The sequence below is a fragment of the Stegostoma tigrinum genome, chromosome 2, assembly GCF_030684315.1.
Source record: "Stegostoma tigrinum isolate sSteTig4 chromosome 2, sSteTig4.hap1, whole genome shotgun sequence".
NCBI lineage: Eukaryota > Metazoa > Chordata > Chondrichthyes > Orectolobiformes > Stegostomatidae > Stegostoma > Stegostoma tigrinum.
The window spans coordinates 149,001,945-149,074,033 of NC_081355.1; the positions used below are offsets into that span (position 1 = coordinate 149,001,945).

General features: G+C 43.9%; 2 protein-coding genes across 8 annotated transcripts in view; both read right to left on the minus strand.

Annotated features, from left to right (window-relative positions):
• Positions 1-2,536: 2,536 nt before the first annotated feature.
• On the minus strand, positions 2,537-49,837 carry LOC125465636 (nuclease EXOG, mitochondrial-like). The gene is made up of 6 exons (XM_048559366.2): positions 49,369-49,837; positions 45,108-45,257; positions 42,731-42,870; positions 31,721-31,797; positions 23,846-23,960; positions 2,537-3,429 (listed from the first exon to the last, which is right to left on the minus strand). Exons 1-6 carry the CDS (start codon positions 49,574-49,576, stop codon positions 2,968-2,970), a joined length of 1,152 nt encoding a protein of 383 aa, XP_048415323.1. The 5' UTR covers positions 49,577-49,837; the 3' UTR covers positions 2,537-2,967.
• A 19,805-nt stretch (positions 49,838-69,642) lies between these two features.
• LOC125448270 (activin receptor type-2B-like) overlaps positions 69,643-72,089 on the minus strand; it is a 183,822-nt gene continuing 181,375 nt past the window's right edge. For all 7 annotated transcript variants that reach the window (XM_048523481.2, XM_059640093.1, XM_048523445.2 and 4 more), the window contains one exon: positions 69,643-72,089. This exon is cut by the window's right edge and continues 2,227 nt beyond it. The gene's annotated coding sequence lies outside the window, so the exon portion shown is untranslated.

Consider the following 72,089-nt stretch of genomic DNA (forward strand, 5'->3'; position numbering starts at 1 on the left):
GTTTAAATTCTCAAGCTGCCATTGCGGGATTTGAACTCACATTCCCTGGATCATTACTCAGTAACACAACCCCACGACAGAAATGGACTGGAACCTGCAACCTTCTTAGTCTTTAAGGCTCTACAGAACAGCAGGCAATGCATTTGTGTGCAGGATATAAAGCAAAGTCTATTTTTGATCATTGTCTGAACTCTGAAAGCAGATTAAAGCCTTACAAACTTTGTGGGGGAGGTCGAAGTCCATTTTTGGATCACTGTATTGTTTGCAGATGGCAGGTGCCATGGCAGAAGCTAACAGGCAGAGAGCACCCCATTGCTGACATATAGAGGCATGCTGTACATACTCCAGAACCAACCTTCCTGCAGTATTTAACAAACAATAAGTCAGTCACTTGTAAACAATATGCATAGTTGAGTATTAATGGATACTGATTCTAGCAAAAGAATGCTGATGGGTCCTCTTCCAACTACCATCTGTTGTGAGACATGGGCATACTATTTGTTTGATCACAGGACAGCCCGAAGATTCTGTATTTCTGGAGACGAAGGATTAAATATTAACCCTGATTACTTGTATCCGGTGTCACAAGGAATCCAACATTGGCAACTTTAGACCCTGCCTTCCTTACAGGCTGAAGGAAATGAAAAAGAAGAAATTTATAAACTCAGGGCTTAGCACTGCCAGCCACTGTTTTTAGTATTGTTCTCCTGAAATTACAAATCGACTAAAAAAATCTCTTCTGGCAGAAACGCTTAGCTTTGTACAAAGATTCTTCTGAATTAAAAAGCAGCTTTAGACATCTGCTGAACCAATAATTTGAACTCCCAAAAGCCACATAAAGATCAGTTTTTGCAATCTGTGAGCATTTCGAATAGATCCCTAAAGTGTGGATGCAGGCCATATAATCATCAAGTCCACATCAAACCTCTGCCCTCCTCAACATCCCTGCATTTCCCATAGTCAATCCACCTAACCTGTACATCTTGGGACTGTGGGAGGAAAATGGAGCACCTGGCAGAAACCCACACAGACATAGGAAGAACATGCAAACTCCACACAGTCACCTGAGGCTGGAGTTGACCCTGGGTCCTTGGTGTTGAAAGGCAGCAGTGACAACCAGTGAGTATTGATCACAGTAACCGTTCATCATTAGGCATACGTAACATGTAAGAGACTGCTTATCTGCAATAAGCAAGGACTTCCACAATATCCATGCTGCAATGTAAATATTTGACCATATAGGAAATGTTCTGATATAACAAATTAAAATGACTGTATTTTTGTTTAATGTCTAAATTAACATCATTGAACAATATGGTACATGAGGCTTCTTGGCTCATTGTTCTGTGCCTGCTGTTTGATGGAGCTGTCAAATTAGTTCCATCTCAAGTATTTATCTAATTGCCTTTTGAAAATTACAATTGAGTCTGCTTCCCTGCTTCAGTTTGAACATTACAGATCATGATTTGCTGTGCAAAAAGATTCTCCCAATTCTGTAGAATCCCTGCAGTGTGGAATCAGGCTCTTCAGCCCAACCAGTCCACACTGACCCTCAGAGCATGCCACCCAGACCTATTCCCCACCTAATCTACACATCCCAGAACACTACAGGCAATTTAGCATGGCCAATCCACCTAACCTGCACATCTTTGGACTGTGGGAGGGAACCCACACAGACACAGGGAGAATGTGCCAACTCCACACAGACAGTTGGCTATGGGGGAATTGAACCTGGGTTCCTGGCACTGTGAAGTAACAGTGCTAATCACTGAGCCACCATGCTGTTCCCTTTTGGTTCTTTTGCTTATATTTGCTGACTATGCTTATAGGCTGTCTCATGTAGACATCATGATTGTTTTTCCAAAGCGTATCACAATTGATAACACAGTGTGGAGCCAGAGGAACACAGCAGGCCAGGCAGCATCAGAGGAGCAGGAAAGCTGACGTTTCAGGTCGGGACTCTTCAGAAAATGAAGAAGAGTCCTGGCCTGAAATGTCAGCTTTCCTGCTCCTCTGATGCCACCTGGACAGCAGTGTTCCTCCAGCTCTACACCACGTTATCTCTGACTCCAGCATCAGAAGTTCTCACTATCCCTATATCACAACTGGTTGGTGGACCCACAACCAGGTTCGACAGTGCATCAGATGGATCATACTGGTGCTGTCACCTTCAACATTCTCAGACATATCTGGTTCAAATCTCCAGGCGATCCAGTGCAAATCAACAAATCAGTGAGCCTGTCTTTGAGTGGTGGCTCCTTTTAAAGATGAATCTGCACAAGACACAGCAGGGTGAAGTTCTGGGGCCTATTTCTGCCCCGACCCATTCACGCTCTGTTGACAATGGGAAATCTGGCTTGGACGTTCTTAGCAAAATTTCCCTCACCTCAGCAGCAGCAGTCCTGAAGCAAGGAGACTTTCAAAAAATTACAAAGTGGGGATTAAAATAAGGTGGCAACTGGAAAAAATTAAAGCACACAACTAGATCTACCTCATCAGCAAATAGTCAAATTAGTAGATCGTTATATATGCCATACATCAGCTTTTATTGGTAAAAACAACTTATCATTAGGTACCCACATAAACTGTACAAATCACCACACAGTTTACAGCCATATCTAATAGCATGTATCTTACTGGAGCACAGATCTACATTTACTTTGTCAAAGTATTTCTGTCATCTCATCATCTTTTAACTTTGCATATCCTATGCCAGTCAGCAAATAAAATCTCATACTATGAAAGTATGCATCTACAAACCATTTCAGCAGTGATCTGAAGACACATTAAAGCAGTGTGCTTGCTATATCGGTCAATACATACATACCTTATGCAGTACATCTCAGCACAAAATATACATCCATATGTAAGGAGATACAGCGTAGTTCTGTGCCATCCTATAACCTGTATGCCAGTGCATGTCGGTGTACATCTTATGCCAGTACATACTCATGAAGACTACATGGTTTAACCAGCTTTGGCTGCTCTGCTTTCAGCTGCTTCCTTCCATTCCACCTCTTGCTTTTTCTTCAGGTACAGGTTCTGCAGGTACTCATCTGGCTCAATCCCGCTTTCCCGGAGCTCGCCCATGATTTTCTCCAACCCTTGCAAAGTTCTGGCATTCTTCATTTTGCGCCCGGTGATGTACTGAGTGAAGTCTGCAAAGTTCAGCAGCTTGCAGGTGTCTGTCTCGCAGAGATCATGGCACTGTTTGGTTTTGTCCAAGGCTGGGAAGAAAGTGACCCCAGACATCTTCTCCAGGTCCTGGAGGTCTATTTGATATTCAGACAACTGGTGGTCAAAGCCAATTGGGCTGTTGGGCACAACAAAAGCTCCCAGCGCCAACAATTCAGAGGGTGCCTTGCCCTTCTGAACAAGGATGATTTTGTATAGATGTGTCGGGACAGCAACTTCATTCTTCCCTATCACCTAAATGTAAAGACAGAAATACAATGATGAATTGAAGAAATGGGTGAAAAATTGAAGATCACATTTAAAAGGAAAACTAGACAGTCCTGAAAATCTATAATAAAAGAAAATGGCTGGAACTCACAGGACAAGAAAACTTTACAGAAGTTAAGCCAATTCTTTCTCTTCCATTTTCTAATCAGACTACTATAATTTCATTACTTAGCGACATGTAATTTCTTGATTTTATCTCACCCAATTATCAGTCCTCTCACATAAATACTGGACATAGCTCAGATTAAAAACCTAACTCGACAGGTTTAGGTATGCCAGCTGTGGTTTGCTTGTTTTTATCAAGAGGTTGATGTTTTTATTCCGGGCAACTCAATCCATGGCAACAGCCCACTGAGGAGTTAACTGGACAGACTCACTGGTAGCACTGTCACGTGAGTTAGGAAGACGACAATCCCAGTCCTACGAAAGCTACAGAGCTGAACTGAGAGGGTAGCAGGAGATGTCTTTCAGTTCAGGCTTTGTATGAAGATATCATCTGCTCTCTCAGATGTGCTGTTGCAAGATCAGGAGAATTCACAGAATCCCTACAGTACAGAAAGAGGCAAATTCTGCCCATTGAGTCTGCACCAGCCCACTTAACAGTATCCTACCCAAACCTACCTTCCTAGGCCCCATCCCTGTAACCCCACATTTTCCATGGATAATGCACCCAGCCTGCGCATTATGGAAAATTTAATAGGGCCAATCCACCAACCCCGCAAATCTTTAGACTGTGGGAGGAAACTGGAGCACCCAGAGGAAACCCACACAGTCACGGGGAGAACATGCAAACTCCATACAGTTACTCAAGAGTGGAATCGAACCTGTGCTGTGAGGTAGCAGTGCTAACCACTGAGCCACCGTGCCATCCTAATGTCGTAGAAAACATTTATAGTACAACCAGCAACATTTAAATAATTGTTTTTTTTATTCATTCAGAGAATGTGGTCTTTGCCAGACAGGACAGCATTTACTGCCAATCCCTAATGCTCTTGAGAAGACCATGCTGCCTCTTTGAACTGCTGAGGTCCATGTGGTCTAAATACACCCGCTGCACTGCCGGAGAGTTCCAGAATTTTAACCCAGTGACAGTGAAGGAATGGCAACATATATCCAAGTCAGGATGGTGAGAGATTGGGAGGGGAACTTGCACATGGTGGTGTTCCCAGGTATCTGTTGCCCATGTCCTTCCAGAAGCAGAGGTTGTGCATTTGAAAGGTGCTTTCTAATTAGCTTTAGTGAATATAAGCAGTGCATCTCGGGTAGATGGTCACACTGTTGCTATTATCTGTCAGCAGTGAAGGAGGTGAATGCTGAACATGATGAATGGGGTACAAAACAAGCGGGCTTTGATTGCCCTAGAATGGTGTTGAGTTTCTTGAGGGTTGTTGGGGCTGCACCCATCCAGGCAAGTGGGGAGTATTCCATCACACTCCTGACTTGTGCCTTGTAGATGGTGTACAGGCTTTGGGGGGGTCAGTGATGAGTTGCTCACTGTAACCCCTCATCTGTTCTTTAGAGGCAAAATATGTACATCAGGGGTAATAAGGCATAGCTAAGGGTCACCAAGTCTGAAACGTTAACTCTGTTTTTAACTTCACAGATGCTGCTAAACCTGCTGAGCTTTTCCAGCAACTTTGTTTTTCTTCTTGCTAAGAGGAGGTTTTGACTAATAAATCTGGCAGAATTTTATGAGGAGTTGGCCGAGAGTTTGGTTGAGGGTGGGGCCTTTGGCGGAATTTATTTGGATTTCAGCAAGGCCTTTGACATGGTCCCTCATGGGAAACTGATGCAGCAGGTAAAAGTTAATGGGATCTTTTAGATCTCAATAACTTAGCAAGACGGATTCAAAATTCACTTAGTGACAGGAGACAGCGCGTGGTGGGTCAAGGGCTGTTTGTGTGAGTGGAGCTTGATGTGAAGTGGTGTGCCACAGGGATCAATACTGGGTCCCTTTGTGGGGAGATCTGGGTGAGATGATAAGAAAGTTTGCAGATGGCATGAAGACTGGCTGGGTGGCTGACAGTGAACAGGAAGGTTACAGGGCAATTGCCCAGATAGGCAGTGGCAGATGGAATTTAACGCTGATAAATGTGAGATGATGAACTTTGGAAGAAGAAACAAGACAAGGGATTATTCAATGAATTGCAACACTAGGAAATTCAGAGGAAGAGCAGGATCTTGGCGTGCTTGTCACAGAAAATAGTCATTAAGAAGGCATATGGGACACTTGTCTTTGTCAGTTGTGGCACAGATTTAAGAGCAGGGAGGTTATGTTGGAGCTGCACAGAACTTTGGTGAAGTCACAGCTGGAATACTATGTGTAGTTCTGGTCACCAAGCTACAGAAAGGATATGACTGCACCAGAGGTGCTATCTGGGATGGGGCATTTCAGAGATGAAGAGAGGTTGGATAAGCTCAGATTGTTTTCTTTGGAGCAGAGAAGGTTGAGGGAGAATCTGACAGAGATGTATAAGATTTTGAGAATAGAAAGCAGCTATTACTGTCAGTTGAAAGGTCAACATAGAGCCTTAGAATCCCTAAAGTGCGGAAACAGGCCCTTCAGCTCAACAAGTCCACACCGACCATCAGAGCATCCTACCTAGACCCATCCCCAATGAGCCATCTAATCTGTACATCCCTGGACACCACAGGCAATTTAGCACAGCCAATCCACCAAACCTGCAAATCTTTGGACTGTGGGGGGAAACCGGAGCACCCAGCAGAAACCCACGCAGACACGGGGAGAATGTGCAAACTCCACACAGGCAGTCGCCCGAGGATGGAATCGAACCCAGGTCCCTGGCACTGTAAGGCAGCAGTGCAAACCACTGAGCCACCATGCCATCCCAAGAACAAGAGGTCATTATTTTGAGGTGAGGGGCAGGAATTGTTGAAAACATTTTCACCCAGTGTGTGGTGGGTGTCTGGAATGCAATGCCTGGGAGGAAACCTCACAACTTTTAAAAAGCACTTGGATAAACTCTTGAATGGTCATAACATTCAAGGCTGTGGGCCTAGTGCAGAAAAAATGGACCACTGTGGGTAGCTGTATATTTTTGGTGGTACGACTTGACAGGCGAAAGGGCCTCTTCTGTATTGTGTGGTTGTATAATTCTACAACTCATCCAAATTGTTTTGGGTCAAAGATAACCCCAGGATAGTGGGAGATTCATGATGGTAATGCAATGAATGTCAAGGGGAGATGATTAGACTCTCTCTAGTACAAAATTAACTGGTAATAATGACATTAATTTGGTGAAATCTTTGAGTAACGAAATCAAATTTTCAAAGCAATATTGTGGGAGACTAATGGCTAGAGTCTGTTGGACAAAGAATAATCAGTGATATACTTCTGGCAAGTGCTACTTGGTAATGTTCATCTACTGAAACAGTCATGTCTGAACAACCTTTGGAGAGACGTACAGACGGTGATGGACTGCCTGTGGAACAGTAAAGGAATTTCATCAGTAAGCTGACAGACCAAAATGAAGACCTTTCCCTCTGGGACACCCTGGTCCACACTTCCTTCACCCCCAACAACACGCCCCACCCCCTGCCATTTCAGGCCCAGACCTTTCTTCAGAAAACATTTTCTGAAGAAGGGTCTAGGCCCAAAATGTCAGCCTTCCTGCTCCTCTGATACTGCTTGGCCTGCTGTGTTCATCCAGCTCTACACCTTGTTATCTCATATGCACCCTCCCAGCCTGATTGTTAGCAACTCCTTTGTCTGTCCAACCCTCTTTCTCTCTCTTTGGGCTCTATACTATCGTTATATCTCAGCGCAACCCTCCTCCCTATTTTCTGCATGTAAACTGACATTTTTCCAGCGGCCATCAGTTATGAGGAAGGATCGCTGGACCCTAAACGTTAACTCTGATTTTTCCTTCACAGATGTTGCGAAATCTGTTGAGCTTTTCCAGCAACTTTGTTTTTGTAACTGCTTTATTGCATGGACAGCATATTGCTGGCATCAAATGAGCTTTTAAACAGCTGAATCCTTTAAATAAAGGAGGTTGGCAGGTCCCCTACCCTTATGGAGGTAAGGTGGTGCTGGGTTAGCCAGCAGACCTATTTCACATGCCCCAGCAGGCACATGTGAACACCAAAACCAATCCCTCTGGTCCACGCGCCATCCTGACTTGCAATTACATTGCTGTTCCTTCACTGTACATATACTGGCCAGACTGTCACTGTTCTTGCAGGTAATTCACTAATACTTTATCAAGGGCATATAGGGATGGGGAAACATTTTAGGATTGAGAGGTAACCTTATGGAATCATACAAGATTCTTACAGGGACTGACAGAGTAGATGCAGAGAGGTTGTACAAGAGTCTAGGGCCAGAGGGTGCAATTGTAGAATAAGGGATGGGCCAGTTAGGACAGAGATAAGGAAGAATTTATTCTCTCAGAGAGTAATGAATCTTATGAATAATTTAATGCAGAGACGAGGGTGTTAAGTTTATGGAAGACTGAAATACATGTATTTTTAATTGGTATGGGAAACAAAGGTTACGGTGAAAAGGCAGGAAAACAGAGTTGTGGATTATCAGGCGAACCATGATCTCATTGAGTGGCAGAGCAGATTTGATAGATCAAATAGCCTTTGTCTGCTCTTACACTGTATCGTCCAAATGCTAGTTTATTCAGCCATGACCAGTTCTCCTCTGAGGAATTAAATAAAGGCACAAACTTTAGGCAGGAAGGTAGACTTTAAGGGGTGCCTTAAAGAAAGTGAGGCAGGGAGGTCAGCAGACAGTACTCCAAACAAAGTTTAGGGATGGGGCAACTTAAAGTTCATCCACCAACAGGGAGCACATAAAACTAGGTATGCACAAAAGGCCAAAGTTAAAGGAGCGCAGATATCTGTGCTGCAGAAGACAGTGAGTAATGAATACATAAAGGAATCTGAAACAAGGATGAGAACTTTAAAATCAAGATGTTGCTAGATTGGGAGTCAATCATAGGTCAACAAGCACACAGATGAAAGTTGAATGGAACTTGGTGTGAATTAAAACACAAACCCAGCGAGTTTTAGATGGTCTTATGTTTATGCAGGAGATCAGCTCTGATGGTCAGGTCCAACAGTAACTGGGGTAAGACATGGTTTCACCAGGGGATGTGCTGATACAGGGATGAAATTGGCAACATTTCAGAAGTGGTAATAGTTCTAATGATGGCACTAACATGAGGTTATAAGCTCATTTTGGGATCTATTTTAACACCAAGGTAGCGAATAGACTGTTTTAATCTCAGACTGTTGACAAAAGGAGGAATGGAATCATAGCCAGGAAATGGAATTTGTAGCAGGGACTGAAGTGGCCAAAAAGTGTGGCTAGCAAGCCTGCGCTATCTGGTATGAAGCCCTCAAACTAGTTCCTATTTGTATCTGAGTACATTTGAGTGTACACATTTTAATTTAGTTGTCCCTGCCCCACAACATGTGAGTTTGCCCTCTTCTGTGTCCAACTTTCTGTGTGAGATTTGCTAGTCAGGGCCTATTGGAGGCAGTTTTATCTACATTAGAGACAGGAGAAAGTCTCTTAGCCCCTCAAGCCTGATCTTACATTCAATCAGCTCATGATTGATTCAACTCCGCATATCCAACCTTGCCTTACATTCTATAATATTTTAAATGTTTTAAAATTAAAAACTGATCTAGCATCAATTCATCATGTAATATATTTACATCAGGATAAGAGACTCACTCCAAGAAAAACACTATCTGCTTCGCTTAAACCTTCAATCACTACTTAGTAGTTCAGAAGAAAGCTTCTATATTTCATATCAAGTGGGAGACAGCGAGTTGGACAGCTATAAGACACTCTGCTTCCTACAGCTATTATACATGCAATTTGAGCTGATCAGAATGTCAGCTAGCTAGATCTGATAATCAGATTACTGGTGGTGCTGTATTGAGGGGATGCTCGTGGCTGTTAATATTGTCTTTACAACACTCTAATTATTCAGTTAAATGGCATTTCAATTCATATCAACACATTCCCTGTCACAGGAGATGACAACATGTAGCCTCAGGATGAGTTCTACTTTGCTGGTACAGAATTAGTAATAACTGAGCTGCCAAAATCGACACAGTTTTCCTTCAACATTGTGTACCAGAGAACACGGCTGAGTTCAAAACATGAAACAATACAGCAACAACAAGAAATAGTCACATAGTCAAAATGTCTAAGGTTTTAGAGTAGATCTGTAGCTTGGGTTGTGGGTGTTGAGATTGGTTGGCTCACCGAGCTGGTTTCTTGTTTCGCAAGCATTTCATTACCATGCTGGGTAACACAGTCTTAAAACCATCCAGGTTTTAAAAACGAGGCAGGAAAACACACTGACCCTTCATCGGAGGCTGCACTCAGGATGTTACCCAGCATGGTAATAGAATGTCTGCGGAACAACAAAACAGCTCCAGGGAGCCAACCGACCTCAACAGTCAAAATGCTCAGAGGGTGGATGCAGGCATGATGGGGTGAATGGTCACCTTCTGCACTGTACGACTTCTGAGATTCTGTGGATCAGAGAAGGTCCAATGATGCTATCGCATTTACACTCACCTGGAACTGAGTATTTTAACCCTCAACCAATATCACTGGAAGCCAGAAAGTCTGCTTTTAACACAGCTGTTTGCAAACTGACTGTCACATATCCTACATCGACAACAATACTTCAGAAGTTGTTCATTGCCTGTTGCTTGTCCAAAACGTATGTGTAAATGCTTACAGAGGGACTTCATATCATCCCTGACTTGTCCCTTACTGTTAGTGAGGTCCGCTCCCCAACAGTTCAGGTCGTGGGGGAGTGTCATTGACTTTTCTTGCGACCTGAGCTGCAGATTAAGAGGGTAATTGAACCCTCGCATCAAGCCAGATTCGAGGGAAGATTTTGGTCTCTCCTTGTACTGTACTGGTGGAATACATGAATAAAAATTGCCATGTGCGTCAAGCTCTGTTGGCAGTACAACAACAACCCCAACAGCTGTACAGGGTATTGGGGTAACCAGCGATCGTGAAAATTGCATTTAAATGCATACAACTGCATATAAATGTGCATGTTCTTTCTTCAGACTGCAGAGTATGATGGCTGTGTCTCATGATTTGTATCGCCTATAGTTTTTCTGTTTTTGCCTTTTCACTGCTGCATTATTTCTGGGGCAGTTCATTAATAAATATTTGTCTCCAGTCATAATGGGGATTCCTTTTCCCAAAATTTTTTGCTGCCAGACCTGTTGAGCTTTTCCAGCAATTTCTGTTTTTGTTTCTGATTTACAACATCTGCAGTTTTTTCAGTTTTTCTTCAAACAGTGAAGCTCTGCCTTCAGAGAGAAAACTCTTCCTTATAAATGTAAATCAAGTGCCCAGCACAGCAAAGTTGACAAATGAATTTTCTGGAATGGCATTACATCACTAAGATCAGGAGAGGCCTGGGTTCAATGCCTGGTCTGTGTTAAACTGAAACAAATTTCACTGCTGGGATGACACAAGGAGTGTCCTAAATGTGGGGCAGGGTGATTAGTCAGGGATCCTTACCTGTGCCATTAGCCCAGTGAACTAGAAAGAGTCGGGCTGACTGAAAGCATCAGGGTCAGCTTTAACGATCAATGTGTTCAAACAGCTTTCGATGCTAGCAGTCTGCTTTTGCAATTTTCTTCCCAAAAGGGTGCCTTGAGGATGTCAGTTTGTTTACAGCCGCGTCTATCTGACTCAGTGTTGTGAACAGAAGAGAAAATATAGCTAAATAACGTTTCCGAGTCAAGGGAAGTCAGGTATCGCAATGTGACTTGCTGGTGGGTTCCAGTTACTGTGTTGGACCCTTAGTGCTGCCTTAAGTTACAGAAACAACAGAAAGGAGAGAGAACAAGCAAGCAAACAAACACACACAAAGGAATGGCAGTCTGCCACAGAAGAATAGTGATGCAGCGCGACAGAAAATAGGGAGTGAGCAAAATGTCTCATCAAGTCAGTGCGATTCTTCTGGCTTTGCTTGTGAGAGTAAATTGTAAAATTAGCATAACTGGGCTGAGCAAACCAAGCAAAAACCTGCAATGAACAACGGCCGACTGCAACTAGCCAGAATATGCCAGCATAACACAAAGATGTTACCACTCTCCGTCACACTGTAACCATAAGACATAGGAGCAGAAGTAGGCCATTCGGCCCATTGGGTCCACTATGCTATTCAGTGGGATCATGGCTGATCTGATAATCCTCAACTCTAGTTCTTGCCTTTTTCCTACATCCTTTGACTTCTTTACTTTAAAAATCTGTCCATCTCAGCCTTGAACATATTTAATGACTCAGTCTTTACAATCCTCTGCAGTACAGAATTCCACAGATTCGTAGCACTCTGGGAGAAAGCATTCCTCCTGATCTACTTCTTTCATGGGTGATTCTTTACTCTGAGATTAATACCTCTGGTTCTAGATTCTGTCACAAAGGAAACAACCAATCCGCATCTATGCTATCAAATTCATTGAGAATTTTACATGTCTTAAGAAGATTGCCTCTTATTCTTCTAAACTCTGCTAGTACTAGTTCAAACTACTCAAACTCTCCCAATAAGAAATTCCACTGCACCCATGATCAACCTACTGAACCTTCTCTGGACCAGTATACCTTTCCTTAAGATCAGAGGACTAAAACTGTTCACGATATTCCCGCTGTGGACAGTTTTAGCAAGACCTCCCTAGTTTTATTCTCTTTCCCTTTCAAATAAAGGTCACCATTTTATTTGGCTTCCCTATTTCCTGCTCAACTTGGTTGCTACTCTGTGATGCACGCATTAGGACCTCCAAATCTCTCCGTGCTGCAGTCTTTTCCCATTTAAATAATACTCAACATTTCTGTTCTTTCTGCCAGTGCATAACCTCACATTTTACTACTGTATATTACATCTGCTAAACATAACATGTCAATGTCCCTCTGTGGACTCTTTGGATCATCTTCACCACTTGTCCTCCCACCTATTTTTGTGAAATGTGCAAACTTGGCAAGTTTATTTACTTCCATTCTCCAAGTCTTCAATATATATTGTAAATAACTGGCCCCAACACTCTGTTAGTTACAAGGTGAAAATGCCTTATTTGTTCCAGCTCTTTGCCTTCTATTCGTTAGCCAATTGTCAATCCTTGCTAATATACTGCCCCCTTACCACGGGGACTCCTTTTAACAGCTTCAGCATGACCTGAGACTCCTAGCGGCAGCTGTTTTTATTGGCTTCGGTCTGGATCTCCTTGTGGTGGCTTCAGTCAGTCTGTGACTCCATGCAGCACTTTCTTCGGTATCCTGGTGGGGTCAGACCAGAATTCCAACGGGAATTGTGTCCTCAAATCCACACCCATGAAATGGACTAAGCGGACTTCATCTTAAATTCTCTTTAATTTTGTTTTCTTTATTATCCGGGAAGGACTCTTATTCCAAACTTTTTCTGTCTTTAGTTTTCAGATTTGTTAGTATGATTCTGTACTTTTGAAGGTCTGTAACGCCGGACGTCTTATATTTTTGTTAATTTTTTTTTCCAGGAATTTATACTCAAGAACATGTACCTACATGCCTTTATACCTAAGACGGCGCCTTAAGTGGCAAGTTGTAAATTTTTCACCGTTCTAATGTGAGTACGTGACAATAAAGCTGATTCAATTCAATTCAGTTCAATGCATCTTATTAAGTAGCTTTGTGCGCAGTACCTTCATGGATGCCTTTCAGCAATTTGCCAGCATTCACCCAGGTTGCCAGTTCAATTACAATATTAAGTGCAAGTCGGTTTATTAAGAGTGACAACTAGGCCATAATGGGGAGGTGATGGCCCTGTGGTACTATTTGTTAGGCTGTTAATTCCAACACAGAGGTAATATTCTGGGAACCTGGATTGGAGTCCCATTTCCAGCCATGGAAATTTTAATCCAATAAATATCTGGAATTAAGAGTCTAATAATCTTTGCCAATTGTTGGACAAAAACAAATCTGGTTCACTAATGCCCTTTAGGGAAGGAAATCTGCCATCCTCACCAGGTCTAGCCACACTGACTTCACTCTGACTGCAGTGCAGTCAACTCTTAACTGCTTGATGGACAATAAATACTGGCCTGGCCAGTGATGCCCACATCCTGCGAATGAATAAAACAAGGAAGCAGCAGAGTGAGCTAGCAGTGAAGAAGTTACAAAGCAAAATCATCTCTGATTTGGTATAATGATTTCAGTCTGATAATGAATTCTGATCCCTTCTGATTCAGGTTCTTTTTGTTTTCAACTGGTTGTTCTGAACTCTGTAGTCTGAATGACCCCTGTTGGTAACATTAACTTGGGAAGCAATGCTGAGACAGATAGCTTGAATATAACAGTTGGTTTGGGGTAAAGACAGTATGTCTATTATCGACTTCATGCTTCCCTACCCCAGCAGCCAATTTCAGTAATATGTTCATTAGTGTTCTTTGTACCAAACAATCATAGAGAGTAACACAAGGATGTTCATGGCATTCAGATATCGTTAGAGGGGGCCCTAGCAGTGACTTCGAAACAAGAGTAAGACACTCAGCCCCTTGTGTCTGCTGTGCCAGTCACTTCGATTGCGAGTCTGACTCTACTTAACTAATTCAATATACCTTACTAGCGACCAAATGGTTTAATCAAATTCTGATTTCTCTCCACAGATGTTGTCAGACCTACTGAGTTTTGCAGCAATTTCTGTTTTTATTGTAAATCCCCTATCAATCTCAGTTGTGAAATTTCCAATTGACCCCGACCTCACCTGTCTTTCGTAGGAGAGAACTCCAGATTTCTATTACCCTTGCTACGAACAAAATGTTTCATAGAATCCCTATGGTGTGGAAGCTGGCCATTCAACACACTGAGTCTACAAAGCCCTCCAAAAAACATCCCACCCAGATCTACCCCCTCGACCTATCCCTGTAACCTTGCATTTCTATTGGATAATCCACCTAGCCTGCACATTCCTAGGCACGATAGGTAATTTAGCATGACTAATCCACCCTAACCTGCACACCTTTGGAGTGTGACAGGACGCCAGAGCACCCACACGAAATCCACGCGGAGACAGTCGCCCGAAGATGGAATTGAGCCCGGATCCCTGGCACTGTCAGGTAGCAGTGCTACCCACTGAGCCATCGTGCCACGCCTTTCATAACAGCTTCTCGGAGGCTTAGTTAACTTAATGTTCATTTTAATTAAAGTTAGTCTTATTTTTAATGTTAATGAGGAACTGGAAAGCTACAGAGTAAAAGTGTATTCAATTAAAAATAAATTTACCCACGCAATTGGAAAACAGAATGCGGGATCCTGATAAGCAGAAGCATCCAAGTACAGCATCAACAGTTCATCCACCTCACCCCCCCGCCGAGGAGCTCGAACAGTTCATCCACTTCACCACCCCAGAGGAGCTCGAACAGTTCATCCATTTCACCAACACCTTCCACCCCAGCCTCAAGTTCACCTGGGACATCTCCAACACATCCCTCACCTTCCTGGACCCCTCAGTCTCCAACTCAGGCAAACAGCTTGTAACTGATGTCCATTTCAAGCCCACCGACTCCCACAGCTACCTAGAATACACCTCCTCCCACCCACCCTCCTGCAAAAATTCCATCCCCTATTCCAAATTCCTCCGCCTCCGCCGCATCTGCTCCCACGTTGAGGCATTCCACTACCGCACATCCCAGATGTTCAAGTTCTTCAAAGACCGCAACTTTCCCCCCACAGCGGTCGAGAACGCCCTTGACCACGTCTCCTGCATTTCCCACAACACATCCCTCACACCCCGCCCCCGCCACAACCGCCCCCAGAGGATCCCCCTCGTTCTCACACACCACACCACCAACCTCCGGATACAACGCATCATCCTCCGACACTTCCGCCATCTACAATCCGACCCCACCACCCAAGACATTTTTCCATCCCCACCCTTGTCTGCTTTCCGGAGAGACCACTCTCTCCGTGACTCCCTTGTTCGCTCCACACTGCCTTCCAACCCCACCACACCCGGCACCTTCCCCTGCAACCGCAGGAAGTGCTACACTTGCCCCCACACCTCCTCCCTCACCCCCATCCCAGGCCCCAAGATGACTTTCCACATTAAGCAGAGGTTCACCTGCACATCTGCCAATGTGGTATACTGCATCCACTGTACCCGGTGTGGCTTCCTCTACATTGGGGAAACCAAGCGGAGGCTTGGGGACCGCTTTGCAGAACACCTCCGCTCGGTTCGCAATAAACAACTGCACCTCTCAGTCGCGAACCATTTCCACTCCCCCTCCCATTCTTTAGATGACATGTCCATCATGGGCCTCCTGCTGTGCCACAATGATGCCACCCGAAGGTTGCAGGAACAGCAACTCATATTCCGCTTGGGAACCCTGCAGCCCAATGGTAGCAATGTGGACTTCACCAGCTTCAAAATCTCCCCTTCCCCCATCGCAACCCAAAACCAGCCCAGCTCGTCCCCTCCCCCCACTGCATCACACAAAAAGCCCAGCTCTTCCTCTCCACCCACTGCATCCCAAAACCAGCCCAGCCTGTCTCTGCCCCCCTAACCTGTTCTTCCTCTCATCCATCCCTTCCTCCCACCCCAAGCCGCACCCCCATCTACCTACTAACCTCATCCCACCTCCTTGACCTGTCCGTCTTCCCTGGACTGACCTATCCCCTCCCTACCTCCCCACCTATACTCTCCTCCCCACCTATCTTCTTCACTCTCCATCTTCGGTCCGCCTCCCCCTCTCTCCCTATTTATTCCAGTTCCCTCTCCCCATCCCCCTCTCTGATGAAGGGTCTAGGCCCGAAACGTCAGCTTTTGTGCTCCTGAGATGCTGCTTGGCCTGCTGTGTTCATCCAGCCTCACATTTTATTATCTTGGAATTCTCCAGCATCTGCAGTTCCCATTATCTCTAGCACAGCATCAGTTACACTTCTACAATATAATTAACTTGAATCCTCCAGTCATCACTACTATAATGTTCATTTTCTAATAACGTTCTATGACACACTGATGGCTGTGCACCTTGTGTTTGTTAAACACATATGTAAAATATCATGTTGAATATATTGTTTACTCACCCAATTATTTTCGATCTATGGTGCCCTCACAAAACAAATATTGACCAGATATATCAGGCTGCATTTATACCCATTAACCTATTTCAGAGTCAACAGAAACTATCTGCTGCCTTTGCTTCTGCAAAACAACACAGATTAGTCTCATTCAACAACAACTTCCTGCATTTCTATAGCTCAATAATGTCACATCATTACCCAAGGTGCTTCGCAGAGAGCATTACAGGCCAAAATTTGATATCAAGCCACGTTAGGCAGTATCAGGGTCGATAACCATAAGCTTTGTCAAAGAGATAAGTTTCAAGGGAGGTCTTAATGGTGTGAAGAGAGTTAAAGAGGCAGACAGGTTCAGAAGTCCAGAGCTGGGCAGGCAATATCTGTGAACACAGAGTTAAGGGCTTCATGATTTACAGAAGCCATCAACCTGAAAATTTAAGGCTGTTGCTCTCCCCAGCTCTGCGTTTCCAACATCTTCAGTGTTTTATTGTAAATTTCTAGCATCCAAACTATATTGTTTTAGCAAAAGCCTTGGGCCGGGTTAAAGTAGCACGTGGAGCTCGGCATTCCTCCCACTACAGTTCTGTCAATAGTAGGAAGTCTGCAACTAGAGTGTGATGGGCAGATAGGCTTTGTGCATTATGAAAACTGTACAGCTTGCCCAATATTTACAAGGAAGTTGCTGGGATTGGAGAGTTCAAGCTGTAGAGACAGGCTGAACAGACTGCAGCTTTTTTCCCTGGAATGCTGGAAGCTAAGGGATGACCTTATAGAGGTTTATAAAATCATGAGGGCCATGAATAGGGGAGTCTGAAACTAGACGGTATAGGCTTTAGGTGAGAAGGGGAAGATTTAAATGGATACTAAGGGGCAACTTTTTCACGCAGAGTGTGATGTGTGTATGAAATGAACTGCAAGAGGAGGTGGTGGAGACTGATACAGTTACAACATTTAAAAGACATCTGGATGGGTTTATGAATAGGAAGGGTTTACAAGGATATGGGCCAAACGCTCCAAAGTGAACTGGATTAATTTAGTACATCTGGTCGGTATGGACGAGTTGGACCGAAGGGTCTGTTTCCGTGCTGTATAACTCTATAAAATACACATACAGAAATATAACAGGAAGTAAGTTATTGTGAAGAGGAAGAGGCAGCACACTGGTATTAATTTTGAAAAGGATGCAAGATAGAGACCTGTGGGCATTCATGCACAAAGCTTTTGAAGGTGACAGGTAGGGTTAATGTAACAGTTAATCGAAGTGTGTGTGATGTCAGGCTTTATACAGCAAGCAAGTTGTACTAAAACTATAGAAATAAAACTTAGAAAATATTGTTCCTTTTCTGGATTCTACACAATAACAGGGTGTGAAGCTTGGGGAAGGATACTGAAAGAGATTCATGAGAATGGATCCAGGGATGAGCAATTACTTATAGGACAGAATAGAGAAACTAGGATTGTGCTCTGAGCAGAGAAGGCCAAGGTGAGAGGTGTTTACAATTATGGATAAGTTTTAGATAAATAATGAAGAATTGTTCCCAATGTCATAAGGACCTATAACTCCAGGTCACAGATATAAAGCAACTGGCAAAAGAACCAGAGACAACATGATGAAAAACACTTTCACAAAACGTGTGGCTAGAATCTGAAATGCTCTATAGAATGCCCGGTGAATATTGATTCAATAGTAACTTTCAGATGAGAAGAACATAAATATTTAAGGGAGAACATAACAGCAGGGATATTGGGAAGATAAACTAAATGGGCTTCTCCAAAACAGCTGGCACAGACTCAATGGACTGGATGCCCTTCTTGATAGCGATTACAATTCCGTTATGTTTACTTTAGTGATGGAAAGGGATAGGTGTATACCACTGGGCAAGAGTTATTGCTGGGGGAAAGGCAATTACAATGAGATTAGGCAAGATTTAGGGAGCATAGGATGGGGAAGGAAACTGCAGGGGATGGGCACATTAGAAATGTGGAGCTTATTCAAGGAAAAGCTCCTGTGTGTCCCAGATAAATATGTACCGGTCAGGCAGGGAGGAAGCTGTAGAGCGCGGGAGCCGTGGATTACGAAAGAGTTGGAATCTCTGGTCAAGAGGAAGAAGAAGGCTTATGTTAGGATGAATTGTGAAGGCTCAGTTAGGGCGCTTGAGGGCTACGGGGTGGCAATGAAGGACCTAAAGAGAGAGCTCAGAAGAGCCAGGAGGAGACATGAGAAGTTGTTGGCGGATAGGATCAGGGTAAACCCTAAGGCTTTCTATAGGTATTTAAGGAATAAAAGAATGACGCAATTAAGATTAGGGCCAATCAAGGATAGTAGTGGGAAGTTGTGTGTGGAGTCAGAGGAGATAGAGGAAGCACTAAATGAATATTTTTCAACAGTATTCACTCTAGAAAACGACAATATTGTCGAGGAGAATACTGAGATACAGGCTACTAGACTAGGTGGGATTGAGGTTCACAAGGAAGAGGTATTAGAAATCCTACAGAGTGTGAAAATAGATAAGTCCCCTGGGCCGGATGGGATTTATCCTAGGATCCTCTGGGAAGCTAGGGAGGAGATTTCCGAGCCTTTGGCATTGATCTTTAACTCATCATTGTCTATAGGAATAGTGCCAGATGACTGGAGGATAGCAAATGTGGTTCCCCTGTTCAAGAAGGGGAGTAGAGACAACCCTGGTAATTATAGACCAGTGAGCCTTACCTGAGTTGTTGGTAAAGTGTTGGAAATGGTTATAAGGGATAGGATTTATAATCATCTAGAAAGGAATAAATTGATTAGGGATAGTCAGCACGGTTTTGTGAAGGGAAGGTCGTGCCTCACAAACCTTATTGAGTTCTTTGAGAAGGTGACCAAACAGGTATATAAGAGTAAACCGGTTGATGTGGTGTATATGGATTTCAACAAGGCATTCGATATGGTTCCCCACAGTAGGCTATTGTACAAAATGCGGAGGAATGGAATTGTGGGAGATATAGCACTTTGGATCGGGAATTGGCTTGCTGAAAGAAGACAGAGGGTGTAGTTGATGGGAAATGTTCATTCTGGAGACCAGTTACTAGTGGTGTACCGCACGGGTCGGTGTTGGGTCAACTGCTGTTTGTCATTTTTATAAATGACCTGGATGAGGGCGTAGAAGGATGGGTTAGTAAATTTGCAGACGACACTAAGGTCGATGGAGTTGTGGATAATGATGAAGGATGCTGTAGGTTGCAGAGGGGCATTGATAAGCTGCAGAGCTGGGCTGAGAGGTGGCAAATGGAGTTTAATGCAGACAGGTGTGAGGTGATGCACTTTGGTAGGAGTAACCGGAATGCAAAGTACTGGGCTAATGGTAAGCTTCTTAGTAGTGTAGATGAGCAGAGAGATCTCGGTGTCTATGTACACAGATCCTTGAAAGTTGCCACACAGGTTGACAGGGCTGTTAAGAAGGCATACAGTGTTTTAGCTTTTATTAATAGAGGGATCGAGTTCCGGAACCAAGAGGTTATGGTGAAGCTGTACAAAACTCTGGTGCGGCCGCACTTGGAGTATTGTGTACAGTTCTGGTCACCGCATTATAAGAAGGATGTGAAAGCTTTGGAAAGGGTGCAGAGGAGATTTCCTAGGATGTTGCCTGGTATGGAGGGAAGGTCTTACGAGGAAAGGCTGAGGGACTTGAGGCTGTTTTCATTAGAGAGAAGAAGGTTGAGAGGTGACTTAATTGAAACATATAAAATAATCAGAGGGTTAGATAGGGTGGATAGGGAGAGCCTTTTTCCTAGGATGGTATCGGCGAGCCTGAGGGGGCATAGCTTTAAATTGAGGGGTGAAAGATATAGGACAGATGTCAGAGGTAGTTTCTTTACTCAGAGAGTAGTAAGGGAATGGAACGCTTTGCCTGCAACGGTAGTAGATTCGCCAACTTTAGGTACATTTAAGTCGTCATTGGATAAGCATATGGACGTACATGGAATAGTGTAGGTTCGATGGGCTTCAGATCAGTATGACAGAACGGCACAACATCGAGGGCCGAAGGGCCTGTACTGAGCTGTAATGTTCTATAAGCAGTAGTTCTCTGTCATTCATTGGATGATACTTTAAGTAAGACACTCTTCACCTTTCTTTTCCCCCATGGAGAAGTAAAACATCTGGATTCACAAACCTTTAAAGGATTTTGCCTTCTTAAAATAATTCAAACAAAGTAATGTCATCGAATCCTGACAATGTGGAAACAGGCCCTTCGGCCCAACAAGTCCACAATGATCCTCAGAACATCCCACCCAGACCCATCCCCTTGTAACCGACCCAATCTACACCTCCCTGAACACTACAGGCAATTTAGCATGGCCACTCCACCCAGCCTGCACATCTTTGGACCTTGGGAGGAAACCAGAGCACCCAGGGGAAACCCATGCAGACAGGAGGAGAATGTGCAAACTCCATGCAGACAGTCGCCCGAGGCTGGACTCGAACCTGGGTCCTTGGTGCAGTGAGCCAGCAGTTCTAACCACTGTGCCGCCATGCCGCCCTGGCAAATATTGTGGCAGGAACAAGATTCTGTTGGCAAAATAGTGCAACAATTACTTCCTCATTGAACAATTACAGCTCCAGCCAAGGTTTAGTGGAAAATTATAAACAAGGTGGACATCAGTTAATCTGGACTGTAATCACTGACTTCCCAAGGAAGGGCAGCAATGTTATTTTGGAGAGTTGATAGCTCATGTGATAAGACTGCAGTTCATCTTTCTGGATGTACTCTCCTAGGATCATCCATGAGCTTTCTAACATTCCAATACTGTTGCAATACTTACAGAGTGTTCCTTCTTTAACTACAAAGGTGTTGATCCCATAGGGTGTGACTCCCCAGCCAGGAGAAAGTGGTCTGGCTTATCTTTAGGATACCCATTCTAAATGCACCCCATCTCGGGTGAGCAGAAGGTATCCCCAGGAGATGTGACTTTCCAAGGATACCTCTGTCTCAAAAGGTGTCCAAAGCCCTTCACACGTTTGCCACCTGTGTTCAGATTCCTGACTAGGAACTCTTCGGTTCACAGCAATGTCTCCACTGCCAATTTTCCATTCCCAGATGATTAGGCAGGAAGCCGTGACTATGGTTAACATGGGGCCTCGTCGCCCATACGACTGTGATGGGTCGGTGGTCAGATTGCTGTGACATGTCGAACTGCAACGACCAGACCACCTGGGCACTGCTGCCTTCTTCTTTTGAAACCAGCCATCTTTCAGCTGGTTTTGTCATTGGCGACTTTGGATTGACCTCTGACTGGGACCCCACCGCAAGCCCTGACACCGTGATTGCCCCACCCAGAGGAAGGAATTCCATGTGGCGCCACTTACAAAATTGCTGAAGTGTACGAGCGTCTCCACTACATCCATACGAGAAGGTAAGGAGATGTTAACAACTCAAAAAGGAAGACGAAAAGCAAATACAAAGACAATAATGTCTTAGGATGTCAGTAAATAAAGAACTGCTAAAAGTGGGATGTTTGAGAGGACACAACTGTCTGAAAATGTGGAGGTGGCAGATTCAGTGAATCAAAGGTGCATAGCTCCTTGCAAGTGGAGACAGGGCAGTGAAGGCGGTGTTTGGTATGCTTGTCTTTACTGGTCAGTGCACTGAGTTTGACTCATGGGAGGTCATGTCGTGGCTGTACGGGACACTGGTTAGGTCACTTTTGGAATACTGTGCTCAGTTCTGGTCTTCCTGCTGTAGGAAGGATGTTGTTAAACTTGAAAGTGTTCAAAAAGAATTTACAAAGGTATTTCAACGATTGGTGGGTTTCAGCTATAGGGGCAGGCTGAATGCACTGGGGCTATTTTCTCTGAAGCATCGGAGGCTGGGGGGTGACCGTACAGAAGTTTATAAAATCATGAGGGGCATGGACAAGCTGAATGGTAACACAGTCCAAAACCAGAGGGCATAGGTTTAGGGTGAGAGGGCAACAATTTAAAAAGGACCTGAGGAGCAACATTTTCATGAAGAGAGTGGTGCCAGACAAAGTGGTGGAGGCTGGTACAATTACAACATTTAAAAGGCATCTGGATGGTTATATGAATAGGAAGGGTTTAGCGGGATATGAGCCAAATGCTGACAAATGGGACAGGATCTATTTAGGATACCTAGTCGGCATGGATGAGTTGGACTGAAGGATCTGTTTCCATGCTGTACACTTCTATGACACTATGCAAGATTAATCAAACAATTATCTGAAGAGAAACAACTTGCAGGGCTGTGTGGAAAAGGGAGGGAAGTAGGACCAGCTGGGTAACTCTTACAGAGAATGTGAACAAGTTGAACTGAACAATCTCCTTCTGTGCTTGTAACCACTGTCTTGGGGACTGATTCACTCAATTGGCTGGGTGGCTGGTTTGCAATGTAGAAGGACACAAACATTGCAGGTTCAATTCGCCCACTGGTTGAGATTACCAGGAAGGACTCTCCTTCTCAACCTCTCCCTTGCCAGAGACATGGTGACCCTCAGGTTAAAATCATCACCAGTTATCTCTCTTTAATAAGAGGGCAGCCCTATGGTCCCCTGGGACTATGGTGACTATACCTTAACCATTCTGTGGTGATCAGTACTGGATAGAGCTAAGAAAAAGTGAGGTCATCAAAATTAGGAATGGACAAGGAGAATGATAGTTAAGCTAAAAAAAGACAAACTGCCCAGTAAGTTACATTCTAGGATTCTGAAGGCAGACGTTGCCGAAACCCCTTCGAAATGGTACTTCAGGGTTCTGAGCAGACTCACACCAGACATTTGGAGATTTGTGGCTGCAGAACTAATTTGTGAAAAAAGACAATGGCTAAACTAGCTACTTACAAACCAATTAGCTTAGTATCTGCAGAAAACAAAATGTTAGAATATATAAGAAAGAAAGAAATGACCGTGCATCCAGATAATAAGAAAACAGTTTGCTGGTTCTCTTATGGATGGCAAAAAGAGTTTCCTGCTTGATAAGCTTTTGTAGAATTCTTCAAGTTAATAGCAGATGAAAAAGCGAAAGAAAAGTCTAAGGACTGCACAAGATAATAGACAAATGGCTGTGATTTTAATGCAGTATTTAATTTAATAACTCTGATAATGTTAAGCTGTTTGCAAGAGTCTGTGGTTTCTACCTAATTGAATCAATGCTCAGAGATCTGCTCACATTGTGTGCTTTGGCTTTCCCTCTTCCTGTAACTGTTTCTCTCTAATGGTGATCGTCTGTCTCCTGTACTCTCTTATCCATTTGCCTTCCACATTAGCACCGAAGCAAATATCCACAATTCTCCTACACACAGACAATCAAATGTTCCTCACCTGGTAGGTAACAGTTTTCTTCCCATCAGCACCCATTAACGGCAAAGTCAAAGGTCCAGAGATGACCCAGACATTATCATATCGCTGGGTCAGCTCACGGCAGTACATTTCCAGCCTGCCAAAGCAAAAACAACAGAATGCAAAATCATCTGATTGAACACTTTACCTTACATTCTTCACTCCAATATTGGCCACATAAGTAATGTGGCTTGGTGGGGTGAGGTGGGAGGGTCTAGTATGAAAAGAACGCACCCTGTTATGTACACAGATTACTTTAACTGGGTTGCGAAAAGCCAAATTGTTCCTGTGGAAGCTCCAAAAGGGTGTAACATCCATCAGAAATGAGACTGCTCTCAGATACTGTGCAATTAGTTTTGCAACGTTACAGTGAGCTGGGTCAAAGGACCAACCTACAATGGGCTCAAACTTACATTTATTACCTTCTCCTTCAGTCTTGAACATAGGCAACACCAGCCATTTTTGCCCATCCCCAGCTGCTCTTGAATGTTAGGCCATTCAGGCTATGTCTAAAAGTCAACCAAATTGGTGGGCAGCTGGAGTTATGCATATTGTAGAGAGGGTAAGGATTTTCAGACAAAACATCAGTTTCTTGTTTTGTTTTCACTGATGCCAGCTTTCTATTTCAGTATTTCAAAGTTACAACCTCAGGGGATCAACGATATCACGTTTCCCCTCCAAGCTAAATACCAGCCCGATGTGGAACTATGCTGCCAGTCCTTCACTGTCGCTGAGTCAAAATCCTGGAGCTCACTCCTGAACCGCACTGTGGCTATCCCTACACTGCACAGACTGCAGCAGCTGACGGAGGGCTGGACTATAACTCCTGGCCGTGAATGAAAAAAAAAGTTTACTGTTTTAAAATGCTCCAACTGTCAAAGTGGGATTTGAATTCCGGCTCTCTGGATACAGAATCTGGTCTACTCATCCAGTGACATGAACGCTACACCACAGCACGCTATGGCCAGTGGCCTTTTTTCTAGGGTGGGCGGGGATTTGAGCTCCATCTCCATGAATCCAAAATGTGGGATCTTATGATGAAAGTTCAGAACCAGGTCAATCTTCTGTAGCAATCCATATACCCGATGCCTGAACCAGGCATAGGGCAGCATGGTGGCTCAGTGGTTAGCACTGCTGCCTGATATTGCCAGGGACTGGGTTTAATCCCACCCTTGGACGACTGTCTGTATGGAGTGAGCGCATATTCCTTGTGTCTGCGTGGGTTTCCTCCCACAGTCCAAGGAAGTGAAGGCTAGGTGGATAAGCCATGGGAAATGCATGGTTATAGGGATAGGGTAGGGTGTTGGCTCTTTGGAGGGTTGGTGTGCACTCGATGGGTCGAATAGCCTGTTTCTGCACTATAGGGGTTCTATGATTCCCTTAATACTGCACAGTAATGAACAGGCACAAGGAGTCTGGATTAACTCTTCATTTGATGGCAGGCACCTCAGACAATATAGCTCTCCTTTCATACCCTGCCAATATGTCATTCAAGGTTGGGCTGTAGGAGAACAACTGTTGGAGTGCCAGAGGCATGCTACTTCAGTGATGTGTGGCAATCAGAGAAGATGTGATTGTTGTCCCCAAAGCAGGGAGGGCTAAAAGGCTTTAACACTGAGGATCAAAATCATGGGGACTTCTGAAGGAACAAACAGAGAGAAACTGCTCCTCCTAGTAAGAAGTTCAGTAACCAAGGCACAGACGTAACTCCAAAGAACCAGTCTGACAGGGCGGGTGCAGACAAATTCGCGAGTAATTTTCAAAGTGAAAACAAATAAATAATTGAAAAGGAAGATCTGATGGCAGCAGAGGAGGCTGGGACAATCTTTCAAAAGAGCCATTATTGACATGGTGGACCAAACAGCGTCCTAGAACATAGCACATTACAGCATAGTACAGGCCCTTCGGCCCTCGATGTTGTGCCGATCTGTCATACCGATCTCAAGCCCATCTAACCTACACTATTCCATGTACGTCCATATGCTTATCCAATGACGACTTAAATGTTCCTAAAGTTGGCGAATCTACTACCGTTGCAGGCAAAGCGTTCCATTCCCTTACTACTCTCTGAGTAAAGAAACTACCTCTGACATCTGTCCTATATCTTTCACCCCTCAATTTAGAGCTATGCCCTCTTGTGCTCGCCGTCACCATCCTAGGAAAAAGGCTCTCCCTATCCACCCTATCTAACCCTCTGATTATTTTATATGTTTCAATTAAGTCACCTCTCAACCTTCTTCTCTCTAATAAAAACAGCCTCAAGTCCCTCAGCCTTTCCTCGTAAGACCTTTCCTCCATACCAGGCAACATCCTAGTAAATCTCCTCTGCACCCTTTCCAAAGCTTCCACATCTATCTTATAATGCGGTGACCAGAACTGTACACAATACTCCAAGTGCGGCCACACCAGAGTTTTGTACAGCTTCACCATAACCTCTTGGTTCTGGAACTCGATCCCTCTATTAATAAAAGCTAAAACACTGTATGCCTTCTTAACAGCCCTGTCAACCTGGGTGGCAACTTTCAAGGATCTGTGTACATAGACACCGAGATCTCTCTGCTCATCTACACTGCTAAGAATCTTACCATTAGCCCTGCACTTTGCCTTCCGGTTACTCCTACCAAAGTGCATCACCTCACACTTGTCTGCATTAAACTCCATTTGCCACCTCTCAGCCCAGCTCTGCAGCTTATCTATGTCCCCCTGCAACCTACAGCATCCTTCGTCACTATCCACAACTCCACCGACCTTAGTGTCGTCTGCAAATTTACTAACCCATCCTTCTACGCCCTCATCCAGGTCATTTATAAAAATGACAAACAGCAGTGGACCCAACACCGACCCTTGCGGTACACCACTAGTAACTGGTCTCCAGGATGAACATTTCACATCAACTACCACCCTCTGTCTTCTTTCAGCAAGCCAATTCCCGATCCAAACTGCTATATCTCCCACAATTCCATTCCTCCGCATTTTGTACAATAGCCTATTGTGGGGAACCTTATTGAACGCCTTGCTGAAATCCTTATACACCACATCAACCGGTTTACTCTCATCTACCTGTTTGGTCACCTTCTCAAAGAACTCAATAAGGTTTGTGAGGCACGACCTTCCCTTCACAAAACCGTGCTGATTATCTCTAATCAATTTATTCTTTTCTAGATGATTATAAATCATATCCCTTATAACCTTTTCCAACACTTTACCAACAACTGAGGTAAGGCTCGCTGGTCTATAATTACCAGGGTTGTCTCTACTCCCCTTCTTGAACAGGGGAACCACATTTGCTAGCCTCCTGGAGAACTATTACTCTATTCCATGACTGAACCAAATACAAATCCCAAGAATAAGCCCCCAACTTGTTGTCTGTTAACTTCCAAACCCCATTAACAGTAGAACACCAAGCAACTCAAGCAACGGAAAGGAGGATTAAGAGTAAACAAACTGAGTTCAGATATTCTTGCTCCTTTTATAACACTGGAACAAAAGCCATTCACATTTTGAGTCTGATGTGGGAGATCAGCAATGGATAAAGCAGACTAGACAGAAGCAAATACTACCATACTGCTTGAGCAGAAGTAAACAAATTTTTTTTAAAAATTATCTAAATGGAGAATAAGTGTAAAATTGACACAGCAAGGCATTCTGATACATGATTCAGAAGCACCCACTCCCTTCATCGCTGACGCTCACTAGCAGCAGTGTGTACTATCTACAAAATACACTGCTGAAACTCAAAGATCCTCAGGCAGCACCTTCCAAACCCATGCCCACTTCCACCTAGAAGGTCAAGGGCAGCAGGCATATGGGAACACCATCACTTCCATGATAATGCCATGGGTGTGGCCATATATATACAGAATAATTTCTGTCACATATAAATGCTGTCTTTTTGCGTGGGCTACAATCACCCGGGTCACATGTTGAAGGAAACATTTTCCTGCATTTAGAAGTACAACACAAAAACATGAAAAGCATAGGAATTAAGCTACTACAAGGAACTTTACAGGAATACCATCAGGAAAGATTTGACACCAAATTATCGAAAGAGGTACACTGCAGGCAGAGGGTCGGGGGCGGGGGCGTGGTTTAAAAAGGCGGTTTGGGGCTCAGAGTTTTAGTGAGAAAATTCCAGAGTTGCAGACCATGGCACCAACAATTGCAAAGATGGAAGCATTAAAATCGGAGATGAGCAGAAGTGCAGAGATCTTGGATGATTGTTGGGCTGGAGGAACTAACAGAAAGACGGAGTAATGAAGACATGGTGTGAGTTGAACACATGGATAGGAATTCAAAAGGTGTGCTATCTCCTAATTGGGAACTGCAAATCAGCAAACAGAGGTTTTTTGGGGTGACTACTGAATGTGACTTCAAGGAAGCGTGAGGCAGAAAGTAGATGAGAGAGAGCTGGGAAGAACATAAGAGACGATAAAATCTGAGAGTGTGTGTGAGCCCATATTGTGTATGCCATCAGGTTTTTAACATTAAAACTACTTAATGCATAAATTTTCTGGGTCCTCAGGAGAGCATTCTGTATGTTTTAATTGTCTGGTGTTTTTGTGCAGCATTACACACCATTAATGATTCATATTTACGCAAGCACCTGTTAATTCCACCATGCTGGAAATTGCATTAAATGAATCGCAAACTTTGAACATTTGTTGGAGAGATTATGCAGGTCGTCCATACCACATACACTCCAAACACTAGGAATCTAATTCATATAGACTATACTTATCCTAAGTTATTTTTCCAGCAACTTTGCATCACAGCCATATCATAAACAGATTCCCTTACAGATATATCAGTGATCGGAGAGCTGGGCAAAGACAAAAAAATCATGCCACACTGGAACAATTTGTCCATCATGCCTTAAATAACTCTTTGATGGTTTCATGAAGCACATTTCAAGGCCAAACGACCTACCCTCCTCCTATTTTCAATGTTTTCTACATTTCATCCAATTAAGGTTTTGTATAACCCAGTCCGGTTTGTGAATATACTGGAAAAAGCAGTGATCATTTAACTGACCCCCATATAATTAACCCACTCCCTGTCTTAAAAAAACACCACCCGTCTCTGCTTTGTGGCCCTTAGCCGGCTTTATGTCCTTGCCGTTATGGTCCCATGCAGTCAAAAAGGGGTTTTGGGCAGGGGCGTGGAATTGCAGACAGAAATGTGGAGCTGAAACCAAAACCAAAACCAGATCAGCTATGGATTAGACAGCAAGGGCAAAATGGTTCACTCCTGAACCACAGTTTCTATGGTGCCATTGGCTTTAATTTTGATAATGTCTTATTAGCTATTCAAAGGCTTGCATGGCCTATTTACTCTGAACATGGGGGCCTGAGGCTATTAACCAACACAGTTCACTGTCGATTAAAAAATGAGGTTTTATACTCTGCCTGGAGTTGTATGGGAGGAACAAAGCTCCATGGGGCCCCAGGTCACACTGATTACAGAGATTCTCCGTACTTTGAAAAACACAAAGCAATTGGGAAGGAACAGGTAACACAGTGTGTGGCTGGAGGAACGCAGCAGGCCAGGCAGCATCAGAGGAGCAGGAAAGCTGACGTTTCGGGTTGTGTCCTGCTGCTTGGCCGGCTGTGTTCCTCCAGCCCCACACTGTGTTATCTCAAACTCCAGCATCGGCAGTTCTTACTATCTCTGGGAAGGAACAGCATGGTTTTGTGAAAGGGAAATCCTATTTAACCAGGTTATTGGAATTCTCTGAGGGAGTAACATGTGCTGCGGATGAAGGGGAGCCTGTTAATGTCCTGGACCTGGATTTTGAGGCAGTTTTTGACAAGGTTCCATTAAAAGGTTAGTGCAGAAACTCTGAGCTAATGGTACTGAAGGTAAACATACAAGCACAGATAGACGGATGTGATAAGTGGGATCTGAACATCAATTTTTTAGAACTTATATTAATAATTTAATTAAGGCGATCAAAGACTTATTGGCTACATTTGCAAAACAAAAGCACAAAGAACACAAGAAAGCATGTTGTGAAAATGACATTAAAAGGATTCTAACTGATATCGATCAGTTCAGTGAGTGTGCCAAAATCTGACAAGTGGAGTATAGTGTGTTAGAGTGTGTGATTGTTCACTTTTTAGGAGAATTTTTAAAAAAATTATCTAAGTGGAGAATAAGTATAGAATTCACACAGCGAGGCATTCTGATATATGATTCAGAAGCACCCACTCCCTCCATTGCTGATGCTTAGTAGCAGTGTGTACTATATCTACAAGATGCACTGCTGAAACTCACCAAAGATCTCAGGGAGCACCTTCCAAACCCATGACCACTTCCACCTAGAAGGACAAGGGCAGCAGACATATGGGAACACCATCACTTCCATGATCCCCTCCAAGCCATTCACCATCCTGACTTGGAAATATATCGCCGTTCCTTCATTGTCGCTTGGTCAAAATCTCCTCCTTAAGGGTATTGTGGGTCCACCCACAGCAGGTGGACTGCAGCGGTTCAAGAAGGCAGCTCACCACCACGTTCTCACAAGGGGCAACTAGGGACAGGTAATAAATGCTGGCCAGCAGCGACACCCACATCCCACAGAACGAACAGAAATAAAAACAACTCTGATTTCTCATCACGGCTGCTACCAGATCTGATGAGCAACTTCAGTTTTTGTCCGATCTTATGCTTCAGTTATACAGGGTACTGGTGAGACCACATTTCAAACTCTGTGCGCAGTTTTGATTTTATTTAGGCAAGGGTGTAAATATGTTGGCAGCAATTCAGAGGGGGTTACCCAGATTGATACCTGGCATAACTGTTTTGTCTCATAAGGCACAGGTGGACAGACTGGGCTTGTTTCCTCTGGCGTTAGGGCAAAGTGGAGTTTAGAAGGGTGAGGGACGATTTGATTAAGGTCATAAGATTCTGAAGGCCTACAGAAAATGGATGTCAAAAGTATGTTTACTCTTCTGGGTAAGTCCAGAACTGAGGGTCACTGTTTAAAGAGGTTACCCTTTTAGGATGGAGGGCTGTATGACTTTGGAATTCTCTGCCTCAGAACAGAGGAGAGCTGGGGTTGTTGAATACTTTTAAGACAGTGGATAGGTTCTTGTTAGAGGCTGGATTAGTAGGGAATATTAGGAATGTGGAATTTGAAATACAAATAAATCAGCCATGATTTTTTTGAATCACAGAGATGGGCCAAATAGCCTAATTCTGCTCCCAATCCATATGTGTGTACACGTGTTTGGGATCGGTCACTGTTCTCAACCAGATTTTTTTTTAATTGAAGCTGGGGTGACACAATTGGCCTTCCTGGTCCAAGGATCCTGTTGTGGATCCTCTTTCTGTTAGAGACTTGGATCCTGCCCAAGTCACTGATATGAGGGCTTTGGGGTGGACAGAATCAGGCTCGGGCTCATGCTCTTCCAGCTCAACAGTCTGTTGACAGTCAAGGTCGAGATCTAAGATAACAAAGTGTGGAGCCGCATGAACACAGCAGGCCAAGCAGCATCTCAGGAGCACAAAAGCTGACGTTTCGGACCTAGACCCTTCATCTGATGAAGGGTCTAGGCTCGAAATGTCAGCTTTTGTGCTGCCGAGATGCTGCTTGGCCTGCTGTGTTCATCCAGCTCCACACTTTGTTATTTGGATTCTCCAGCATCTGCAGTTCCCATTATCACCGATACAAAGCCGAGATCTAACTGGGCCAAGGTGCTATAAGGGGGCCAAGAACCAACCACCTTGAGCCTTAAAGTATAAGGCACCACGAGAAAGAGAGGTGAAAACTGGTAGTTTGAGCAGCTGGCTGTCATTTGCTTTGAGGTTTATTCAGCATTGGCACAGGGCATGATTTCAAGGATTTTGGGTTCTCACCTGTTCCAGAAGCCAGCATTGTTTTCAAAATTCTGAGGCACAATGTTGGACAGATAGAATGTTTCTGCCATGGCTTGCTGCAGAAGAGAAAAAAGCACAGCACTGGATTATAATAAACGTAAATGCAAAGGGAATAAGCTTTGCAAACTTGTTTGAGAGGAATGTGGGATAATCAGGCTGACTTGGTGAGTGTCAATGTAAGAATACTACTGATTACTCTTCATACTGTGACAACCTCAGCATTCCAGCTTTCTTTGTTTGTTAAGGAAGGTTAATTCGTTTTGAGAGTAATAAGCACAAATATTTGACACTGTAACACTGGTTAATTTTAGCACAAACTGACCACGAGACTTACTGACAAAACCAAACCAAATGTAGCGAGTGCTTTATAAAAAGGATTAGTAGGCCATTCGGCCCATCAAGCCTGCTGTGCCATCCAATATGGTCATGGCTGATCATTCAATTCAGTCCTCTGTTTCCACTTTCTCCCCATCCCCTTTGATCCCTTTAGCCCTAAGAACTATATCTAATGACTTCTTGAAAACATTCAATGTTTTGGCCTCAATCACTTTCTGTGGCAGGTAATTCTACAGGCTCACCACTCTCTGGGTGAAAAAATGTCTCCTCATCTCTGTCTTAAATGACCTATCCTGTATCCTTAAACTATGAAGCCTGATTCAGGACTCCTGGTCTTCAGGAATATCATAAGACCATAAGACATAGGGGGTGGAAGTAAGGCCATTCGGCCCATCAAGTCCACTCTGCCATTTAAATCATGGCTGATGGGCATTTCAACTCCACTTCCCTGCACTCTCCCCGTAGCCCTTGATTCCTTGTGAGATCAAGAATTTGTCGATCTCTGCCTTGAAGGCATCCAATTTCCCGGCCTCCACTGCACTCCGTGGCAATGAATTCCACAAGCCCATCACTCTCTGGCTGAAGAAATGTCGTCTCATTTCAGTTTTAAATTTACCCCCTCTAATTTTAAGGCTGTGCCCACGGGTCCTAGTCTCCCCGCCTAATGGAAACAACTTCCTCGCGTCCACCCTTTCTAAGCCATACATTATCTTGTAAGTTTCTATTAGATCTCCCCTCAACCTTCTGAACTCTAATGAGTACAATCCCAGGATCCTTAGCCATTCATCATACGCTAAACCTACCATTCCAAAGATCATCCGTGTGAATCTCCGCTGGACACACTCCAGGGCTGGTATGTCCTTTCTGAGGTGTGGGGCCCAAAATTGGACACATATCCTTCTTGCATTTATTCTGTCTAGTCCTGTTAGAATTTTTATAGGCTTCTATGATGGCCCCTTTGTTCTTCGAAACTCTAGTCAATATACTCCAATCTCTCTTCATACATCAGGCCTGCCATCCCAGTAGTCACTAAGAGATAGCAAGAACTGCCAATGCTGGAGTCAGAGTCAATACAGTGTGGAGCTAGAAGAACACAGCAGGTCAGGTAGCATCAGAGGGGCAAGAAAGTCAACATTCTGGGTTTACACCCCTCATCAGCACTCTCTCACTGCATTCCATTCGTGATCTCCTCCACCCTAAAGCTCTTTGACCATATACTGAAACAAACCATTTACTACTGCCACTTCTCCTTTCTCAGTCCTGATGAACGGTGTAAACCTGAAACATCGGCTTTCCTGCTCCTCTGATGCTGCCTGACCTGCTGTGTCCTCCTGCTCCACACTGTGTTGACATCCCAAGAATCACTCTGATAAACATTTGTTGCACTCCCTCCATCGCCAGAACATCCTTCGTCAGGTAAGGAGGTCAAAGCTGTACACAATACTCCAGGTGTGGTCTCACCAAAACCCTGTATGATTGCAGCAAAGCAATCCTGCTCCTGTACTTGAATCCTCTCACTACAAAAGGCCAACATACTATTTGCTTTCTTCACTGCCTGCTGCACCTTCAAATTTACTTTCAGTCACTGGTGCACAAGGACAAACGGGTCTCAGTGCATCTCCCCCTTTTCCCACTTTATCGCCAATCAGATAATAATCTGCCTTTGCTACCAAAGTGGATAATCTCACGTTTAACCACATTAAGCTTCGTCCTTCATACTTTGGCCAACTTACTCAGCTTGTCAAAGTCACCCTGAAGTATCTCTGCATCCGCCTTACAGCTCAGCCTCCCACCCAACTTTGCATCGTCTGCAAATTTGGAGATATTACATTTAGTTCCCGCATCTAAATCATTAATACATACAGTGACTAGCTGCATTACAAGCATTACTTCCTGCAGTACCCTACTAGTTACTGGCAGCACTGGGAAAAGGACCAATGTACTCCTTCTGTTTCCTGTCTGCCAACCAGTTCTCTGTCCATGTCAGTACACTACTCCCAATTTCACACACTTTATTTTTAAAGGTGTTTGGCACACTGGCCTTCCTAAGTCAGTGCACTGAGTATAGGGTTGGGAGGTCACGTTGCGGCTGTAGAGGACATTGGTTAGGCCACTTTTGGAATACTGCATTCAGTTCGGCTCTCCCTGCTATGGGAAAGATGTTGTGAAACTTGAAAGGGTTCAGAAAAGATTTACAAGGATGTTGCCAGAGTTGGAGCGTTTGAGCTACAGGGAGAGGCTGAATAGACTGGGGCTACTTTTCCCTGGAGCATCAGAAGCTGAGGGGTGACTTTATAGATGTTTACAAAACCATGAGAGGTATGGATAGGGTGAATGGTCAAGGTCTTTTGCCCAGATTAAGGGGGTCCTAAAACAGACAGCATAGGCTTAAGGTGGGAGGGGAACAATTTAAAAGGGGCCTAAGAGGCAACATTTTCATGCAGAGGGTTGTGCGTGCATGGAATGAGCTGCCAAAGGAAGTGTGGAGGCTGGTACAATTACAACATTTAAAAGGCATCTGGATGGGTATGTGAAGAGGAAAGGTTTAGACGGAAATGGGCCAAATGCTGGCAAATGGGGCTAGATTAATTTAGGATGTCTGGTTGGCATGGACCAGCTGGACCGTACGGTGTGTTTTCATGCTGCATATCTCCATGACTGTTACGAAGTTGTGTAGCAAAATCGCGAATTGGAAGGGCAGGAAGCTGGAATTTGTTTGTTAAAAAGTCATAAGGGAGAACTATGTATGGTCCCTTTAAGAGATAAAGTGCTTTTCTTGGCTTGTCTGTATGTAGCTGAAGATGTACAGTCAGTTCTGAAAATGAAACTTGTATCAATTGGCTATGTGAATGGAAACCTTCGGCTTGTTTTGATGTTTTGAATTTGCCAATTAATTTAGAGCACACACTTAGCAACTGAAAGCCAAATGAATTTAGATCTGATGGCTTTAACAACCTCGGACCAAAGCTACTGTAAGAAAATTGATATGTCATCCAAGATATGTAAGGAGAGGATTTTTGCAAACTGCCATCTGACAAATAAACATGTAGCTCTCACATGAAATCTCTAGGGAAGCACATCTTATCCATAAAAGGTAACACGGCACTTCTAGCTATGAGTCTTCATAGAGAAAATATCCCTGACAGCAGGATCAGCGGAAGAAAGGTGTTTATGACTTGACAACAGCAGAAGAAAGGCGTTTATAACTAGCGAGGCAGTGGAGAAGGCAGAGCACTCCAGAAGACACATTCTGTGTGGAGTTTGAGAGATTAAGGTTTTTTTTCTTACTACTTGGGTTATATAAGTGGGGCTCCTGTTTATTGGCATAGCATACCAGCAGAATTTTGTTCCGTTAGGGAATATTTAGGAGTTGAGGGGAATTGTTTGGTGTGTTAGCAGTTCTGTAAATTTGTTCGCTGTTAGGAATAAATAAATAGTTACATGCTACTTTTAAACTGAATATCAGAGATTTCCTTTCAGTTAACCCTCTCTCCTCTGTGACAATGACTCCATATTAATCCTTCATGCGGGAATCTATCAAAAGTCTTCTGAAAGTCAAAGTAAATCACATCCACAGATATCTGCACATCTACACTAAGAGTTATATTCGCAAGAAATTCCAGAAGTTTGTCAAGAATAATCTTCATTTCATAAACCTATACATATTTAATATTTCATAAACCAAAAGATATATTTAATTGGTTTTCCATCTCTTTGTTCCCCTTCATAACCTCCCCTTTATCTGATTGTATGGGGCCCACATTTATCCTGACTGATATTTCTGTCTTCACATACCTATAATAACTTTTAATCAGTTTGGATGCTCCCCATAAGCCTGCTCTCGTACTCTATTTCCCCATCTATATCAATCACTTTGCACTCCTTTGCTGAAGTAAAATCTGCTCCCAATCCTCAGGTCGGCTGCTTTTTTTTGGTCAATTTGTATGCCCTTTCCTTGGATTTAATATTATCCCTAATTTTCCTTTTAAGTCATGGTCTGGCCATCTTTCCCAGTTTATTTCTGTGCCAGACAGGAATGAGCAATTGCTGCAGTTCCTTCATGTGTTCTTTAGCTGCTTATCACTGCCTTTCCACCGTCATCCCCGTAAGAAATACTCTCCAATTTATCAAAATGGCCTTATGCCTCAGATCATTGTGGTTTCCAATATTTACATATTTAAAATGGCATTCTGCTGCACAATATTCTAACTCTTCAGCGAGTTGTGGTCAGTCTGCCAGTCCAGTAAGGATTTTGAGAACCTATAACTTATAGTCTCTGTAACTTTAATGTCCTGTTATAGACTGGAGGCCGTCATAACTTTCATAATTCTCACACAAGATAGAATAGGGCAGATGGCAAAAAGCTTTATCTCAGATGTAGGCAGTATTAGTGTTGCGAAATGAAAGGGTATTCAGAACTTAATGGTTAGTGAGTAATTAAAATCAGGAGTACTCAAGGCTGGAATCAGAGCTGTGCCAATAGCTAGAAGGTTGCTGGGGTAGAGATGAACAAGATATGGAGGGGGCAAGGTCATGGAGAACATTAAAAACAAGGATAAGAATTTTAATAATGCAGCGTCATCCTTACATCCATGAAAACAACTGAAAAAGCAGCAACAAATTCCTCAGCCTTTTGGGGAAGTGCTTCAGTGTGACAAACCTGGGGACTGAATGGTGGTGGAATTAGTGACTCGCTGTTTCAACACTGCCATCTTGTGACGGGTGATTGCTACAACAGCATCTTCTTTTGGAAAATGACACTGGCCGCCCAGAGAGAACTTTAGTTTGCAGATAACAATGTCATCTCTGCTCTCTCAGAAGGGAATCCTCGCTGGCAAAGCACGCTGAAGAATTAATCTTGGCCTCAGCCTCAAGAAGACTCAAGTCCTTTAGCAACCCATCCCAGGGTAAGTACCAGTACATCCCTCCATTAAGATTGATGGAGGGATCCTCCCAAAAGTGGGACATGTCCTGTCACTGGGAAGCTACCTCTCATCTCAGGCTGACATTGATGCAGTAATTCAATCTGGGAGTGCCTTCTTCAGTTGCCAAAGAATAAGGTAGGTCATCAGTAACATCTTTCCCACATTTCCTACATTTATCCTGTGCTGTCCTGTTAGAATTTTATCGGTTTGGAAAGTCTATTTGACAACAGGAATAGCATTTACATAAAGAAATAGCTGTGTGTTCTGTCACTTTGCGCTCTCAGGCTGATCTAAAATGTTTCCCTGTCAACATGGAACATTGACTCCATCTATACTCCCCATTACCTCCAGAAGGTGACCAGCATGATCAAAGACCCCTCCCACCCTGGTTATATTCTCTTCCACCCTCTAGTTTGAAAACATGTACCAATAGATTCAAGAACAGCTTTTTTCCCTGCTGTTATCAGACTTTTGAATAGACCTCTTAAATGTTAATTGTGCTCTCTCTCTCTCTCTCTCCAGCTGTAACACTGTATTTCTGCACTCTGTTCTGCAACCCTGATGAATTCTGTACAATACAATCTGCCTGTATAGCATGCAAAGCAACACTTTTCACTCTGTCTCAACATGTGCCAACAATAAATAAACCAATGAATCAATGGAAGGAATGAAGTCCTGCACATAATCAGAAAGGAAACTCCTCAATCTATCAAGACTAAAAGACAGGACAGAGTTGCTGTAAGTCCCGAGCACAGAACACTTCTGTCAATGATACTGCATTAGTCGCTCAGGTAGAAGATTAATTCCGAAGGCTCAGAGGTCCTCTGTTCCACATCTGTCATAATCTCCCTTGCCATCATTGTGAGGAAAACTATGTTTATGGGGCAGGGTGCTGAGTCTCAACCTGTGATCTGACTATAACTCACAACACGGCAATCAGTCAGCAGATTCTGCTGCCTTAGATCTACCAGTGACAGATCACCTTTGTCTTGATGAAACGTTCAGCTGGAAAAGTAACATCTGATTTTGACCCACTAACAAAACCGGCATGGGAAATCAAGAACCTGTCCTGCACGACAAGATGTTCAGCTACAGGACCTACTTGTGGCATATATGGATTTAAGTAAGGTGTTTGATATGGTTTCCCATGGCAGGCTCATGCAGAAGGTAAGGAGGCATGGGATAGGAGGAAATGTGGCAGATTGGATTCAGAATTGGCTGACCCTTAGAAGACAAAGGGTGGTAGTGGATGGAAAATATTCAACGTGGTGCTCAGTTACAAGTGGTGTACCACCAGGATCTGTTCTGGGTCCTCTTCTATTTGCGATTTCTGTAAATGATTTAGATGAAGGGGAGGAAAGGTGGATTAGTAAGTTTGCAGACATTACGAAGGTGGGTCGTGTTGTGGACAGTGTGGAGGGCTGTTCTTGGTTACAAAGGGACATTGATAGGATGCAGGGCTGGGCTGAGAAGTGGCAGATGGAGTTCAACCCTGAAAAGTGTGAGGTGATTCATTTTGGAAGGACAAACTTGAAAGCAGAATACAGAGTTAAGGGAAAGATTCTTGGCAGTATGGAGGAGCAGAGGGATCTTGGGGTTCATGTCCACCGTTCCATGAAAGCTGCCACCCAGATAGATAGTTGTTAAGAAGGCGTATGGTGTGCTGGCTTTCATTAATAGAGGGATTTATGTCAAGAGCCGTGAAGTTATGCTCCACCTATACAAAAGCCTGGTTCAGCCACATCTAGAGTATTGTGTCCAGTTCTGGTCATGTCATTACAGGAAAGATGGGGAAGTGTTGGAAAAGGTGCAGAGGAGATTTACCAGGATGTTGCCTGAAAAGGAGGGAAGGTCTTACGAGGAAAGGTTGAAAGATCTAGGGCTTTTCTCTTTAGAACCACGAAGGATGAGAGGTGACTTGATAGAGGTGTTCAAAATGATCAGAGAGGTATAGATAGACAGCCAGAGACTTTTTCCTAGGGTGGAGGTAGCTATTACGAGGAGACACAGTTTTTAAGTGAGTGGAGGTAGATACAGGGGAGACGTCAGAGGTAGATTCTTTATTCAGAGAGTGGTCGGGGCGTGGAATGCATTGCCGGAAAGGGTAGTGGAGTCGGCCTCATTAGGGGCATTTAAACGGCTATTAGATAGGCATGTGGACGATAGTATAAGGTAGGGGTGGAGGTTAGATAGACCTTAGGATGAGGGTAAATGTTCAGCGCAACATCGTGGGCCAAAGAGCCTGTATTGTGCTGCACTGTTCTATGTTCTATGTCCTATATCCTCTGCACATTGCTTTGTGCAACAAACCCTACACAACTTACACCTGCCAGAATAAAGCCTCAGTAACATTCAACCCCATTGTCTATGTTACCCTCCTGTTAACATATGGAAAGCCAAAGTCATCAATAAAGCAATCCATTCTCAGGCAAATATGCTCAGCATGCTAGAGATAATCAAAATCGGCTTGGGCACAAGGATAGAAAATGGCATTACCCCCAGAAACAGCAATGTCATCTTGCCTAGCTAAGGCATCTTTTAGTGATCCAAGGCAATGGATAAATATTGGCTGGGACTTTGCAAAGGAGCAGGGTGCAGCGGCTCAGTGGTTAGCACTGCTATCTCACAGCGCTGGGGACCTGAGTTTGATTCCAGCCTTAGGCGACTGTCTGTGCAGAGTTTACTCATTGTCTGCGTGGGTTTCCTCTGGGTGCTCCTGCTTCCTCCCACAGTCCAAAAGTGCAAGTTAGGTGGATTGGCCGTGCTAAATTGCCCAGTTTTTAGGGTGGGAAATGCAGGGACGGGGTCTGGGTGGGATGCTCTTCAGAGAGTTAGTGTGGATTGATGGGCTGAATGGCCTGCTTCCACATTAAAGGGATTCTATGAGAGCTGATGGACATAGTAAACTTAGATTTTCAGAAGACTTTTGATAAAAGCCCCACTGGAGGCTGGTTCGAAAAAATAAAGCATATGGGATAGGAGAGAATGGACTGGCATGGATGAGTGATCTGGCTAACAGACAGAAAACAGAGAGTAGGAATACATGGGGGTCATTCTCATGTTGGCAGACAATATATATTAATGATTTGAAGGGGGCGATCAAATGTGGTACTTCCAAATTTGTAGATGATACAAAGCTAAATGGGAACGTGTGTTGTCAGAAAGATGTAAAATGGCTTCAGGAAGATTTGAACGCGCTTAATGACTGGGCAAGTACATGGTGGACAGAATATAATGTGGAAAAATGTGAGGTCATTCACTTTGGCAGGGGAAACCAATATGCAGGGTATTTTATAAATGGCAAAAGGTTGGAGAGGGTAGGCGCAGAAAGAGAGCTAGGTACCCTTGTAGATAAGTCACTGAATGCTAACACATGGGTGCAACACATTATCGGGATGGCAGCTGGAATATTAGCCTTTACAATGAGAAGGCAGTCAGTTAACTCCTTGGCTGGTTGGCTGTTTTAACATGAGAGTGATTCCAATAGCATAGATTCAATTCCCACACCAGCTGAGGTTACCATGAGGTTACTTCTTCTCAGGATCTCCCTTGCCGGAGGTGTGGTGACCTTCAGGTTAAACCGTCACCAGTCATCTCTCCCTCTCTCTCTCTAATGAGAGCGCAGCCCCATGGTCTGCTTTAATGATGGCGCCTTTACTTTTTACTACAAGTGTACTTGTGTCGAGGAATAGTGAATCCTTGATTCAATAGGCCAGGGAGCCTTACTTCAGTTGTTGGTAAAGTGTTGGAAAGGATTACAAGAGATAGGATTTATAATCATCTAGAAAGGAATAATTTGATTAGGGGTAGTCAACACGGTTTCGTGAAGGGTAGGTCGTGCCACACAAACCTTATTGAGTTCTTTGGAAAGGTGACCAAACAGGTGGATGAGGGTAAAGTGGTTGATGTGGTGTATACGGATTTCAGCAAGGCGTTCGATAAGGTTCCCCACAGTAGGCTATTGCAGAAAATTCAGAGGCATGGGGTTGAGGGTGGTTTAGCAGTTTAGATCGGAAATTGGCTTGCTGAAAGAAGACAGAGGGTGGTAGTTGATGTGAAATGTTCATCCTGGAGACCAGTTACTAGTGGTGTACCACAAGAATCTGTTTTGGGGCCACTGCTGTTTGTCATCTTTATAAATGACCTGGATGAGGGCGGAGAAGGATGAGTTAGTAAATGACCTGGATGAGGGCGGAGAAGGATGAGTTAGTAAATTTGCAGACGACACTAAAGTCAGTGGAGTAGTAGTTAGTGCGGAAAGATGTTGCAGGTTACAGAGGGACATAGATAAGCTGCAGAGCTGGGCTGAGAAGTGGCAAATGGAGTTTAATGCGGAAAAGTGTGAGGTGATTCATTTTGGAAGGAGTAGCCGAAATACACAGTACTCGGCTAATGGTAAGATTCTTGGCAGTGTGGATGAGCAGAGAGATCTCGATGTCTATGTGCATATATACCTGAAAGTTGCCACCCAGGTTGACATGCTTGTTAAGAATGCATAGGGTGTGTTAGGTTTTATTGGTAGAGGGACTGAGTTTTGGAGCCATGAGATCATGTTGCAGCTGTACAAAACTCTGGTGTGGCTGCACTTGGAGTATTGCGTACAGTTCTGGTCACCGCATTATAGGAAGGATGTGGAGGCATTCGAAAGGGTGCAGGATGTTGCCTGGTATGGAAGGAAGGTCTTACGAGGAAAGGCTGAGGGACTTGAGGCTGTTTTTGTTAGAGAGAAGAAGGTTAAGAGGCAACTTAATAGAGACATACAAGATGATCAGAGGATTAAATAGGATGGACAGTGAGAATCTTTTTCTTCGGACAATTATGGCTAGCACGAGGGGACATAGCTTGAAATTGAGGGGTGAGAGATATAGGACAGATGTCAGAGGTAGGTTCTTTCCTCAGAGTAGTAAGGGCGTGGAATGCCTTGCCTGCAACAGTAGTAGAGTCGCCAAGTTTAAGGGCATTTAAATGGTCGTTGGATAAACATATGGACGATAATGGAGTAGTGTTGGTTAGATGGGCTTCAGAATGGTTTCACAGGTCGGCGCAACATCGAGGGCCTGTACTGCGCTGTAATATTCTATGTTCTAATTGTATGAGAGCTTGGTCAGACTGCACTTGGAGTAGTCTATGCAGTTTTGGCCACCTGATCTCATTGCCATCGAGGGAGTGCAACGAAGGTTCACAAGACCTGTTCCCAGGATGGCAGGATGGTCCTATGAAGAGATATTCAGCAAACTGGAGCTGTATTCTCTCGGGTTTCAAAGGAGAAGTGATCTTATTGAAATCTACAAAAAACTTAATGTGACAGACAGAGTAGTTGCAGATAAGATGCTTCCCCTCCTCAGGGAGTCTAAAACTAGGGATTTCACTTTAAAAATAAGGGGTGGGGTAAATGCCATTTTCGTCCAAGATTGTGAGTTTTTTTTAAAACTCAGAGGGTTGTGAACTTTTGAAATTCCCTACCACACAGGGCTGTGTCGGTTCTGTCTTTGACCATACTTTAATAGAAATTGATAGATTTCTGATTATCGGGGGGTGTACAGGATTATGGGAATGGGGTGGGTTAAAGGTATCTGAGTGTCTGATCAGCCATGATTGTATTGAATGGTGGGGCAAGCTCAGTGGACTGAAATGCTGCTCCTGTTCCTGTGAGACCTTCCAAGGAGTCTCTTCACCTTCCACACTCTCACACACATTAATAAAACACTCCTGTCTTTTCCTTCCTTACCGCTGAGAACTTGTTGTCTCCTGCTGGAGCCATGTGACCGCGGCTCCATCCACTGCGGATGTAGTCTTCGTTCGTTGCACTGAAAAGTGGCAGAATGTTGGGATCCGGCTTAAACTTGCAGTGCTTCCGATCTGCTTCCCCTGTGTCAAAACGCATCCCAAAGTGAACACACTCTTACTGTTAGCACTGGGCCTTTCAGCTCCCCTCAGGCTTTGTTTTGAGAACTACCACTAAGCAAGAAATGATCTCAAGACATTCCGCCCAGCTCCACACCTCTGATTTGGCAACAAGGGGTGAAGGCCCTGAGCTTTCGATAACCGGAAGGGGACAGCCTTAAGGTAATTGGCAAATGAACCACAGGCAGGGAAGGGGAGAAGCCTCCCCACCATGAGTCTTAAAATAATTGTGCACAGTTTTGGCCCTATACCTACATCTCAGGAAGGATGTATTGGCCCTGGAGCAGGTTCAGAGGAGGTTCATGAGAATGGTCCCAGTAATGAAAAGCTTAACATATAAGGAAAGTCTGAGGGCTTTGGGTATACATTCGATGGGGTTTAGAAGGATATGGGGAGATCTAATTGAAACTTACAGAATACTGAATGGCCTGGACATAGTGGACATTGGGAAGATGTTACCACTGGTAGGAGAGACTAGGATTTGAGGGCACAGCCTTAGAGGAAAGGGAAGACCTTCTAGAAAGGAGATAATGAGAAATTTCTTCAGCTGGAGAGTGGTGAATCCATGGAATTCATTGCCACAGTAGGCTGTGGAGGCCCGGTCATTGATTAAATTTAAGATGGAGATAGATAGGTTCTTTGAGAAACTTATCAGCCATGAATGAATCGCAAAGCAGACTCATTGGGCTGAACGACCCAATTTCTGCTATGTCTTACGAGGTTATGGTCTTAAAATCGAAAAAGAGCCATTTAAATTCTTGAAAATATGCAAAAATGCTTTTCAAAAGAAATAGCACAATCCCAGGTGGGTCTCCTGCATTCTACTGTTCTCAAGTTCAGAAATTGCAGACGGAAGTGGGGAGAAGATGAAAATGATCTTGCACAATGTGGAAAAGACTCCACCTCATTTCTGGTGTTCAGCGTTTTGATCCATGTTTGGCTTTCATTCATCTTCCCCTTGAACTCTCCACAATTCAAAAATCTGTCTAACTCAGTCTTGAGTATATATAGTTTTCCAGCCTCCACTGCTTCCCAAAGACTAATGACAATCAGGAAAAAAACAATTCTCCTCATCTCTAAATTAAATGGAGATTAAATTATGTGTAAACAATATCACCTCGTTCTAGATTCTCCCATGAGGGGAATACCTTCTCAGGAGCTACCCTGTGCAGCCTCCCCAACATTGTACAAGATCACCTCTCATTCTCCTAAGCTCCAATGAATGTAGGCCCCACCAGCTGAAGCTTTCCTCATAAGATAAGCTCTTCCCAAGAACTGAGCAAATGAAACTGAGGGTGGCACGGTGGCTCAGTGATTAGCACTGCTGCCTCACAGCACCAGGGACCCGGGTTCGATTCCACCCTTGGGCAACTATCTGTGCGGAGTTTGCATATTCTCCGCATATCTGCTCTGGGTGCTCCAGTTTCCTCCCACAGTCCAAAGGTGTGCAGGTTAGGTGGAATGGCCACGCTAAATTGCCCACAGTGTCCAGGGATGAGCATGCTAGGTGAATTAGCCAGGGTTAGAGAGCTAAGGGCCGGTGTGGGTGGGATGATCTTTGAAGGGTTGGTGTGATGGGCCGAATGACCACTTTCTGCACGGTTGGGATTCTGTGATTTTAACCATCCCCATGCTGCCACCAACGTAAGGATTACCCTCCATGAACGAGGAGGCTGACACTACACAATTCAAGCCTGGTACTCTGTTCATCCTGTCAAATCTCTAAGCTGGTGCCTGAAATTATTTTATGCTTCATTTGCACCTCTGCCTCCTGGAGCTTTGAATAGTCTGGGTCATCTTTGTCAAACGCTGTGCAGAGCAGCAACTTTGTAGAGGCAGAGAATGAGGAAGGCAAGGTGCAAAAGATTAGGGAATGATTCGTCACCCAGCTTAGAACAAGAGTATAAACATCAGGCAAAAACATCAAGAGATTTGTACCTGTGATAATGGGAACTGCAGATGCTGGAGAATCCAAGATAATGAAATGTGAGGCTGGATGAACACAGCAGGCCCAGCAGCATCTCAGGAGCACAAAAGCTGACGTTTCGGGCCTAGACCCTTCACCAGAGAGCGGGCCTCACCCCATCCCCCTCTCTGATGAAGGGTCTCGGCCCGAAACGTCAGCTTTTGTGCTCCTGAAATGCTGCTGGGCCTGCTGTGTTCATCCAGCCCCACATTTCATTATCTTAAGAGATTTGTACCTTGCAGCTTTTCTTTTGTAATATGTTCGAGAACCCATCGAGGAGTCCGCTTAGCCTGATCATACGATGATACATGATTGGTGCAATGGTGTACATCTGTGCCTGTCACAGGCAAGCCATACTTTTCTATCAAGTTATCCTTTATATGCTCTGTGAAAAGAGATGTTATCAGTTGTGAGCATCGGTCAAAGAGACAGACATTAATACGTAACAATTTTAAATAAACTATATCAACTGACAACCAGAGTGACATTAGTGCTACACAGATACCTACCGATTAACTTCTTTGTTTTCAATGGATAATCAACTGTATAATAGAGTATTACTACTAAACTGTTTGCACTGATAACAAAGCCTTTTTAATCATGTATTAATATTGAGTATAGTGGGAAGTGAGTGGCAAAGCTGCCTAACATTTATCATGTGGTTATTAGAGCTCCTGTCTCACATGTGCTGAACAGGGCCCAGGACAATTTTTCAACTTAATTTATGGAGTTGTGGGTGTCCTTGGGAAGACAGAGATAGGTAGGTTTTTGATTGGTAAGGCGATTGAGGGTTACAGAGAGGAGGCAAGAGAATGGAATGGCCCATTTCTGCTCTTACGTCTTATGGTCTAAAGGTATATGTTATATGGGCATGTCACCATCTGCAAGTGCCCATCCAGGTTCCACACCACCCTGATATGGAAATACATCTCCATTCCTTCAATATTGGGTTAAAAATGTGAAACATGCATCTCTAACAGGCCTGAGACTGGATCTGCATGACGTGGACTGGGTTGACTCATTACCACCTTCTCAAGGGCACTCACGGGTACATAATAAATACTTAAATATAACATAAAAATAACTTGCTTATGAAACACTCAATGGGAATTAATAGATCTGATTAATCAACTGCTCTTCACATGACAAGCGTTTCATGCCTGAGATCATTGTTGTAAACCTCCTCTAGAACCCCCGCTAAAATCAACATATCATTCCTTTGATACAGGCCCAAAACTGTTTACAATATTCAAAACATGGTCTGACCAGAACTCTATACAACCTGAGCAGTGCATTTCTTCTGTTCAGGTCTAGATCTGGTTCACCTGGGACACTGTCTCTCTGGGACTGAGCTCTCTTAGGTCAGACAATGAGAAGAGATTAGGCTGGAGAAATCAGATCTATTAATTCCCATTGAGTGTTTCATAAGCAAGTTATTTTTACATTCTTTCATGGGTTGTGAGCATCACTGACTGGGCCAGCATTTATTGTCTGTCCTTAACTGCCCTTGAGAAGGTGGTGGTGAGCTGCCTTTTTGAACCACTGCAGTCCACATGCTGTAGATAAACCCACAATGCCCTTGAGAGGGAATTCCAGGATTTTAACCCAGTGACAATGAAGGATTGATGGTGTATTTCCAAGTCATGGTGGTGAGTGGTTTGGAAGGGATCTTGCAGGCGGTGGTGTTCCCATGCGTCTGCTACACTTGTCCTTTTAGATGAAAGTGGTGGTTGATTTGTAAGATGTTATCTATGGTTCTTAAGTGAACTTCCGCACACACTGCTAGTGCAGACCCTCAATGATGGAGGGTGTGCTTGTGGGTGTCGTTCTAATCAAGCAGGCTGCTTTGTCCCGGATGGTGTCAAGCTTCTTGAGTGTTGTTGGAGCTGCACTCATCCAGACAAGTGGGGAGTGTTCCATCACACTCCTGGCTTGTGCCTTGTAAACTGTGGACAGGAGATGAGTTACTCGCCGCCAGTTTCCCTAGCCTTTGACCTGCTCTTGTAGCCACAATTTTTATATGGCGAGTCCAGTTCAGTTTCTGGTCAATAGAAATCCCAGGATAACAACACCACGAAGCAATCATCAAGGGGTCACCAGGCGCCTTCTTTTTTGTGGCTTCTTTGTGTCGATGTTTTGCTTGGGAACTCTCTTCAGGCACCTACAGATTGTTTCAATGCTAAATATGAAGCACGCTTAAACCTAGCAATGTAGAGGCCATGGTTAATTCTCTTGGGAGGTAGGCTCAAATCTCAATCGGGCAACTGGTGCTACTTAAATGTGAGAAAATCTGAAATTACTAAAGTGGTTCATGTAATGGTGTTGAGAAAAATGATCATCTGGTTCACTAATGTACTTTAGGCAAGGAAACAGCTATCCTTACTTGGCCTAGCCTACATGTGACTCAGTGTTGGTCGACTCTTATTTGTCCTCTGGGCAACTGGGGATGGGTCATTAATGTTTTATCCAGTGACACCCAAATCCCATACGTGAGTATTAATGACTAGTAACAGGCAAGTTGACAACAGTGACACTGGGCCTCAGGTAAAATACTTGGATTACATCTACACCCACCCTCACATCCAGGATTGGACCAGCAAACCTCACCCTACCCCACCACAACCTCAAACCCACCAACATCACATGGGACCATCTCATTCCCCCAATCGAGGATTGGACCAGCCCATTATCTCTCCCCCCCCCCCACCCCAACCAAATCCAGGAGTGGACCTAGCCATTATCCCCGACCCACTCCCCTCATCCAAGATTGGACCTTTCTATTACACCCTCCATCCAGGATTGGACCTGGCCTTTAGCTCCCACCCCTGACAGGGTTCAACCTTCCTGTTCACCCCATCAAGGACTGGACCTGCCCATTACCACATCCCCACTTCCAGACCTGCTGAACTTTTCCAGCATAAGAGATAACAAGGTGTAGAGCTGGATGAACGCAGCAAGCCAAGCAACATCAGGAAGGCTGATGTTTCTGGCCCACACCCTTCAGAAATGGTGGAGGGGAACAGGGGGGTCCTGAAATAAATAGGGAGAAAGGGGGAGGCGGATAGAAGATGGATAGAGGAGTAGACAGGTGGAGAGCAGACAGACAGGTCAAAGAGGCGGGGATGGAGCTAGTAAAGGTGAGTGTAGGTGGGGCGTGAGGGAGAGGATAGGTCAGTCCAGGGAGGATGGACAGGTCAAGGGGGCAGGATGAGGTTAGTACGTAGGAAATGGGGATGGGGCTTGAGGTGGGAGGAAAGACAGGTTAAGCAGGTGGGGACGAGTTGGGCTGGTTTCAGGATGTAGTAGAGGGAGGGGACATTTTGAAGCTTGTGAAGTCCACATTGATACTATTGGGCTGCAGGGTTCCCAAGCTGTTCCTGCAACCTTTGGGTGGCATCGTTGTGACACTGCAGGAGGCCCAGGGTGGACACGTTGTCTCAGGAAAGTGGGGGGTGGGAAGAGTTGAAATGGTTCGTGACAGAGAGGTGCAGTTGTTTAGTGCGAACCGAGAGTAGGTGTTCTGCAAAGCGGTCCCCAAGCCGCCACTTGGTTTCCCTGATGTAGGGGAGGCCACACCGGGAACAGCGGATGCAGTATATCACATTGGTGGATGTGCAGGTGCACATCTGCTTGATGTGGAAAGTCATCTTGGGGCCGGGGATCGGGGTGGTGTAGAGACAGTGTAGCACTTCCTGTGATTGCAGGGAAAAGTGCCGGGTGTGGTGGGGCTGGAGAGGAGTGTGGAACCGACAAAGGTGTCTCAGAGAGTGGTCCCTCTAGAAAGCAGATAAGGGTGGGGAGCGAAAAATGTCTTTGGTGGTGGGATCGGATTGTAGATGGCGGAAGTGTCGGAGGATGATGCGTTGTACCCAGAGGTTGGTGGGGTGGTGTGTGAGAACGAGGGGGATCCTGTTTTGGTTGTTATTGTGGGGACGGGGATGAGAGGGATGAGTTGCAGGAAGTGCAGGAGACAGGGTCAAGGGCGTTCTTGATCGCTGGAGGGGGTGGGGGGAGTTGCGGTCCTTGTTTTTGTTTCAGAATTGGACCATCCTGTCTCTTCTCCGTCACCCCCACCCCCCACCCCACCATCCAGGATTGGACTTGCCCGTACCCCCTCCCCATTCCAGGACTGGCCCTACTCTTGTCCCATCAGCATTGGGCTGGCAGCATCTGTGGAGGAGAAAACAGAGTTAACGTTTCGGGTCCGGTGACCCTTCCTCAGAACCCCTTCTGACTCTTGTTAACTCTGTTTTCTCCTCCACCGACCATAAGACATAGGAGTGGAAGTAAGGCCATTCGGCCCATCGATTCCACTCCGCCGTTTAAATCATGGCTGCTAGGCATTTCAACTCAACTTCCCTGCACTCTCCTCGACGCTGCCAGACCTGCTGAGCTTTTCCACCGACTTTGTTCCTGATTTACAGCATCCGCAGTTCTTTCGGTTCTTATTTAGCCCTGGACTAGTCCCCCCCCCCCAGGTTTGGCCGGCCCCTTACCTCGCTGGCCCTCCTCCCGTTCTGGCTCCCTGTACCAGTGCAAGGCTAGGGCACAGCCGGTGGAACCAAACAACGATCCGGCCAGGAAGCCAGACACAAACCTGGGCCCAAAGCCGCCGCCTCGCAGTTTCAACCGTCGGAGTAGCCACATGCCGCTCAGCCCGTTATTGCGGCCCCCTTTTCCGGGCAAGGGCCGAAACCCGAGCATCAAGTGCAGCGCCACCTCGCGGCTCGGAGGACCACCGCCATCTCCTCCACGTACACTCCCACCTAGCGGCTCGGAGGACCATCGTCATTGCCTATTTCCATTCAGCCGCCAGAGATAATGGGAACTGCAGATGCTGGAGAACCCGAGATAACGAGGTGTGGAGAGAGATAATGGGAACTGCAGATGCTGGAGATTCCAAGATAATAAAATGTGAGGCTGGATGAACACAGCAGGCCAAGCAGCATCTCAGGAGCACAAAAGCTGACGTTTCGGGCCTAGACCCTTCATCAGAGAGGGGGATGGGGGGAGGGAACTGGAATAAATAGGGAGAGAGGGGGAGGCGGACCGAAGATGGAGAGTAAAGAAGATAGGTGGAGAGAGTGTAGGTGGGGAGGTAGGGAGGGGATAGGTCAGTCCAGGGAAGACGGAGGTGTGGAGCTGGATGAACACAGCAGGCCCAGCAGCATCTTAGGAGCAGGAAAGCTGACGTTTCGGGCCTAGACCCTTCATTGGAAAAACTCTAGGCCTGTGTTCTTCCAGCTCCACACTTTGTTATCTCCATTCAGCGGCCACTTTATTCTGTGCGAGAATTGCCTCTCCTGACTGTTCCGGTCACCTTCAGTCGCTTTTCCCCTTCACAGATGTTGTCAGACCGGCTGAACTTTTCCAGCAACTTCCTTTTTGTACCTTCAGCCGTATTTTCCTTTACGTGCACCGCCACCTAACGCCCGGAGGACTTCCCAGCCTGACCGTTGCTGCCCGTGGCCTGCTGTGTTCATCCAGCTTCACACTTTGTTATCTCGGATTCTCCAGCATCTGCAGTTCCTATTATCTCTGATACAATTTTAACCTCACTGCGAAGCTTCTTCCTGGGATGCCTAATCTGAAGAAATTACCCTCCTCCCTGCGGACAAACCTCTGATGAAGGGTCTGGGCCCGAAACATCAGCTTTCCTGCTCCTAAGATGCTGTTTGGCCTGATGTGTTCATCCAGCCCCACACTTTGTTATCTCCAACACCGTCTAGTTCTGAAGAGCCTCACTGGCGTCAAAGCGCGAACTCGGTTGCTTTCCCCACAGACCTACCAGGTTTCAGCAGCAGAGACAGTGTGAACTGCAGATGCTGGAGAATCTGAGATAACAAGGTGCAGAGCTGGATGAACACAGCAGGCCAAGCAGGAATGCTGACGTTTCGGGCCCAGACCCTTCTTCAGAAATGTTGTTTTATTTTTATTTCACATTTCTAGCATCCGCACTGCTTAGTGAGTTCCCCGACTGTAACGCCCCCTGGTGCTCGGCGGGCTGCGTTCGTTCGTTGCAACTTTCGAAAGCGCAGGTCCCTCAAAGAGGGTACAAATCTGTCCAGTGAACCGATCTCCTCGGCCCAACAGATGCAGAATATTTAATTTGCATTGACTCGTTCTCGCAGCATTTTGCAAAAATCGGGCTGCTGTGCTTTACTTTAGGAAATTTTGAGCTTGTTTCACATACGCAACACTCTTCCTCCAAAGAATGCCGTAACTGGCTTCCGTTTTGATCCGCAATCAGTGTAGACCACTGGCAAAACACAATCCCTTATCTCCTCAGATAGATAACAAGGTGTAGATCTGGATGAACACAGCAGGCTAAGCAGCGTCTTTCCTGCTCCTCTGATGCTGCTTGGCCTGCTGTGTTCATCCAGCTCTACACACCTCGTTATCTCGGATTCTCCAGCATCGGCAGTTCCCATTATCTCTATCCCTTCTCTCCGCAGTCAGACACGAGTTCCAAAACCCTCTTCAACAACAGCAAAATATTGCATTGATCTGGCACCTTTAAATGTCATCCCAGCGCTACAATTCACTGAACAATTTCAGGTTCTGATAAAGAATGGATCTGAAAATGGGAAGTAACTATAGTAAGTTGGCACGGCCGTAACAGAAGTGGAATGGAAAGGACAAAATAGAGAACGGGAGTCAGAGTCGATTTTCAGATTCATCGTTGGAGAGTTGTTGGCGGTTTGGTTGGAAGGAGTTACAGTTTCAGCAATATACATGATGTGAATATTGTACAAATGGTCGTTTGATTGTTCTAAGCTATTTCACCTTCTGCTTATCGGTCAGGAAATGCTTGGTTGCCAATTCGAGTTGAAATTCATTAAAAGTTGCCACGCTGAGTTACAGGCTAACTGAAAAGAAACAGATTGCATTGGGGGAAAAAATCTAGAACACAGAAAATACCGGAAAAACTCAGCAAGTCTGGCAGCTTCTTGGCGAGAAGAACCAGTTAACGTATCGAGTTTGGCGTGACTTCTTCAGAACATGACGCTGAAATTGAAACAAAAACGGAAATTTTTGCAGAAACTCAGCAGGTCTGGCATCATTTGTGGAGAAAGCAGAATTTAACGTTTCGGGTTTAGTGACCCTTCAGAAATGGAATTGATAAAAGTCCGAGGCCATCAGTTTGAAATTGTAGTCATTGGGAAAATGGCCCTTGTGTGGAATCGAGGAGCTAATGGAGTATCTACTTCCATGAAGTGAACTGGCAACAATTTCCTAAAGCAGAGTATTAGCAATGGCGACTAGATTACCCACAATGCGATGCGTTCATGAAACTGCCCCTGTTCTGTGAATGAAGCGGCTCAGTTATGTTCCAGAGATAATAGGAACTGCAGATGGTGCAGAATCCGAGATAACAAAGTGTGGGGCTGGATGAACACAGCAGCCAAGCAGCATCTCAGGAGCACAAAAGCTGACGTTTCGGGCCTAGACCTTGATGAAGTGTTATGTGGGTTATGTAGCCGACTTGAGGAGACAAACAAAGCAACATTAGCCACCGTGCGCATAATTGCATCTCAGAAGTCCACATGGAATCTGCCTATCGGGCTGATTGTTAAAAGAACACCACTAAATTTTAAAACATGCTAATTTGAAAATCTCCAACCATCAACAAATACTGTCACAAAAAATGCATGTGCTTGGTATCTGAATAAAAACGGCAAAAGCTGATACCCTCAGGCAGCATCTGTGGAGAAAGAAATAAAGTTAAAATTCGAGTCCAATATGACAACTTCAGAACTCTGTTTTGGCTTCCCTGACCCATCCTTCCCTTCAAGCTCCTAATTTACAGCCATTATTGGAATTTTTTCAATCTTCAATATGAAGGCAAGTATATATTTTTCATTTCATCCACCATTTCCTTGTTATCTGCTATTAACTTCCCCTTCTGGAAGTCCAACACTTTACTTATTCCTCCTTTTAAAGTACCTGTAGAAACTCTTCTTATCCAACTTTAAACTTTGAGCTAGTTACCGCTCCTGTTTTAATTTCTACTTCCTGACTAATATTTTACAAAATCTGTGTTTTATTTTAAATATTCTGACCAATCATCTGACTTGCCACTCACCTTGATGTAATTATGTGTTTTTTTTTCATCAAGATTGATGCTTTCCCTAACTTTAGTTAAACACAGACTGTGGGGCAACCCTTTAGAACTTTTCTTTATAATAGGAATGCATTTACTCTGAAATATCTCCATATATGTCCATAATTGTTACTCTATTGATATATCCCCTACTCTGGTATCCCAGTTCACTGCAATAAGCTCAGTTTCATGCCCACATAGTTGTCCTCATTTAAGTTTTAAAAAATTCTCTCTTTCAAACTGCAAGTCAAATTCAATCATATTGCAGTCTTTTTCTTGAGGGCTGCCTTAACTTCAAAGTCATAAATGAGTCCTGTCATATTATGAAGAGTATAAAATTAATTCTTTCATTGTATTATTCATTTATTTATTTTGCTCTCTATAGATTTGTATACTATGTTAAAACTAGGATTGGAATAGAGATTATGAGCTTACCATTTACTCACCATATCACTACGTCCTTTCCCTGTATTAGAGCAAAGCCCATTCCTACAGGGCAAGAAAGCAATAGGAAATGAACACCTCCTTCTCCTTTCACTGAGCTCCTTATGCATCAAACTCCCAGGTTTGCTCACAATTGCCTACTCCCTCGCTTTGGCTGCATTGAAGGTGCCAACTGAACTGGGTCTAGAGAAATCTAATTCAACCAATTAGGTAATTAGTTCTTGCAGTAGACTGTGTTTATCATGCCTAAGCAGCAAGAAGGAACTTTTGTTTACTTCTACACAATATTCCATGTAGGAGGTTCTCGTGTGGCCACGTAGCAGTGAAAGAAATCTGCACGCACTCCAGTATTTTCTGCTGTGTGGATTCCACTCTGATTAACAGGCCGCTCTGATTTCCAGACAGGTGCACAAAAATTAGTGTTCATGGCTTCTATGGGATTTACCGGTTACTGCTAATTACATATTAGATTAATTTTCTAATTTTGTTCTTAAATCTGAACTCCCCAGTCACCAAACTTAGATTTGCATTCAGTTTTCTTAGCTGTATACTTTGCTGTGTTAGTGTGTATGGCTATGTCAGATGTTCCTTGACTAGTCTGTGGATCAGCTCTTCCAATTCTGGCAATAACCCTCAGATATTAGTAAGGAGGATTTTGCAGAGCTGACAAAAATTGCATTTGCCGGTTCAGGAGAAGAATCTTTGGACTTAAAGCAGAAACTCTTTCTCTCTCCTGACCTGATGTGTTTCTCCAGCAATCTCTGGTTTTATTTCAGATTTCCAGCACCTGCACTATTTTTGCTTTTAATTGAATTTGTTGTTATCATTTCCAGTGCTTAGATCGGTGCCTGATTTTTCCGTCCAGCTCCATTCCTTTCTGACTTTGTCGCAATTTCTTTGTCTGAGTACCTTGTTAAGCCATTTCAGAGGGAGTTAAGAGTCAACCATATTCTGTGGGTATACAATCACATGTAGGTCAGACTCCTTCCCTAAAAGATATTAGTGAACCATATGGATTTTTGCAATGGTTTTTGGTAAGCAATACTCTACGACTAGCTTTGTAGTTCCAGATTTTTAAAATGAATTTAAATTCTACCAGCTGGCATAACATGTGCCCTGAAAAATTAATATAGGCTTCTGATTTATGAATCTAGTGACATTACCATTACAACCCTACCACTCTGTGCTGCCCAGCCATGTCCTGGTCAAAGCTCATTACCAGACAGGACATCCGAGCCTACTTGTTTGGCTTCCCATCCACTATTCAGCATTCACTCCCTCCATCACCCGTACATAGTGGCAGCAGGGTGTACCGTCTATTAGATGCACTGCAACAAATCATGAAGTCCTCTTTTACACCATTTTCCAAACCAGTGCGATCAATCACTTAGACGATGCGAGAGGTGGATGCATGGGAGCCCCAACACCTGCAAGTTCCTTTCCCAGTCACACATGATCCTGACTTCAAACTTTAAATCAGCAACTCCATTTAAGGTGTTACTCCTACCCTGGTTAAAATCACATTAAGTAGCATCCAAAGAGGAGACAGAATGGTTGTGAAGCATCATTGTCAGTTGAATTGGTTAAGCACACTGAGAAGACTGCATCAGCGATAGTAGGAACTGCACATGCTGGAGAATGAGATCTGAAGGGTCCAGACCCGAAACGTCAGCTTTCCTGCTCCTCTGAGACTGCTTGGCCTGCTGTGTTCATCCAGCTCTCCACCTTGTTATCTTAGACAAGACTGGATGTTAGTTTTGATGTATTGTCATGAAACTAAAGATGTTGTAGTGACAAATAAAGCAATTTTAAAAATGGAGAAATGTGTCCTCAAGTTTTAATTCCCAGGTGATCAAAAATTATGTAAAATTTATTGTTAACATTATGTAATATTTATTGATGCTTCACAGTTAAACTTGAGTGCATCTGGTTTTATATTTTTGATACATGAAAATAGAAAATCTCCTTCAGCCTGGAAAGCTAAGAAGGTGAAAAGAATTATTTAAAAAGTGCTTTAGCTGCAGTAACTTTAGATCATTTGGCAACAGTTGACATGATATTCTATTTGACAAGTAATTTACAGGAAATTCTGTACAAGAATGTACGGAAGATCATTTGCCTATTGAATGTCAGATGGATAATTGATCCTTGTGAATAATGTCACATACAAAGCAATATGTGTGAAAAGTATTAATGATTTTCTTGCTGGACTGAAACAAAATATTGTAGAGAAAAGAAATACGCAAATTCAAAAGGTCAACACAAGTCATCAATAATAGATGGTTTCACAAAAAAAGAATTATTGTACTAAGAAATTGTTGGGCTTCATAGAGTGTCTTATGATGTACAGAATATTGAAAATAAAATCTGATTTGTTTTGAAATGTTCATTGTATATATTAACTGGTGAGTTTTATTTCAGAGGAAAGAAGTGAATTTGTCAATTGTATCAACTCAGCATTGGGCCATTGATGGTTACTCAAACACAGATAGGCACACTGACAGAGTAGAATGGAATCCAGAGATGAATTTCAATAGGACAGGGTCTGTTTTCTTCCTTCAATAGCAGGTTTTTCATGTTTCCCCTACTTTGTCATAATGGTCCCCTGTATTAAGTACCCACCAACTGGGCAGCACCCACAATTTCAACTGGACCCATATATTTCAGGCTGTCGTACAGCACAGAAACAGACCCTTCGGTCCATCCAGTCCATGCTAAATCTGAAGCTAAACTAGTCCACCAGCCTGCTTCTGGCCAATATCCCTCCAAACCTTTCCTATTTCCCATTCTATTCATCCAAATGTCTTTTAAACACTAATTGTACCTGCATCCACCACTTTCTCTGGAAATGCATTCCACATGTGAACCAACCTCTGAGTAAAAAGAAAAATTGCCTCATGTCTCTTTTAAATCTTTCTTCTCATCTTAAAAATACGTACCCTAGCTGTGAAATTCCCCATCCTAGAGAAAAGACAACTACCATTAACTCTATCTATACCTCTCATTATTTCCTGGTCAAATTAGTGGTTTGATAATTATGATGGTAACAATGCATCAATACATGGTATCAATAGAAGCAAAAAGGTTTTTATACTTTGTCAGTTATAAGCATAAAAAAGCCACCCCTCCAAACATTAGCTCCTTTTTATAAAAACTTTATTCTTCACAAAATGTGGGCATTGCCCATCCTAATTGCCCTTAAGGACGGATCTGTTTGGAACACTGCAGGGCAGGTTACATGACTTTATAGTCTTCTAAGCTCAGCAGTACATCTGATTGAGATCATCTGTTATGTCAAGGACTTTGTCACTCTGCTTTGTTGAAAGCCAAAGAACATTGTCAGAGTGATTTGAGATGGTATCAGCCTAAAAGCAGAAACACTGTGTCACATCGCAGCCTATTTGGAATTAGATGTAGAGCTCTGTATTTTCTGTGCTGTCAGACTGAATTTCAGAGAAAGTAGTTTCATTTTAGAGCAAGCGAAGTGAATGAGCTTTGTTTCTGATGCTGACATTAATGATCAGGACTCAGAAGGGCGGCGCTGTTAACTCTACAGGACTACCAAACCGTCAACCACAGTGTGGGATGGATGCAATTGACACATTTACATGTTCAGAATTTTAACCAAGGGAAAAACATGCATTGATATAGCTCCATTCTGAAACTCGAGATTTCCTGAAACGTTTTACAACCAAAGTCTTTCAAAAATGTGGTCATTGTTGTAATGTGCGAAGTATGGCAACTTGTTCACACTATCCTTCCACAAGCAGCAGTACAATATTGACCAATCTTGTTTAGTAATTTGAGAGTTAAAAATTGGCCCAAGACAAATGGCCCTACTACCACTACAACTTTTTAAATCTTCTCAACATTTATGAAAGTCTTGTGTTTTTTCAGATTAGTTTGAGAATATCATTGAAATGAACCTTTCAGGGATGTGAATTTGTAGAATTCCTTACCACTGAGAGCTGTCAAGACTGGGTCATTAAGTATATTCCAGGCTGAGAAAGAGAGTTTTGATTAGTAAAGGAATCAACAGTTATGGGGAAAAGGCAAAAAAAGTGGAGTTACGGATTATCAGATCACCCATAATCACATTGAATAGCAGAGGGACTCAATGGGCTGAATGGCTTACTTCTGCTCCTACATCTTGCGGTGTCTCTTTTTCTGGAGACAGACATTGGCCAGCACTTGGGTACTGTAGTTTGAATTTTACTATTAAGTTCTGGCTTCAAGTCCAGATATTGTTCATGTTGGGTAGAGATACAGACCACTTCAGAATCTGAGGAATTGCAAATCGGCTGAACATTGAGGGATTCCCCCACCTGGAGTCGCGCAGCATGGAAACAACAAGTCCATGTCCAAACATAATCTCAGTTCTGAGGAAGGGTCACCACACTAAAACATTAACTCCGTTTTCTCCTCCACAGATGCTGCCAGACCTGCTGAGCTTTTCCAGCAACTTCTGTTTTTGCTCCTGATTTACAGCATTGCGGTATTTTATCGGTTTTTACTTAGTGTATAATCCCAAACTAAACTAGTATCACCAGCTTGTTCCTGACCCATTTTCTTCCAAACTTATCCTGTTCATTCATCCAAATAAATGCCTCTTAAATGACATAATTGTATTTGCATCCATGACTTCATCAGGAAGTTCATTCTACACGCAAACCACTTTGTGTTAAAAAAAAAACTGCTTCTTACGTCTTTTTAAAATCTCTTTTTTAAAAAAGTGTCCCCTTGTTTTGAAATTCCTCATCTTAAAGTTGACGGTAGTTGTCTTTTCCCTATTTATACCTCTCATTATTAGATTCTTAATTCTAGATATTTTTATTGAATAATGACCATGAATCCATCGTCAATTGTCAGAAAAACCCATGTAGTTCACTAATGTCCTTTAGGGAAGGAAACTGCTCTGGCCTACACGTGGCTCCAGACTCACGGCAACATGGTTGAATATGAACTGTCCTCTGGGAAATTAGGGATGGACAATAAATACTGTCCAGCTAGCAACATCTACATCCCGTTAATGAATGAAGAAAAAAAAAGTTCCTTCATCTAGATCATTTATATAAGTGAAAAGTTGTGGTCCCAGCACCGACCCTTGCAGAACTCCACTTGTTACCGGCTGCCACCCTGAGAAAGACCCCTTTATCCCTACTCTTTGCTTTCTGTCAGGCAGCCAATCTTTTATCCATGCTAGCACCTTGCTTCTAATACCATGGGTCCTTACCTTACTCAGCAGCCTCCGGCACAGCACCTTATCAAAGGCCTTCTTGAAGTCCAGATAGATAACATCCATTGGCTCTCTTTGGTCTACCCTGCTCCTTACTTAAAGAATTCTAGCAGATTTGTCAGACATGACCTCCCCTTGACGAAACCATGCTGACTTTGACCTATTTTTCTATATACTTCGAAATATTCAGCAATCTCATCCTTTACAATGGATTCCAAAGTCTTACCCACAACTGAGATTAGACTAATCGGCCTGTAATTTTCTGTCTTTTGCCTACTCCCTTTTTAAACAGGGGCGTCACGTGAGCCATTTTCCAGTCCTCTGGGACCCTCCCTGACTCTAGTGATTCCTGAAAGATCACCAATAATGCTTCCACTATCCCTTCAGCTATCTCCTTTAGAACTCTGGGGTGTAGTCCATCTGGTCCAGATTACTTGTCCACCTTCAGGCCAATCAGCTTTGCTAGCACCTTTTCCTTGATGATGGCCACCATAGCTCAGCTTAGCCCCCTGACTCATAGAACATAGAACATAGAACATAGAACAGTACAGCACAGAACAGGCCCTTCAGCCCACAATGTTGTGCCGACCATTGATCCTCATGTATGCACCCTCAAATTTCTGTGACCATATGCATGTCCAGCAGTCTCTTAAATGACCCCAATGGGACAAGTGTAGCATTTCCTGCGGTTGCAGGGAAAGCGGTGCAACCGCAGGAAATGCTACACTTGTCCCCACACCTCCTCCCTCACCCCTATCCCAGGCCCCAGGATGACATTCCACATTAAGCAGAGGTTCACCTGCACATCTGCCAATGTGGTATACTGCATCCACTGTACCCGGTGTGGCATCCTCTACATTGGGGAAACCAAGCGCAGGCTTGGGGACCGCTTTGCAGAACACCTCCGCTCAGTTCGCAATAAACAACTGCACCTCCCAGTCGCAAACCATTTCCACTCCCCCTCCCATTCTCTAGATGACATGTCCATCATGGGCCTCCTGCACTGCCACAATGATGCCACCCGAAGGTTGCAGGAACAGCAACTCATATTCCGCCTGGGAACCCTGCAGCCATATGGTATCAATGTGGACTTCACCAGTTTCAAAATCTCCCCTTCCCCAACTGCATCCCTAAACCAGCCTAGTTCGTCCCCTCCCCCCACTGCACCACACAACCAGCCCAGCTCTTCCCCCCCACCCACTGCATCCCAAAACCAGTCCAACCGGTCTCTGCCTCCCTAACCGGTTCTTCCTCTCACCCATCCCTTCCTCCCACCCCAAGCCGCACCCCCAGCTACCTACTAACCTCATCCCACCTCCTTGACCTGTCCGTCTTCCCTGGACTGACCCATCCCCTCCCTACCTCCCCACCTATACTCTCCTCTCCACCTATCTTCTTTTCTCTCCATCTTCGGTCCGCCTCCCCCTCTCTCCCTATTTATTCCAGTTCCCTCCCCCCATCCCCCTCTCTGATGAAGGGTCTAGGCCCGAAACGTCAGCTTTTGTGCTCCTGAGATGCTGCTTGGCCTGTTGTGTTCATCCAGCCTCACATTTTATTATCTTGGAATTCTCCAGCATCTGCAGTTCCCATTATCTCTGTAACACAAAGCTGGGTGGCAGTGTGTGTTGTGAGAAGGATGCTCAGAGTCCGCACAGTGACTTGGGCAGACTAGCCAAGTGCGAAAATACAATATAACGTGGATAAATGAGGTTATCCACTTTGGTCACATAAACAGGAAGGTAGATTGTTATCTGAATGGTGGCAGTTTAGGAAAAAAGCTAATGGCATGCTGGCCTTCATAGCAACAGAATTTGATTATTGCAGTAAGGATGCCTTGCTGCAGTCATTCAGGGTATTGGCAAGACTACACCTTGAGTATTGTGTGCAGTTTTGGTCTCCTAGTCTGAGAAAAGACATTCTTCCTATTGAGGAGGTTCAGCGTTGGTTCACCAGACTGATTCCTGGGATGGCAGGACTGACATATGAAGAAAGACTGGATCGACTGGGCTTACATTTGCTAGAATTTAGAGGAGGGGGCAGGAATCTCAAATATATAAAACCCCAATGGGATTGGACAGGCTAGATGTGGGAAGAATATTCCTAATGCTGGGAAGGTCTAAAACGAGGAGTCACAGTTGAAGGAAAAAGGGCTAAGCCACTCAGGACTGAGATGAGGAAGAATTTCTTCACTCACAGTTGTGAATCTGTGGAATTGTCTCCCCCAGGAATCTATTGGGGCCAGTTCGTTAGATATATTCAAGAGTGAGCTGGATATGGCCCCTGTGGCTAAAGGGATCAAAGGATATGGAGAGAAAGTGGGAATAGAATACTGAGATTGAATGATCAGCCATGATCATATTGAATGGTGGTGCACACTTGATGGACCAAATGGCCTACTCCTGCACCTATTTTCTATGTTTCTATGTAACAGGTCTAAGAGGCTGAATAGCCTACTCTGTTGCTATGTAAACCAGAACCATGATGGAATACTCTCCACTCGCCTGGAATAAGAGCAGCTCCAAAAACACTCAAAGAGCTTGACGACATCCACAACAAAGCAGCCCACTTGTTTGGGCCTGCATGCACAAACATTCATTCCTTCTATCACTAATTGTCAGGAGCAGTAGTGTGTACCAACTACAAGGTACAGTAAAAGAACCTCAGACAGCACGCTCCAAACCCATGACCACTTCCACCTAGAAGGACAAGGACAGCAAATACATGAGAACACCATTACCTGCAAGTTCCCCTCAAAGCCACGTATCATCCTGACTTGGAAATATATCATCATTCCTTCAATGTCATTAGTCAAAATCCCAGAATTCCTTCCTTAACTGCATTGCAGTTCTACCTGCAGCAGTTCAAGAGACAGCTCATCACCACCTTTGCCAACTAAGGATGGGCCAAAAATTCTGGCCAAACCAGCAGTTCCCACATCCGGTGAATGAATAAAATAGCAGGTCAGAACCTAAAAACCCTGCAGTAAGTAATTTATGTCCTGATTTTCCAAAATGTGTTGACCATGTGCAAGGCACAAGTTTGATAGAATGCCCTCCATTTGCCTGGATGGGTACAGTTCCAACAACACAAGGTTGACACCATCCAGTAAAGAGCTACAAAGAATCCAGGTTGATTGGCAACACATCTACCAACTTCAACGTACACTCTCCTTCACTATTAATGTACAGTGGCACTGTACACAGTGTATGCCATCTCAAGTGGCACTGCAGCAACTCACCAAGGCTTCTTCTCCATTCCTTCCAAACTCTTAACATCTACCAACTAGATGGGCAAAGCAGATGAACAGGAATATCACCACTGGCAAGTTCCGCTTGAGTCATACATGGGAACAAGCCAGTCTCTTGAGCCTGTTCTGCCATTCAATGATATCATGGTTCATCTGTGGCTGAACTCCATACACTGGCTTTTGGCCTGTATACCTTAATAACTTTGCTTAACAAACATTTCTCAGATTTAAAATTATTAATTGATCCAGAATCCACTGCTGTTTCTGGAAGACAGCTCTAAACTTGTACCCCCTTTGTGTGTAGTGGTTCTTCCCAACATCTCTCCTGAAAGGTCTGACCCCTGAAAACATAGCACCATTCCTTCACTGTTTCAGGGAGGAACTTCCAGGATTTTCACCATAAAAGCTCTGCAGGTATCCAAAGACCCCAAGCACTGCAGTGGTCCAAGAAGGCAGCTCACCACCAGCTTCTCCAGGGCAACCCACAATAAGTGTTGGGCAAGTCAGTGATGTCCACATCCCATGAACAAATAATAATTTAGAAATAAAAGCCAATTTGTAGCATGAAAGCACTGTACACAATTCTAGCCAGCAGAAGTGGGGGTTGGCGGGTGGGGAAGAAGGAAGACTCTAGGAATCCACAGTTTGTCAATTTTTTTATTGTTTATTTTCATATACAAAAAGATAAAGTTGAAATAATCCTTTCTAGTTTTTTCCTACTATTGTGGTGTTGTTGCTTCAAGAGGGCGTAATACTACATTCATATTCGTTTACTCTGGCACCCAGTGCAGAACCCAGAACAGCAACACCCCAACATAGCATCTAGTCAAATGTTTCAATACTCATCTCTAAAATTACCACAGTAAAAAGAACAAAGATCACTGCAAATTGTATGAAGTATGTTACAATGATTGTTAAGTGTTCTGTCTAAAATGTAGTCCTTTCAGGACTGCAATACAATGGATGGATTGCTTCAGGGCGTTTAATAGTTTAAAAAAAATCAACATACTCTTCTTTCCAATTCAAAGGGGTTACATCAAAGAGCCTAACTCTTTTTTAAAAATTTTTTTTCTTTTATTTTAAAGTTTAGTTTCTCTTAAATCAGTAGTACAAGCTATCACTGTCCTACAGTTTCAACTACAATAGTCAATTATAACCTACACATTTTTACAGCTCATGTCCTGGTAAAAGGAACAGTACTTTTAAAAGTTTGGCCCAAAGATCAAGAAACCTTTCAAAATTCTTTCCAGCATCAATTTTCAGAGAATCGCAATAAATTCCTCCTTTAAATGGTTCAGATTGCAAGATTAAGTTTTAAATTCCTTCATCCCAAGTCATTTCCTTTTGATACACATGTTTTCTTGTTTTTTGAAAAGAGAACCCAAGTTCATTGTCATCTGACCATTACTCCAGTAAAATAAATAATTACTAAAAAACAGAATTAAATATTGTAAATCAAATTTAAAATGCAAAAAAAAAGCTCCACTGTGTTCTTGTTTCCTTGAGAATTTCAACAATGGCATTGTGTGAAGTCATGGCATAGTTTAGAAAGATTCACCAGTTACGTGAATAAGTCAGAAATACCAAAGATGTTTAAGTCACAGCATTTCAAGTATGTTTTGTCAGGCAACCCAATGCCAAGAAGATTACTGGTAATAGGTGATTGCCCCATTTGGAACAGCTAACACTATTTGTAACAGAAGAGTTCTTAAGTTCATAGAACCCCCAAAGGCCAATGAAGATTTATCCCAGAACACTGGCTGAACATTCAATTTTTTTTAAATTTTCCGTTGACATTTGCTTGAAATACTGAAAGACACTCAAGGTAGCAAGTTAAGAGACTAACTCTTGGCAAACCACACAGCACTTAAAATCATTCAATCATATATGTTTTAAGGATATGGCAAGATTGCCTTCGCAATCATCTCTTCCTACTGAGATGGTAAGTCACAGCGAGCATGCAGAATGCCAGTGCTGCAAGAGGTATGTATTTTTATTGTTTTTTTTAGTAAGAGCCAACAACGGTGATGCAGCAATTTTAAAAGTGCCAAAAATTTTAAGCCTAACATTTTTCAAACCTTCATTCAATTCAGATTTTTGTAGCGGCAGTGAGACGTGAGGACATTATTCAGGAAACAAGGAAACCCAATCTAAAACTAACTTGGCAAAGCTAAGGAAGTGTCGAGGCTTTTACTAAGAACCCCAGGGTCAGAAGCTACTTGACTGCTATGGGCCTGATCTAAAGTAAAATCCACAATAACAACAAGTGGCTGCAAAAGAACCTGAAACTGGGGTTAAAAGCAGTTCCTTTTCAATTTGATCAATGCCACCGAGAATATAAAGCCACAATTACACTAAAAAGGACTTGATGTGCCAAATGGCCCACTTCTGCTCCCATGTTTTTTATGGGCAACTTAATTTTATGATACCAGAGTCTTGAATAACACACCTTAAAAGGTACCAAATTATTTATCCAATGCACACAATCAATTAATATCTTGGTCCATATTACTGTGATGTGTACACACATACAATTAATTAAAATATAACACAAGTTGCCAAGGCAGAAACATTCAATATATTACAGATGCTTCATTGCTTGGAATCCAGAAATAATGTTTTTCTTAGAAATCTTGCAATTGAGTTAATAATTTCAGGCAGGAGAATTCCTAAAGTAACTGGTTACAGCAATACAAGGAGATTTTCATTGGTTAATTGCAATTACAACTGAGAAAGAGCCCAATAGATATCACAGAAACATGTAGCAACATCCACAGATATTGTTCAGATGATAGCTGGTCTCTAATTTGGACAGGCCCCAGCAGAAAGTTCAAGTAGATCCTAACAATTTCCCTGCCGACCACTGAACCTGAAAAGAACATTTATTCCTTTTAAAACTGAAAAGCTTTACCTTCAACATCATCATGTCACACACCTTCAGGCTCTAGGTCCAAGTTCTTTTGTGGAGTTTAATCCATAGGCTAACAGTGACTTTGAATGGCTTGTTTTATAAAAATCTGCACAGTCTCAATTAATACTTGTAAGTCCATGACAACGAACCAGGCTTCACATGACAAAACTGGGCTGGCTATTTTTGTTTTTGAACATGGATCCTGTGATCCACCAAAAACAAAATTTCCACCAACACAGAGGCAATAATGACTTTGGCAATTCCAAGGTCTGAGTAGGACTTCCCAAGTTTCCTGTCAATTTCTTGGAATGGAGCATAAACTACAAGATCATTGAACAAGTTTTGGTTCTGTGCCAGACTCTTAACAATTGGAGCCAGAGTGATGGAATTCTGCAGTTTTGTTTTGGTTTGGCCTACAAGAGTGGGGTGAATCTCAAGCCTATCACCTGGTAATCCACCTTTGGTGCTTTGTGGGGCTGGAACACATCTTCTCTTCAGCCTACCACCTGCCCGCTCTCCCTTCCCCAAGCCCACCACCACCTCTGACACCACCAACATTGAACATTTCATCCTTCAGTTGTCAGCACTGCTAAGTCTCCCCAATCATGTCTTCAGAAACTTGGGCCATAGGTTTGCTATATTACCCACATCACTTATTGTGTCTTTTGTTCTATTCTATTCCATGGTGCAAGTTTGGTTCTACACTGTGGCACATGCTCATATTTTAAACATGCCACACCCGAGATAAAACTGTTAGCCCATGACGGGCCTAATGCTGTGTGATTTGCCAGAGATTTGCCCAAGGCAGCTTCGAACACAATTAGACAGGGCTACAACAATTCAAAAAGTGGAAACAATGTGAGCCAAGAGTCACTTTTCAGTCATCACTATCTACAAAAAAAAACGTTTTCAACACAATGCCATTACAGAGCTTTTGTTAAGCTCTTTGGTATTTTGTTTTTTTTGATGCTGGACTTGTGAGAAAAGATTTTTCAATCCCTGGGGAGTGTTTTTTTTCCACAAGCATCAATCCAGAGAGGTTCTTGTTTTTTTTAACATTTGCGATATCAAGGAGTTCCAGCTAGCAACACTGTTTAAATGAGGTTTTGAGGTAATTGGTTCCTGAACTACCCGGATCACAAATAAAAAAAAAACTGCAGTCAACAACAACAAAAAAAGTAAGCAAAAGCAGGAAAGAGATTCCGGTTTCAGTTTGAACCGAACAAGAGCCAAAGAGACACAGCAGTTGCTCACCGCACTTAATAAAGACAGAAAGTAAAAGGAAAGGCACAATATCTGATGACCCTTCACCTTTCCACTAGCTCCAAGTGTTGGCATCTGGAGAACGCTCACTTAAAATTACCCCAGAGTTGAGTTTCCTTTCAAGGCCACAGTGCAAGCAGGGATCAATCCCAAACACTGCAGTGAACGTGTTTCAAGTAAGATGTCAACTAAAATTAACATCTGGATGGCAAAAGCTGACCGACAGCCTGGTAGGCATCATAAGCAAGGAGCATCGCCCAAATATTCCCATGTTTGGGCTTTTGCTTGATCAGCTTTGGATGGTGACATGACAGCTTGAGTCTTTACTCATAGAGGATGAATCTGATCACATTCCTTACCCACAAGCCCTTGGAGGAGACAGGCAAATATCCATAAATACACACACAGACACAGACACACACACACACACACACACATATATACACATAGAGACACAAATCCAGGTCATGATTCAAGATTCTGCTTGAAGAAAGGAAGTATGCAAGGCAAACCAGCTTCAGTCTAGCGATGCACCATGACAAGAGGAACAATGTACCTGTGACCCAAGGCAGATGAACTGCAGCAACTCACCAGGAGGCAGGTGACTCAGGGAAAGACTTGGACAGAATACCCTCACCACGGGGTTCCACAAAATCTAGACTGCATCTTTCTAAAGTCCCAGCTACTATTCACCTAACCATTCAACTGTCAAATTTAAGCAGAGTTCATTACCAGCAGCTCTTTTCCAAAGCAGATTATGATGCTGGTCACAACTTACACTGGAAATACTGTGGGTATAAAACGAAAGGCAATTCAACTGGTCCCAGTGCATGCTGCACCTGCTGGCTTTGATCTCAGGCCCTCTGTACCAATTGGAGATGACAGTGTGAACCAAATACAACTCTGCATTTACATGGGGGAAGGGTGCAGAAGGGAAAGGTGCATCATGCAAACAGAGCTTCCAGCTCATCTTCAGCTCTGGCAAAAGAAAAATCACCCGCATCTTCTATATACATTCAGTTATTAATGCTACAACCTGTAACAAATGGAAGAAATGTAAAAGGGATTTGTGGCAAAAAAGACAAAACACCAGGGGGCCTTACCTGCAGCAAAGCCCTTCCCCCAAAAAAAACCCTGACAAAATTAGCCGCCACCTTGCATCTTCAGCACCTGGCTGAGCCTTCACTGGGGCAGCATTTCCGTAACCATGTCAACTCCCTGTACCCGTTGCTCACCCTAATCAGAATCTCATTTAACAGTGATGAAGATAATTGAAACTGCTACTGGCTCTAACAGCAGTTCTGGATAGAGTGACCTCACCGTGTTACAGACACCAGGTCTGAGAGGGGGCATCTCCAAAGTTGCTTGGCACCAAACAGACCCAGAGATACAGACACACACACACACACACACAGTTATCCCTCCCAGACTGCTAACAAATGGTTTCCATCCTCTATCTCAAAATTAACTTGGTAAAACTTGTAATGTGTGGTTTCACACCCAAATGCACATTTGCATGGTTCTTTCTAGAGCTAGTACAATCAAAATCAAAATGATTCAAATTGTTCAAATAAAAAAAAGATGCTCAGTAGGCCCAGAGATTGATTTTTTCCTGTAAGGAAACACATTAGCCAGTAAGCTGCAGCTCACCGCCATCACCTTCTCTAGGGCAACTAGGAACGGGAGTAATAAGTGCTGGCCAGCCAGCAACACCTATGCCCCAAGAACGAATGAAAAACAGCAAAGTCCACAATTCATCCTTGCAGCTCCGTAACACCACATCTGACTGTTTCTTCCAATGAATAAAATTAGGAAACCGAAACTACATTCAGAATAGATCAGGAACTGACAGTATGACATATTCTAACCACCTGCATTACTTCTCACCCTGCTTTGGGTGTCACCTCCATTTTTAAAAAAAATGTTACAAGATCAGAGTAACACAAAGTTGATCTGTTTTCATGACTGGAGATGTTAAATGAAACATCTTCCACATTACACGTTCCCCATGAGTTAACCTTGCCACGCAAGGGTAACTTCTTCTGTCAATGTTGTCACTTCCTTTCTCAATACAAACTATGGAGCTACCTGTTTCTCAGCTACCTCCAGCCTCAGCTCCCCTTTAGACTTTGGGCCTGCAAAAAAGAAAAAGCAAATGTGTCCAGGCCACTGAAAAGGCTATGTACAGCACTCCAAATCCTGTCACCTTGTCACAGTGTTATTTCTACTTTTTCTTTAAATTACAGCAAAAATTGTGACCATAAATATTTACAGTACCACACAGTGACATAAGACAAGGACAAGAGACTTCTGAAAATACCAGCCAGACTAGTAAATTGCGTTGTTTTTCTCAAAAGGTCCCAAGGCATGATTAACAATTTTTGCCAGTTTTCCATGTGCATGCATTGTATTAAATTTCTACTTGTATGGAAAAATAGATATATTTCGAACAGAAGCAGCTAAAATGGAACTACGATAATAAAATGTGAGGCTGGATGAACACAGCAGGCCAAGCAGCATCTCAGGAGCACAAAAGCTGACGTTTCGGGCCTAGACCCTTCATCAGAGAGGGGGATGGGGGGAGGGAACTGGAATAAATAGGGAGAGAGGGGGAGGCGGACCGAAGATGGAGAGCAAAGAAGATAGGTGGAGAGGGTGTAGGTGGGGAGGTAGGGAGGGGATAGGTCAGTCCAGGGAAGACGGACAGGTCAAGGAGGTGGGATGAGGTTAGTAGGTAGCTGGGGGTGCGGCTGGGGGTGGGAGGAAGGGATGGGTGAGAGGAAGAACCGGTTAGGGAGGCAGAGACAGGTTGGACTGGTTTTGGGATGCAGTGGGTGGGGGGGAAGAGCTGGGCTGGTTGTGTGGTGCAGTGGGGGGAGGGGATGAACTGGGCTGGTTTAGGGATGCAGTGGGGGAAGGGGAGATTTTGAAACTGGTGAAGTCCACATTGATACCATATGGCTGCAGGGTTCCCAGGCGGAATATGAGTTGCTGTTCCTGCAACCTTCGGGTGGCATCATTGTGGCAGTGCAGGAGGCTGCCACAATGATGCCACCCGAAGGTTGCAGGAACAGCAACTCATATTCCGCCTGGGAACCCTGCAGCCATATGGTATCAATGTGGACTTCACCAGTTTCAAAATCTCCCCTTCCCCCACTGCATCCCTAAACCAGCCCAGTTCATCCCCTCCCCCCACTGCACCACACAACCAGCCCAGCTCTTCCCCCCCACCCACTGCATCCCAAAACCAGTCCAACCTGTCTCTGCCTCCCTAACCGGTTCTTCCTCTCACCCATCCCTTCCTCCCACCCCCAGCCGCACCCCCAGCTACCTACTAACCTCATCCCACCTCCTTGACCTGTCCGTCTTCCCTGGACTGACCTATCCCCTCCCTACCTCCCCACCTACACCCTCTCCACCTATCTTCTTTGCTCTCCATCTTCGGTCCGCCTCCCCCTCTCTCCCTATTTATTCCAGTTCCCTCCCCCCATCCCCCTCTCTGATGAAGGGTCTAGGCCCGAAACGTCAGCTTTTGTGCTCCTGAGATGCTGCTTGGCCTGCTGTGTTCATCCAGCCTCACATTTTATTATCTTGGAATCTCCAGCATCTGCAGTTCCCATTATATCTAAAATGGAACTACAACTGGCAACATGCCACACAACAGTTGTACCATCACGTCCCTGCAAAGACACAAATTAAATTAAAATAAACCATACATTTTCATCCTATGGTAGTGTGGATCATTAATTAAATCTAATGACAGGTTGTAGTTCAAGTCAATCGTATCCCAGTGCACAGCACTGAGAATTTTTTAAAATATAAAAGTATTGATTCTAAAATATGGTTGTTGCGACATTCCAAAAAGGTCTCATTTTGTTAAGTTGTAACTCTTCATACCAACTGCTGTCTCACTTTCAAACCTCACGCAAGCTTTGGGCAATTCACCATCTGCTTTTCTTTCAAACAAAATCAACCACAGTAGGGACTCAGCAAAGCTACTGCATGAATAAACTCCATGAGGTCACATCTGATTGCAATGCATTTGGGTCCATCTCCCCATCCCAAACCCCACTTTCAAGAAGTGGTTTTCAACAAAGGCAATTTAAAGGGCCAAGATACACTTCCCTATGACCAAGAGTCACCAGACCAGATTCAGATCCCATCTGAAACGTCAACTTTCCTACTCTTCTGACGATGCCTGGCCTACTGTATTCCTCCAGCTTCACACTGTGTTATCTCTGAATCCAGCATCTGCAGTTCAAACTATCTCTGAATGTTTCGGTAATTCTGCCTTCTTCCAACCGATGCTGCAAGACCTGCTAAGTTTCACCAGCAATTTCTGTTACGATTACACAATGTTGTTTTGGAGGGGCAGGCCACGAAGTGGAATACATGGGTGAAGGGATATGTTGCTCGGTTTCTGGTATTTCCTCATGGGGACACTGACAAACTAACAATGTAAGCATGCCCTTACTGTCTGCTGCTTCCCCAGGCAGTGTTTTCCCACTGCCTCTACCTAACATTCTGTGTGAACTCAGACCCAATTCCATTTCATAATCTCACAGTGAAACACACCCTCAACAGCATGGCAGAACCCGAGTCAACCATTAACAAGAGTGAGGAGTCTCTGTCATACAGAAATCCAGGCATCCCTTGTGATCTCAAACTCGCTTTTCCACGTGACATTCAAGGATACTACTCTCCTCTCCTCACCTGGTTACACAGAATACTTCACTTGACTGCCGGCTGCTAAGGACAGATCGCAAAATCCAAGCCAAACAACCATCATGAAACCAAGCTCATTCACCTCGAAGGAAATAAAACTGAAAGGAACAGCTGCAAGAGGTTTCTCTGCAAATCAAGCACAACTCATGGTACTCAACAATTATTGCAAAATTTGCAAATTTTGGTTCAACAGCACCTTATAAATACAAGATTATTTTTCCTTTCACTCAAGATCATGCCAATTGGCCACAGAACCAAATACAGCTTTGCGTTCTCCAGTCTACTTCCAGCGTGGACATACTTTCATACTTAAAATTCACCCACATTCAGAGAGATGTAACACATCAATTCCGAACCAACTTAATCAGCCATGTCATGACATGCCTCGACAGTAGGTCGGACTTGAAACTGGACCTCCTTGCCCCGAGCAAGAGACACTACAGATCTACAGTGCAAGACCTGTCAAGAGAGTTGCAGCTGCACTGAATTCAAAAATAAATTGACCCTTGAACACATCCAGACAAATTCAGTAACTGCTTGCGACAAGATTTTGCACAAATCATTTCTCCAGGGGCATTGCGGCGCTGCAAAAGGGTGGGTGTGACAGTGATCATTCAGCAAGGATGAAGGTTGGGATCAGGATTAAAACAGACAAAGCATGTTGGAGCCAATGTCTCGAGAATCTAGGAACTAACAGAATCAACACGTAAACGATGCTTACAGAGATTCAAAAGGCACCAGAGCAACAAGGGAGTCTCTCCAGACTCCCAAGGCTCCTCTGCCAATTTTAAGCAAACTGCACTTGGCTCACGCAACACAAATTATTGATCTGACCCCATTACCAGATGAAGGCGAGCAACACAGATTCACATCCGTGAAAAGAGAAACAAAGCTTTCTCATGGAGATACCTCAATGGCAGTGTCCAGATCATCAGGCACAAAAACTTTGAAGTGCACAAACTCTGAACTACAAAGGAATTGAGATGAATCAGCCAGCAACCAGCACATAAAACTTGCAGTCCTTCCCTCTGTTGTCCTGTCACCAAACTCAATCAATGCACTGCCTGAAAAGCCACAGGAAGATGATTCAATAACAACCTACAGAAGAACACAACTCTTTCAAAAAGCTAGCAGGGGTTAGAGCACCCAAAAGGCTGCCCCACGTCATGAGATTCCATACCTTGTAAGGGTTTGGTCTGTGCTTCAGATTTCAAAACCCATTAATTAAACTTCTTCACCCAAAAATTACAGTGCCTGGGGCTAGGTTTTCAGCTGTCTTAATTCTAA

What these genes read in the sequence shown, in the direction of transcription:
- LOC125465636 (XM_048559366.2), bottom strand. Translation starts at nt 49,576, where the DNA reads ATGCTCGGGTTTCGGCCCTTGCCCGGAAAAGGGGGCCGCAATAACGGG. An exon ending in ACGGGAGGAGGGCCAGCGAG is followed by an intron (nt 45,258 to 49,368) that starts GTAAGGGGCCGG and finishes CTCTTTTCACAG; the next exon opens with AGCATATAAAGGATAACTTG. An exon ending in TACAAAAGAAAAGCTGCAAG is followed by an intron (nt 42,871 to 45,107) that starts GTACAAATCTCT and finishes GTTTTGACACAG; the next exon opens with GGGAAGCAGATCGGAAGCAC.